The sequence below is a fragment of the Callorhinus ursinus genome, unplaced genomic scaffold (genome assembly GCF_003265705.2).
Source record: "Callorhinus ursinus isolate GAN/ISIS: 27379988/994484 unplaced genomic scaffold, GSC_fseal_2.0 scaffold2, whole genome shotgun sequence".
Taxonomy (NCBI): Eukaryota; Metazoa; Chordata; class Mammalia; order Carnivora; family Otariidae; genus Callorhinus; species Callorhinus ursinus.
In genome coordinates, this window is record NW_027397064.1 from 5,919,849 (window position 1) to 5,975,036 (window position 55,188).

At 51.2% G+C, this 55,188-nt stretch overlaps 4 protein-coding genes across 9 annotated transcripts in view; all 4 read right to left on the reverse strand.

The window, feature by feature from the left end:
• Positions 1-526: 526 nt before the first annotated feature.
• Positions 527-32,316, reverse strand: EIF4E2 (eukaryotic translation initiation factor 4E family member 2). 3 transcript variants are annotated; one of them, XM_025889493.2, is made up of 8 exons: positions 32,159-32,316; positions 25,881-25,995; positions 24,254-24,388; positions 18,515-18,619; positions 16,221-16,373; positions 15,987-16,123; positions 9,166-9,243; positions 527-3,141 (listed from the first exon to the last, which is right to left on the reverse strand). In XM_025889493.2, exons 1-7 carry the CDS (start codon positions 32,176-32,178, stop codon positions 9,198-9,200), a joined length of 711 nt encoding a protein of 236 aa, XP_025745278.1. In that variant the 5' UTR covers positions 32,179-32,316; the 3' UTR covers positions 527-3,141; positions 9,166-9,197. The 3 variants fall into 3 exon arrangements, with proteins under 3 accessions (XP_025745278.1, XP_025745285.1, XP_025745272.1); XM_025889500.2 differs by lacking the exon at positions 9,166-9,243; XM_025889487.2 differs by lacking the exons at positions 527-3,141; positions 9,166-9,243 and adding an exon at positions 13,996-14,261.
• A 1,541-nt stretch (positions 32,317-33,857) lies between these two features.
• On the reverse strand, positions 33,858-39,005 carry CHRNG (cholinergic receptor nicotinic gamma subunit). Its single transcript, XM_025888047.1, has 12 exons — positions 38,957-39,005; positions 38,627-38,766; positions 38,321-38,365; positions 38,032-38,141; positions 37,399-37,554; positions 36,531-36,628; positions 36,028-36,228; positions 35,715-35,829; positions 35,388-35,502; positions 34,671-34,887; positions 34,310-34,443; positions 33,858-34,031 (listed from the first exon to the last, which is right to left on the reverse strand). The coding sequence occupies exons 1-12, from the start codon at positions 39,003-39,005 to the stop codon at positions 33,858-33,860; spliced, it is 1,554 nt and encodes a 517-aa protein (XP_025743832.1).
• A 5,767-nt stretch (positions 39,006-44,772) lies between these two features.
• On the reverse strand, positions 44,773-52,008 carry CHRND (cholinergic receptor nicotinic delta subunit). 4 transcript variants are annotated; one of them, XM_025886679.2, is made up of 12 exons: positions 51,957-52,008; positions 51,544-51,689; positions 51,054-51,098; positions 50,428-50,537; positions 50,162-50,317; positions 49,846-49,955; positions 48,537-48,737; positions 47,176-47,287; positions 46,962-47,076; positions 45,933-46,137; positions 45,723-45,841; positions 44,773-45,000 (listed from the first exon to the last, which is right to left on the reverse strand). In XM_025886679.2, the coding sequence occupies exons 1-12, from the start codon at positions 52,006-52,008 to the stop codon at positions 44,818-44,820; spliced, it is 1,554 nt and encodes a 517-aa protein (XP_025742464.1). In that variant the 3' UTR covers positions 44,773-44,817. The 4 variants fall into 4 exon arrangements, with proteins under 4 accessions (XP_025742464.1, XP_025742471.1, XP_025742480.1 ...); XM_025886686.2 differs by lacking the exon at positions 51,054-51,098; XM_025886695.2 differs by lacking the exons at positions 51,054-51,098; positions 51,544-51,689; positions 51,957-52,008 and having other exon boundaries at positions 50,442-50,509.
• Positions 52,009-52,526: 518 nt separating this feature from the next.
• Positions 52,527-55,188, reverse strand: part of PRSS56 (serine protease 56) — a 4,815-nt gene continuing 2,153 nt past the window's right edge. Inside the window, exons 6-11 of the mRNA XM_073903876.1 lie at positions 54,567-54,729; positions 54,209-54,379; positions 53,960-54,124; positions 53,810-53,872; positions 53,334-53,440; positions 52,527-52,984 (exon numbers count right to left, since the gene is read on the reverse strand). Coding sequence (XP_073759977.1) covers positions 52,700-52,984; positions 53,334-53,440; positions 53,810-53,872; positions 53,960-54,124; positions 54,209-54,379; positions 54,567-54,729 — 954 coding nt within the window. The 3' untranslated portion in view covers positions 52,527-52,699. The remainder of the gene's footprint in view (positions 52,985-53,333; positions 53,441-53,809; positions 53,873-53,959; positions 54,125-54,208; positions 54,380-54,566; positions 54,730-55,188) is intronic.

Sequence of the window (55,188 nt, forward strand, 5' to 3'; positions counted from 1 at the left end):
TTACTTACTGTGTCAAAAATTCTATCCTATTGTTAACATTACTTTCATGTGTTATGTCTTCTATTTGGACCATGACTGACAGACATAGGAAGTTTCTATGTATTGAAATGGAAAAGAAACAGAGTGTCAAGTCTGCATTGTTTTAAATCCTTCATCAGCTAAGGCTCTGCAATGTTTCTCTCTCCCCTGGTATTTCACACGGGCACTTGGTGATTTCTTCAAATTCTAATCCTTCGAATTTCCTTCTGGTCCAATAGTCCTCAGCCCACGTTGAGAACAGAAATGAACAGTATTTTGATATTAAAACTTTGTATCAAAAACACTTAAATGGAGTTTTGGCAATGATTAATAACCAATGAGAGAGTATCTTTAGAACACATTTATGTCAATGACCCCGCATTGTCTGAACTATCCCACAGGTTTTGTTCTGGAATGGATTTAAAAGCCCTGTGCACGGAGGGCAGACTGAGCCGCCACAACTACCAGCTTCCCCACTTCCCCCCGTATGAAAGAGTCCACAGCCTGGTTCTTGCGGATATTTTCCATTTATTACCGCAGTAGACAACTGCTCTGAAAGTGCAACACCAAATCACTTTGTCACAGCGTCTGCTCCTCCACTGGCAAATTCTGGGAAGTTCATTCTTGGAGCATCGTGGACCACAAGCTTCTCTCGAGGTGGAAAATTATTGCCACTGCCAATGTCACAGGAAAAAACCCCACACACATGAATAGAAGGACAAAATGAGAAGAGCACTGGAGAGGAGGAGGGGCCAATTTCAAATGGAAAACCCAGCAGAGGGGTCATGGGGAAACAGCCCGCCTGTGCAAAGTGGAAGGTGACTCCCCGTCTCCTGGAAGCAACCTACATGTTTGTGAGGTTGGCCCGGGTGCACCTCTCACCCCAACAGGTGAGACCATTACCACTGCCATGCCACAGCTCAGTGTAGCAGAGGCCCATGGAGTCAAAAAGAAATGAAAGGACCTCTCAAGCTAGCTTGGAAAATGGGTGGTTTGGCTAAACTGATTCTTTGACCTCCCACTTATAGCTGCTGGGCGGAATATCTGGGAGAGCTCTGGGGGGAAGACACTGCCTAAGAGAAATAACTCTTGTTCTAACCAGCACAAGGGTCAGCATCTTTTGATGGTAAAAAACAACTTTCAAATACTGCAATGACAAGGAGGAAGGGAAACATGAGCAGCTCTAGAAAACACAAGAGATTAAAAAATCTGAATGAGACCAAAAAAAGCGCAAAAATATGAATACAGACAATACACCTAAGCACTCAGCCTGACAGAACCCTCCCTCATGAACACATTATACACATACGCACCCGCTCACACACATGTTAATAGTCAGGCAGATGCCCCAAGGAGGGCAAATCCAAACGTCTGCTCTCTTTGGGATTCTCATGGCAAATCTGAGTGTAGGCAAAAGTGAAGCCCTTCCTGGGGTCTAGACAAATACTCAGGAAGCAGCCTTTGCTCCCCATTTCAGCCAATGTTGCTCCTATATTTGCCTGAGCCCTTCACAACTGTCTGGGCACTATAATTCATTCTTCATACTCCTGGAGTTTAAATCACTGCTAGATCTTCTTCTCTGTAGATCTAACTTCACCTGTAATGGAAGCACCTCCCTTTTGGCTCCTGTACTCCCGTTCTTTCGGGGAAAAAAGCATCCCAAGACAGTAGTAATTAGAAGGTGTTCGGGAGTTGGAAAGTAGGAAGAGAGTAATATAAATACAATAAGGAAATGCCTGTTACTCTCATATGATTTCTCTGAGACCAGGTGGCTAAGGGCCTGGCCTTCAAGGATAGGTTTTAGGAGAGGCCTTAATTTAAGGTACTGCGATCTCTGCTCACAAGAGCCAAGTAAGACAGTGCTCCTTGGAGGTTGCTGTAGGACTCGTACTCAGTACTTATTTCAATCCTAGGTGATCTTTTGACCTCTCTGACTTCAGTCCTTCTGGAGTCAGGTCACCTGGCTTCTCTGATGCATGACCGTCATTTTTAAAGCATGTTTGGCAGTGGCCTACGAGAGGTTTCTGTCTGGATATCGTGGATCAGCACACACTAACTAGCGTATCTACCAAGTGATACGGACGGAAAGCAGGTTTCCTCAACCACTGCAGACGGGCACAGCCATGCAAAGAAAGCCACCCATCACGGTCACCTTTTCGTCAGATGCCCCAGTTTCGGGATCATAGAATTTACCACATGAAGTGTTAATACTGGGTGACAACCAAGCCTTTGCTTCCCTTCCTCAATGAGGGTCACGCAAGAACCCACAGAAACAGGCTGGACACACAGGCCCTGCTCATCTGGTTTCAGACATTGCCCTCAGCTCCAAATCCTGCACTTGGAACCGCTATTATAACTTAGCTCCTAATCACACTGGATTCTGCTCCAGTTTAATTTACCAAGGCATACCTTCTGAGCCGCCTCAGTGAAACCAGTGTGGCCCACTGGCTTAAAATTCTAAGTGCAGCAGTGCCTAAGAAGAAAGAGTCCCACAGGAGGGAGGACTGGAGGGCATAAGGCAGGAGACTATACACAATCAGTAACACATTTTCAGAAAATGGTGGGCTTGGGGGAAGAGGGGAGAGAAATAAACAAAATGTCCCAATAATTTAACGGCAGAGCTAGAAGAGAGCATTTATAGCTATTCCGGGACTCTCCAACAAAAAGCTTTTCCTGGATGCACAGACATTCATAATACTGATAACTCTCAGTTGACAGCTCTGGCTTGTACACGTGGTCATGATGCCCTTTGTACAGCAGAGAAGAGCACAACAGAACGCCCGACAGGCATCTGGACAGCACACAGCAAAACGAAAGGCTGAACTCCCCCCACCCCGACAGAATCCCATTTAAAAAAAAGTTTGTCTATTACAAAGTCACGTTTTCTGTTTTTCCGCTTTATAAAGTCAGCGATGCTGGAGGGTGTCTAGCGGAATCCGTCCTCCAGGAATGAGTGCAAAAGGGGAGCACACGGCTCAGGGACGTCCCTTCAGTGAGCAGATGGAAGGACCAGCTGGAGACCTCCCATCCATTTCGGACAAACACACACATACAGAAAAGGATTATTGCCAGCTTGAGTACTTTCACAATGTGATTTTTGTATTTCGAAAGCTTGAATTGTCCCTGAAAGAAAAAAATGGGAGAAAACAGAGCATTCAATACACAGATCTTCTACAGGCAACAACACACATACGGGGCAGGGGCAGGGGCGGAGACCTGAACTCAGCAGCTCCAGGGCCCTCATGACACACCCCCAAAATTTCCTTCCTTGCTAATCTAATGCCAACATAGCAAACCACCTCCCAAGTAAGTCCCTTTGAACACTTCAACTCGACTATTTTCAAGAGCCAAAGATTAGAAACAACCCACATACCTAGCAAAAGGGCACTGGTTAAATATGACTATTATGGCACATTCATTCACTGGGACACTTGTGCAGCTTAAAAAAACAAGCCAAGGAAGCTCACTACTAATATGGAAAACTTTCCAAGAGAAACTGAGAAGGCATGCAATAGTGTATGTACATAGTACACCACCTTTTGTGTAAGTGTGGGTGGGGGAAATAAGGTCATAGTTCATATCGCTTGTACGGACAAAAAGTCTGTAAGGCCACACAAGAAACCAACAATGGTTACGTGGGGCAGTGGAGGAGGGAAAGGGGGGCACAGCAGAACTGAGCAGATGCAGTTAGAGTGGGGAGGAAACCCCCTTTTTTCTCACACACACACATATGCACACATACTTAAAAAAAATCAAACGATGTGATTATATCATGTATTCAAAAAAATCAACCTACCAATCAACCAAAAAACTGTTCAAAACGTATAGCTACTTATAAAAGGGTATTCCACAGATGAAATACTCATAGCCTTTACTTTAGACACTTAGCTATAATTCTTAAAAGAGAAGCATGTGTGTATGTAACACATGGTAAGTCATGTTCTCTTAGTTGCCTTCTCTTGGATGTAGACAGGCTTGGCCACCCACCAGAAACCTATCCTGTTCCACACTAGAAATCCAACATCTCAGCATTTCACATTGCCATTTGAATCCCACAGTCTTAGGGCTGGAAAGGGCTTTAAAGATCACCTCATCTGCTGCTATAGCTCAGAGCTTCAGACTTTAAAGTATCTGAAATTCTAGAATAGAAATTCTCATTAATCTGATTTTTGAGTCATTACTTCCCTTTAGTTTTAGTGGGATATTCTAGAAGCCTTAGTGGGATATTCTAGAAGCCTTAGCTTTAACTGATCCATCTTAAAATTGCTACAACTTATTGGGCGTATGGCTATTGGTGCAGAGTACATATGAAAGAATATGCTCAGCCCAAAGAGCAGTCTCCAGTTAGCATAACAGATTCTCCCCATGATGGCAGCACGCTGCCAGGAGAGAACAGCCCTCAATACACAAGGAGAATGACTGTGGACAAGTACACTGAGAGAGGAGACCAGAGCTGGTGTAGGTGAACTCTGGCTGGGAAGAAACTGATGTTATCTCAACAGACCACTAGTACTTTTATAACTGACATGTATGACCATGTAGCTCATTTATCCATGGCTACTGAGCATTTTGAAGATTTCCACCTAAGGAGGTAAAGACTGAACACAAAGAAAAACTTAATGGGGTGATCATCTTTTTAAAGGGTCTTTCAAAAGGACAGATCCCACTGAGGTGCCACAAGTAGCTAGCCAAGGATGAATAAGGATGTATCTGATTATAAAACAGACAAGCGGGCGTAACTGATGTGTGTGTGTGTGTGACTTCTGAGCCCCCTTGGGGATGATGTACTACTGAGACTGTGTCAGAGAAGCCCTCTACTAACAAAAGAAGTGATCAGGAAGGAATGGTTTGCTCTGTTCCCTTTCTTCCCTTTTGATGCCCCCTCTATCCCCACAGATCAACTGGATCACAAAAGTCAATCAGCAGGGAGAAATAAAATGAGTAAATAGAAAGGCGGGATGTGGGACGGTAGCATCACAGGATTTTCTGACTGGGAAAATGATTTATCTTGGAGTAAGAGAGATGGCAGGCAAGTGTCTCGACCCAGCCATTCATCTGTTTAGTGATGAAGAGGAAAGAACTTTCTGGACAAGTCATCACTGTAAGCAGGTCACCTTTATCTTTTAGAAGAGTCCCTGTACTGTGCGGGGCTTGGGCCACAGACAAATTTTCTCTCTGTGGCAGGTAAACTAAAGAGCTCTATAATACTTTCCTATCCAGATATTTACTATTTATTCTAAGTACTTCTATTATCACAGATCTCTTCAGGGTCAGAAAATCTAAGAAATCACAATTATTCTAAGGTTTATTTGTAATGTAGAAAAGGGGAGAAGAGTAAGGAGCCAGAAAAATCTAGCTGAGCTTGTCCAGAGTTTGATATAAAGGAAAACAAAGAGCAATGAGAACGGGTGACAGGCTCCTGACAATGACAGGCTGGTGGCAGCTGGTGGCTCTGGTCCAGCTTTTCTTAAAAAAAAAAAAAAAAAAAAAAAAAAAAGGGCTGAGAACAGCTCGCTGCCAAATTTAGTCTGAGGAATGCGTTCAGCTCAGACCAGCTGAGAACTAATCCACGGTTCCGTCCCTCATCCCAGGCCTGCAGTGCCAGAGAGATTAGGAGACACAGAAAGGGAGGAGGAAGACAGGAGGTGGCAGAGGTCACAGACAACTTTTAAGTTTTTAAAAAAGATGGTCTTCTGTTCTTTTAAAAGCAAACTATAATTTAGAAAATCCAGAGTGAGCTCCTAAAAGCTAGCCCCTCTAGCCACCCAGCAATGTTGTGATGGTGCAAGGGTGACCAGGAAGGGTTTTCTGTTGTTTTTGGTTTTTTTAATGATACAACAGATCTTTTAGAAGGAAATAAGAACATTTTTACATCCTCATCTGTGAATTTATGTAAAATAAGCAACTGGGACTGGGCCTAGTGTACTGATTTAAAGGGGCTTTTCAGACATCAGTTTTTCCTCTGTATCTTAATTTATTCCCGAGGATTTTTACACATCAGGGCACAGAAGCCGAAAGACCCACAAGGCTAGAGAAGTCAGAAAGATGTGCTCTACTGGATGACTCTGTCCTGATAGTGGGGCCTCAGAAATACCAGAGCCCTAACCAAACTGGCTTCCAGCTTCACGTTCCCAGGCATCTTAGGCAAATCCATTGCCCAAATACTCTGAAATAGCTTTCTAATCTGCTCTGCCTCCCCATAATCACCTTTTTCATCCTTCTAGAGAAAAGGACAAGTTCCAACTCTGGGAAGAATAAGCTGAGGTAGAGGCTGGCTCTTGAGGGTGGACAACAGGGAAGCAAGGTGGCTGGTTCCTCACAGGAATGTTCTTGTAGGAAGGTATCGCTGTGCTCCTGCCCAGCAGGGGCAGCACAGTTGTTCTGGGGCCTCAAGGGAAAACTGAGGAGGAGCCCTACCTGACTCTGCTCTGGAGGGGGGTCTGAGAGTACACTCACGATTCAGCTTACACATGGTCTTCCGAGGAACATTCTCTGTCAGCTGTCCACCCCGGGCCAGCTCTGGCTTCCTCCCCTCTCCCTCACTGGATATTAAATAAAATTGCAATCCCTTCCTAGGTTCAGCGGGGCAAGTTTCAATCTCTAATCTCCCACTGAGTGCCAACTTCATTCCCCAACAACATAGATCACTGCTCTGCGCTTGCCAGGCCAGACATATAAGTAACCCTAAATCCTCCCCAGCAGCTAACCGGGACTTCTGTTGAAGCCGTGGTTAAAAGTGCAATACTGATTTGTAATGCAGATCAAATGAAACAGTTCTAAAATATTAGCAGCTATATGTAATAGCATAAGATATCAGGTAAACTGAGGGGAAGTATTTGTGGTTCAAGAAGAATTACTTAAAAAAAAAATTACTTAAATAGCAGTTTTTATTTCTCCCCAGATGATGGTCTACTTGGAAGGGGGAGAAGAAAAGGTGGAGTGGATGAGGAGCTATGAGCTGGAGGTACCCAGCCTCTTAGAGCACCTCGTCCAGGGGTAAGGTGATAGGAATGAAATTGGAGTCCTTTTCAGGTCTTTCGGACAATGAAATGAGGTGATTTTTTTTCGTGTAGACGCTAATACTCCTCTCAGACTTCCGAGGCCATGGGCTTCAAGAACACCTAGGGGGCACCTAACTGGCTCAGTCGGTAAAGCATCTGACCTGATCTCACGGTGGTGAGTTCAAGCCCCACGTTGGGCGTGGAGCCTACCTAAAAAAAGGGGGGGGGACACCTAAATTATGTGGTGCTCATGAAGTGCTTTCTTCATCTGCCGGATAAAAAAGATACAGGGGCAGCAAAAAGAACAAAGAGACTGCAAAATGGCGTGATTTCAAGGCAATTCAGATATCTTTCCCGAGGGATTCATTGTTAGCGAAGGGGGAGGGAACAGTTTAAGTTTTCTCCCATTCTGACTCTTCCAATTTCATTTTAAAGCCTTTCCTCCCCCTTCATGGAACATAAGACACTACTGATTTTTAAAGATCCCATTGTTTTACGTACTCTAAATACTGCCAATTAAACTATGTCAAAATTTTTTTTATCATATTCACTGTAAGCACCCTGATTTTAGGGATATTTAAAAAAAAAAGGAATCCTACAAATAATCAAATATGGTAATGTTATTAAAACAATTCCAGGGCGCCTGGGTGGCTCAGATGGTTAAACATCTGCCTTTGGCTCAGGTCATGGTCCCAGGGTCCTGGGATTGAGCTCCACATCGGGCTCCTGATCAGCGGGGTACCTGCTTCTCCCTCTCCCTCTGCCTCTCCCCCTGCTCATGCTTGCTCTCTCTCTCTCTCTCTCCTCTCTCTGTATCTCTGTGTCTCAAATGAATAAATAAAATCTTAAAAAAAAAAAAACAACCAATTCCATTATAGTGCCAGGGCTCTGGAAATCTGACTTATTTTTCAACCTGCAAATCAGTGTAGCCAACATTACAGCCCATGCATGTTTTTCATTCCTCCTGGTATATACTAGCAGCTACCTCAGAATTCTGTTGACTATATTTTACAGAGAAACCTTTTAAATAAACGGCAATTTTTAAAATGTAGCATCATCTAAAAATTGAATTTATAATAAAGGAATTAAACTATTAAAAAAGAGATGAGTGGCATTATCCATGCGTGCAGGAATTCTGGGACTGTTTATCTACAGATCATCCCAGCTCCATAGAGTACTCAGACCCCGGGCCACCTGCTTCCGTCCCTCAGTGTCATCCTCTCTTCCTGCCCAGCCGAGGGATGCTGGTCTCCTTCTCTTGAAACTGCCTCATTTCCTTCCTGGGAAGGGGGAGTTCTGAAGCAGCTACTACAGCTGACATGTTCTGCTCCAATTTTAGCAATTCTCTCTCTCACAGGGATGGGGATGGTGGGGGGGGTAGTTAATGTCCAGGAATATGCTCTCAGGGCAGGCACATGTGGATACTGTCCTTTCATCCAGAATAAACTGACCCAGTTCCGTCTGCTAAAGAGACAGACATGGACTTGGCACTCTCTTAATTGAAATACAAATGTTCTTAAAGTGAATGTGTCAGTCGACCTGCCTTCGATTTCCCAGGACCTCTCCCTGCCAGTAAGCGTGTGGTCTAGTGAGAGCACACCCTGCATCTACCGCAGCTCACTCTCATTGTGAAACCCTCAGGTTCTATCACTGTTTGCTCACAACTGACAAACACCACCAGCAAACAAGAGCCATACCTCTCACCTAACCCACACCGGAGCCTATGGAATTGGCCTGTTAGTCACAGGACTTTGCCAGATGGCTTAAAAATGGCCACGTCTGGGGAAAAAACAAAGGATCTGTGGCACATTTATAAACATGAAATGTTGGCATCGGAAGAGATCTGAGACATTTTAGTCCGTGGAACCTCACTTTTCCAAATGAGAAAATAGGGGTATAGTAAGTTAAACAATCTTCCCAGAGGTTCACCAGGAGACAGGTGGCCCTGCAAGGATGGTTCCGTGGCTTTGGACTCAGTACTTTTCTGAGACTGCGACAATCAGTCAGAGAGGAGAGGCTGGAGCAGGCCCCACGTTGGCAGAGGCAAGGCTGCCAGTACGTGGGGAGAGCGCATGCCCTTGGGAAGAGGGGGCCTGTGGCTGAGAGGTATGTCACAAGGTTACAGAGAAGATAGACAAGGCCCTACCCTGAGTGTGAGAGACAGAGGGGAGCGTCCGATCAGCGGCCGCTGCTGTTCACCAGGCCATGAAACTCCTCCCAGGCCCTGGCAAACCAGAGACAAAAAACACAATAGCACATTCAGGTCAACGGCTTTTTAACAAAGAGAGCACACACACGGTAACCCCACGTCCCACTTCCAACACCTCCAGGCCGGGTGGGGCCCACCAGCACCTGGAAGCCCAGCGGTAAGGCTTCCCCTCTGGGCTTCCCACTCGCAGTAGCAGTGGTGGCCAGCCCCCCTCAGCGGCATTTGGCACTGCTCCTGGCTTGCTCCACTGGGGCAGTCTGGCCCTCACCATCCCCTCGAGCATCTGCCAGTCCTTCTTCTACCTGCTGCCTGCAAGTCTACCGGGGGTGGGGCGGGGGGGGGCACTGAGGTCAGCGCTAAGCTCGACCATCCCGAGAGATCCCTCTCAGCGCTGGGGTGAAAGGCAGCAGTGCTTTCTGCCTTTGGGGGCATGAGGACTGGTGGCAGGAGCTCTTTTCCTTCATCAGGCCTTACCCTGGGGGTAAGGGCAGGTACCCACTGGCATGATGATGTCTGAAGATGCAATGAGGCAACTACAGCACTTTATCTGCTTTCACATTTCCAACCTTCTGACCCCTCTCAACTCATACCCCAAATCTGTATCAGGTTCCATCTGTTTCTGGAAATACCCACGTAACTGTTAACTTAAACTGTGTAGGTCACAGTTCAACATTTCTCGGGATCAGTGCTCCTTATAACTTTCATGCCAATTAACTCGATTTAGTAATTGGGGTTAGGAAGGGATAAGAACTGTGATCGAGGGGTACACAGTCTTTTTGGGTGCCGCTCCACGAAGAACAAGCCCTTGGTAACTGCTGGCCAAAAAGCAGGAGAAAACCAGATTCCCCCATGCATCCTGAAGCCCTAAACCACCTCGAGTTTCCTCGGAGGAGCTGATGTCCTACGTTTTTGCTCTAGCTACTTTTCAGCCCCATTAGGGACAAAGTGCCTGGTATGTTTCCTGGGAAATATATATATATAAAATGGGTAATCTGGTACTTCTAAATAGAAAATTCCTTATTGGCAATTATTCCATTCTTGGTTTAAAGGGATGACAATACCCGGGGTGACAACATATTCTGTCACTCACTACAGTTTTAATATTATGGCCAAAAAATATACTTCATTACTAGGCCTTCTACGGGTAGTTTTTTTTTTTTTTTTTTTTTTTAAATAGGGAGGGATTAAATACAGTGACCTGGAATGACAAATTCCTTCTTTTGGGTAATATTTGTACATTTCATTAGTTTTTCCCTCTTTTGAACAGCGACAGCAATTATAAGTTAATGATCTACCTCAAGAGGTAGATCTGCAGTTGATGGTTTCTTCAGAGAGTATTACCAAAGCTACTCATACATGCTAACTGAATTGAAGAAAAATGTAAGACCACCAAACAAGCGTGCCAGTCTTTTGTCAATTCACAAACTCAATGTCCACAGCAAGACATTTGTTCCATTCCACAGCCCTTTCTGGAGAGGTGGTGATGCGGTGAACTTCCTGAGTCCGTGAGTGACATCAGAAGGCTATTTCATTCTCCACTCCAAACGAAGAAAAGGGCAAAGCAAGTCCGATGCTTGGGCAGCGGCCTAGGAAACCCCTCTCTCCTTCTAACAGTGAGATTTCAATTCTATTTTAAGCAATTTAGGTGTCAACAAGGAATTACATGGCTGTGTTGAAGCTTCATCTCATTTATCCTTTTGTTTCCAGAAAGGCCTACACTAGTCCAAACAGAGCAGTTCTGTGTCAAGAACCTGCAGAAATACAGATTTCAGAGTTCCCCTCTAATCCATTCCAGTATGAAACTGCCCTCCCATTTTCTTCAGAAGGATCTTCTTCAGATGCTAGACCTCAACATGAAGAATCTGGGTACAGAAATTTCCTCACATGGATTCAGTGGAAATCAAACGGTTGGTCACGGTCATTGAACAATCATTCTTACTCTCGTAGGCCAATGCTTGGTTAAGAGGCAAGTCAACCACCTAGAGCTAGGTATGAATTTTCTAGCTATTCTCCATCTGGCATCCCAGGTATTTTAGGTATTATTAAAACTTGCTTCTTTTAAAGGTGAAGAAAGAACAAGTTAAATGTTAGAAGTGTCATATGAATGGAGTTAAAAAAAAAAAATTGCCCTAAGATTAACAGAGCCTACAGGGAATTCTGAACAGATTCAAATGACAGAGTGACAAAGAGTCCTTTAGAGACCACTCTTGTCCCAGCTCACTTACCAGAAAACAAATTCTGACAGCAGAGATCTCATTTCTGGGTAACTGTATTTGCCCCCACCCTGCCTAAAGCCTGGTTCACAGCCTCGCGCTTATCTGGCACTTGATACATTCATGGACGAGCTCAGCCTCCTGCCAGTCTGGGCTTTCTTTGCTTTGAACATCAGTATGGGGGAGCATTTCATAAACGCAAAGCCAGGCCAGCAATTATGCTGGTGTGACTCAGTGCCACCAGGCTATGATTCTGATTTAGCTAAGATAGGAGAAGGGATGGGTGGTTCTTGCCTACAAAGTTCAATGTTTAAATATAATGAAATCTAGATGTGGTAAAGCAAAGTCCCCATGTTTGACCCAGCTCTCCTCTAGAATAAAGTAATAAGGAGAAATCACCTACCCTCAACTTCCTGTGCAGTGGGGTCTGGTCAGACTCCCCAGTACTGTGGCCCACTGAGTGAAGCTGGCCCTGTCTTCCCCTTTTCCATTCCAGGCCAGATGCACAAAGGAACTCAATGGGACTATTCCAAACAGGAATTTCCTCACAAAAGATATTGCTGCTTTATGTGGCTCTGTGCCAAGTTTTATCCTGGTGGTCCCTTGCTGGTTTCAAGTCTGGCTGCATTAGGAGATTGCTCCTCAGAGAGGACAGTCAGTTACTTGATGCTTGCAAGGGCCCAAACCGATGAAACCTCAACTATGACTGGTCTCATTAAGAGGAGCCATGCACCTGAGCTAACACTCAATTTAACAGGTTTCCCATTTGTCATCGGGACCTGCTCACCCTTCAAGGGTGGAACTATTGGCAATGAACAACGGTCGGAGGCAGCAGGCAGGTGTCCCCTGGGCAGCAAAGCAGCTCACCACGCACGGTACGCGGCAGCGCTGGCCTCAACTCACCTAGGAGTGCAGCAGGAAAAGCCCGCAAGCAGCATGACTAGGGAAGGGCTGGAAAAACCAGTTGAAAAAGGACATTGAAAACTGGACTGAAACACAGCGAGGTGGAGAAACGTGACTGAGAAATCGAAGCCATTCCTGGAAAAATGCCCCTATTTCCAGCAGCCCTACTCTCCAGGGAACTTGGGGGAGAACAAAGGTTCCGTTCCTTCTTCCTTCACTTCCCCTGAGTTCTCACGTTCTCGCTGCTGTTCCTGGGCTTAACCAAAGCCACACCTGTGGGACAGCCACAAGGACTAGAACAAAGCCTAACAGCTCGGACTTCTGTTCACATTTGGCAAGGATCACAGGGGCCTCCGCGTGGGTTTGGTGCTTTCTGATCAACTCTTACTCTGGATGGTGACATCAAGCTCATCTCCTGGACCAGTTATAGAGCCGAAATTAAGGTCAATACGTGTAACATAATATTGGAAGGCAAGAGGGAGAAGGCCATGGAAGGTAATTCTTTGACAACGCTAAAACAGAGAGAACAGGCATTTCCACATGCCAACAAACCTCCCATTTTCCAGGTACTTCAACCAATTTTGGATATGCAATAAGCAGAGAACCAATCACACAAACACCTCCAGAATGTTAAAGGCTAGTCCCACTGTGTGTTCTGTGAGATCCCGGGCCACATGCAGCCTGGTGATCAATCAGGACGGTAGAAGTGCAGGGTGTTGCTGCCAAAATGGAAGAGCCGCTTTGGAAAACTCCACAGTACACCCACAGCCACCTTCAAGATGCTATCAGGCAATCTAACCTGAAGTTCTGCAAAAATTGTTTATTTTTGGCTTGGGTAGGAGCTCCTAAGAAAACTTAAAGTAACACGAGGCCTGCTGAAACCCTACATGCAGGTCAGGGGCCTAAAGGCCGTGCTGTAGCACGTACAAGCCAAGCCACAAAGCGTCTGAGGGGCTGGTATGCGCTACAGTTAGATATCCTAAGGAGCCAACTCTTACAGGATGAAGACATTTCCCCACCCCAGATCCTGATGCACAACAACCCTGGGGACTGGGAGAAAGGGAAGGGCTCGAACTCCGAAAACTTACAAGCAGGACTAGCTCGAAGAGGAAGAGGATTTGGCTCTAAATGGAAAACAGAAGGGAGAAGGCCGGCAGAGAGCTCGTGGTCTGGGCAGCTCTGGCAGCGAGAAAACCCTGCTAACACAAAGCGAGGAAACTGCATACACACAGCCACACACAGACGGAAGCAGGGCTTTCCCTTCAAGCAAGAGAGTTCTTTGAAGTAAAGGCAAACAAAGTCAGTGAAGCAAAGGCCAAGGATCCCCCTTTCCAACCTTAACAGACTTTCAAGCTGAATTCTAATCAGAAATCACTCTGGTCCAGTCATCAGCATAACCAGATGGGAACTATAAATTCAAGTACCAGAAAACGGGGTCTCATTTTGAGAGCGAGATGTCACCTCATTATGTCAGACCTCAGCAGAACTGGAACAAAATACCATGTGACACTACAATGGGCTTATGGAAATGAGGCTGCATTCCCCCGATGGCCCTCCATGGAGAAGTCTGTGCCATTCCTTAATATGGTGACAATCAGTCTGAAAGGCCACTTCTTTGATGCACCATAAAGAGCGAGAGCATGAGACAAGCTAGTTTAGCACCATTTATTAAGTGATCTCAGCTGTTGTTGTAGCTGCTGCGTGTCAGCCTGTTCTTAAAACATAAAATGCTCTTCCAATTCCTCTTGTCCAGGACAGAAGGATCTTCCAGGTAGCACGCCAACAGAACAAGAGACTCCGATGATGCCAGCTTCAATGATGGTGCCATCCAGAGAGGGAGAGGGTCATGGCACATTCAACCGCGGCTTCCAGAGGTTTTGAAAAAGGAGCCTTTGGGGGCCCAGCCTGCCTGGCATTCTAGTGGAAGTGCAAAAGGTGGGCACATTGGGAGAGGAAAGAGAGGGAGACGCGAGGGAAAGTAGCATCTGGGACTCAAGGAGGGTTTCTGGTCCCTGTAGCTGCAGGGCTGGAGTGCTAGGCAGATCTCTTGATAAAGCAGCGAGCAGCAGACTAAGGCAAAAAGCCCACAGGCTCTCCTAGACTCTGTAAGGACTTGTTCATGTTTCTACAAAAGTCAGGAAGAACCGCCTCAGGGTATTAGAGAGGGAGAACAGTGGAGAGGGGAGAGCTGAAAAATACCTCTTTCCCTTTCCTAGCCAGGTGAAAGCTTGCTTTTGAGGGGTAGGGGGATGGAGGGCATTTGGGAACCTTGAACATTAAGAGTCCTAGAAAAAGTAAGTGTGGATCTCTCCAGCCTGGACTGTGTCTGGCTGGAGGGCAGAAACTAGTCTCTCCCAGAACGAAGAATGGGGAAATCTACCTAGAGAAAAACAATGCTAACTCAGGACTGCTAAGGCAAGCAATTGGGGCCATGGCTGGCTAATAACTGTTGGTGGCTACGGATGAGTCACAACCAGCCATCTGATTATGGACCAACTCTTGTGGCAGTGTTCCCAGTAAAAAACTGGCACTTAGCTGGTTTAAGCCAACTCCACCCACAACATTCTCTGTGAATGCATGGGAAAAAGATTCCCAAATAGTTTGCCTGCTGAACACCAACACTGGGCTCATTACTAGTCTTTAATAAGAATAACATGATGATGATATTATTACTAATGATGACGATGATAGCAATAATAATACTTCGCCCTATAAGAGCATTCTCCACCTGAGGACCTTCAATTACAAAGATTAAATCAGCCTCACAACAATCCTGTTAGGTAAAGTATTATTAGCCCCCATTTTACAGATGGGGAGACTGAAGCAGAGTGGCAGAGACTTGCCAAAGGCACATATTGATACTGGAGTCAAAGGAGAGATTTAAACCTAAAAGTGCCGACTCCTAGTTGGCTAAGCTCTCCCTCCAGTTTTGAGAAAACCTGACAGCCACTCCCCACAACTTCTTCATAATATGACTTCGATCACTGGAGGAGCAACCCTAACCTGTGATTCTCATTTGTGGACATCCAACTCTAGGTACCCCGAGTCCTAGGCAGATCACAAAGCTTACTTCCCCTTTGGCATTCAAGCTTCCCCCTTAGATTCTACTCTCACGAACACACTAGTCTGCTTCCTCTACAATTTCAGCTCTACACACAAGGAAATGGAGTTGTCATTCCCGGTAAGAAGTCAATTTCCCAGGACAAAGAAAACAGACTGACGCTAACAGGTTAAAAAGACATGCAAAAGTGAGGTGAAGGGTGGACAGGGAGGAGGGCTGGATTGTTCAGTGAAATTATCTTAAAAAACAGCAAGAAAATGAAGAGCACTTTGTCTTTCATTTTAAGATAGTGGTTAGTGAATGAAAGACAAGACAGCCTGTGTAAATAAAGCAAGCCCAGGCAGTGCAACTGGGATTCTGCAGAAGGGCTGTCTCTGATACAAAGTGCCCCACAGTGTAGGTGGGCAGGGAGCCGCACCAGCAAAGAACTGCTACGAGTGGCCAGAAGCACTAGAGGGGAAGACTGGTCTGTCCCTTCTCCATAAGTCAGGCTCCTGTACGACCATATTCCTCCGGGCCCAACTAAGGACCTACTTCTCCTAAGCTTAGGGACATGCCCCCCAAGCAGCCCCAACACGTACTTGATGCTGTCGGTGTGGGTTTTGTACTCCATAATGGTGTTGGGAGGTAGGTTAAGCACTCGCCGAAGCGTATCCCGGATTCGGGCTGTGGTTGCTTGGTCACTGGCAGTCTTATTCCATATTGAAATAATGTCCTCCTACAGGAGGAACAGAAGGAATCGTCAAAGCAAACCAGAGGCAGTGAGGAGAGTAAAGGCAACACAAGAAACCAGACCTGCCTACGGCGTGGCTTACCTGAAACCGGACAGAGACCACAGCCCCACAGATCTCCTCCCCAACCATGAACTGTTCCCCCAACATGGCCAGGATAAGATTCTCCCAGCAACGGGATGCCAAGCCCTTCCGCAGCCGAATAATCCACTTGCCACCATTTTTATTTGCATCATCCTGTACAAGAGAGAAAGCATTAAAGTTAAAATGTGGTTTCGCAGGTCTTTTACTTTTGTATGAAGGCAGGAAAAAAGCCAGGGATCCCTTGAACACCTGAGATGTCTTGTCACTTTCCAGTTATTCAACTTTATAGGAAAAATGGTGGTAGGACTAGGGAGACAAGAAATGGGAAGAAAAGAAGACAAGGTGGGAATCCTTGGTACAAGCCATACCAATGAATGGCTAAGCTGACCCTTTAAAAATAATCCTCTTTTTCTCAAACTACTTTAGGAACCAAAATAAAGTGATGTCAGATTTCAAACACAGATCATTCCTCACTTCACTGAAAATTTACCAAGTGTCACTATGTCTCAAGCACACACACGCGAAGCCACAGTCTCTACCAGATCCAGTCTGGTATTGTTTTTTTTTAATTTATTTTTGACAGAGAGAGAGCACAAGCAGAGGAAGCAGCAGGCAGAGGCAGAGGGAGAAGCAGGCTCCCCACTGAGCAGGGAGCCTGATGTGGGGCTCGATACCAGGACTCTGAGATCATGACCTGAGCCGAAGGCAGACGCTTAACCGTCTGAGCCACCCAGGCGCCCCAGTCTGGTATTGTTGATACAAGAAAGTGGAGGAGACAGCCAAGAAAACTAATGACAGCAGTAGAGTCTGACAAGTGTTGCTGTAACAGAGATAGACGAAGTTAAAGAAGAACAAGACAAAAACACTCAAGAAGAGGAAACATTAAGCTGGGTCTTGAGGAACACAGAGTTAGGCAGGTAAAGCAGGTGAAGGGTCTGCAGGCATCAAGAAAAACATGGCCTTGTACAAACTGGGACTGTGTGTCAGGGAGATGTGCAAAGAGGAAGGCTGGCTGCACCGAAGGGAAGGCCTAGGCATGCTGGGAGATGAGGCCTGTAGGGTGAGTGAGTGCAAGATCACGTGAGCAATGCAGAGCTGCGGAGGGCCTATAGTTGGGTGTGTGTGTGCGTTCACATTTGTCTTCTAAAAAATGCCCTGGCATCAAAACTGTGGAAAGAGCCAAGATGCCCATCGACAGATGAATGGATAAAGAAGATGTGGTATATATACACAATGGAATATTATGCAGCCATCAAAAGGAATGAGATCTTGCCATTTGCAACAACGTGGATGGAACCGGAGGGTGTTATGCTGAGTGAAATAAGTCAATCAGAGAAAGACATGTATCACATGACCTCACTGATATGAGGAATTCTTAATCTCAGGAAACAAACTGAGGGTTGCTGGAGTGGTGGGGGGGGGGGGGGGGGGGTGGCTGGGTGATAGACATTGGGGAGGGTATGTGCTATGGTGAGCGCTGTGAATTGTGCAAGACTGTTGAATCACAGATCTGTACTTCTGAAACAAATAACGCAACATATTTTAAGAAAAAAGAAAAAGAAGAAGATAACAGGAGAGGAAGAAAAGGGGAGTATGTCAGAGGGGGAGACGAACCATGAGAGATGATGGACTCTGAAAAACAAACTGAGGGTTCTAGAGGGGAGGGGAGGAGGGGGATGGGTTATCCTGGTGATGGGTATTGAGGAGGGCACGTTCTGCATGGAGCACTGGGTGTTATGAACAAACAATGAATCATGGAACACTGCACCAAAAACTAATGATGTAATATATGGTGATTAACATAACAATAAAAAAATTAAAAATAAAAAAAAAATGCCCTGGCATCAGAACAGACGATGGATTACAGTAAAGAGGTCACAGAGCTCAGCTCTGGGTTTCCAGCTACTGCCTGTCAGTAAGCTTACCTTTTACCCACTTCAATCACACATACGCTACAGTAATATATCACTCACTCACACACACACACACACACACACACACACACACACACACACACACAACCAGTTTGATGGGAATAAGGGTAATTAAAAAAAAAAAGTCCTTTAATGTTGTTGTAATACCATTTTAGTGATAAAAAAAATCTTTGTAAACACATAGACAAGCAATGACATCAGCGCCTTTTCCCAGAGGTCCTGGCTCTAAGGATGTACCAAATAGTGATGCCACTCCGACAGAAGACTTCAAATACTTTTAACCTTACCAAGGCTAAAAAAAAAAAAAAAAAAAAAAAACCCAAACATTCAGAACAGTGGTCTGAGGTCCTCCAGGCTTACCTCCCACATGGGTTTAATGCCTTCTTTGAAGAGATGGAAGTCACTGTGGCCTGTCAGGTCCCCAGGACGTACCATGTGGCTATAAAACCTCCAGAACTGCTCCACCTGTAGAGAGAAGGCCCCAGAGCACAAAAGATGTGTCTTTCTTTTATCTTTGAATAAGTATGAGATTTCAGCGAAGAACATAAACATGGAAGACACTCTGCTACAGACTCTACTTTTTGGAGGACACACTTTCATTTGGGGAAGTATGCGGGAAGGCAGGTTGTATGGGAAGTATAAAGATATAATATTGCTGATACAAGAAAAAACTCTTTAGGTGGAAAATGCCTCAGCCAGGAGCCCTAGTTGTGGAAGCCCCAGGATAAGCATCACATGCTGTAAGAGGACCCTGTTTTACACAGTGGAATCCTTTCAGTTTCTTTCTTTTTCTTAAGTAGGCTCTACGCCCAACGTGGAGCTTGAACTCACGACCCTGAGATTAAGAGTCTCACACTTGGGGCGCCTGGGTGGCTCAGTCAGTTAAGCAACTGCCTTCGGCTCGGGTCGTGATCCCAGGGTCCTGGGAATGAGCCCTGCATCAGGCTCCCTGCTCAGCTGGGGGCCTCCTTCTCCCTCTCCCTCTGCTGCTCCCCCTACTTGTGCTCTGTCAAGTGAGCAAATAAAATCTTACAGTGTCACACTCTACCAGCTGAGCCAGCCAGGCGTCCCAACACAGTGGAATCCTTTTAGTCTTGAGGTATTTGAAGTGTCACATAACCTCAGCCTGAATGTATTTTTTTTAGAACCAAATCACTTTTTAAAAAATACATTATTATTAACTATAGTCATCATGCTATACATCACATCCCCATGAAGTCTGATCACTTCTCAAAGACTGGTTTATTGGCAGATACAGCATTAACTACAATGAATACATTTTACTTCTGTTTGCTTATTGAGCATAAGTGATGGGATTAACCACACGCACTACTCTAAACCATGGTGCCCTTGCTGAGGCCAGGAAGCCCAAACCAAAAGAACTCAGCCTCTCATATTTGGGGTTTAAGTCCCTCTTCTTAGCTAGAAAATTTGTTTCTCCTTGTCCCTCCTTCATAATCCTTGCCCCTCCTTCATAATCCTGTTAGAAAACGGCATTATTTCTCTATCAGATACATGCTTATTTCTACTTATCGAGCTGTTCCCGTTTCTCTCAGTAGTGCCATGATAAGGAGACCTTACTTCCCTAGTCCTTTGTAACTCACAGGGGACACCCACAAAGTACTGGCTAGTGAAGAGGCACACTTTAGGAAGAGAGAAAAAACGTGGAATAGTGTGAAGTCAGTTGGTATTTGCCAATACACCAATGAGGAGGTTCTCAACAAACACCCAGCAAGACATCATAATGTGTAGCTGAAAATGGGTATTGAGTAGTCAGAGATTCAGGTCATACTTCTAGATGTGGATAGCAACTCAGGAGAAAGAGACCTTGCACTCTATGAAGTGGCAGTTCCTCTAGAGAACAGGAACACGGGAACTGTCTCATGGTAGAAAGAAGTCAGGAACAAGTGCCATTCATAGGATTTTGAAGCAGTGTCTCATCTCAAGAACCACTGTGTTTAACTGTATACAGCAATTGGGGGCAGTAAGAGGCCATATATATTAAATGAGCAATCATCTTTTTCCACTCTGACACAGTGGGAAGAAACAAAATACACCCACTAGAACCTGTGGCTCACTGTGAATTACGAATTGGGGGTGGGGGTGGTTAGGGAGAAAGTATACCAGCCACCCCCAATTCCCCGATCAAGTATTGCATTATTAGCAGTTTGGTCTCTTCCAATTTTATAGCCAGACTACAGAATCTCATAGTCACAATCTTATATCCAAATCACAAAAGAGATGAAGTAAACAACTTAAATACTATTAGGCTTTAAAAGATTTATTCTTCCTTCTCTTTAGGCAATTTTGGTTTTTGAAACTCCTTACTGAAACCAAAAAATAAATGTTCAGACTCAGAATGTGAGCTGCACAAAAAAAGACTTCAGAAATAATCTCGGGGCACTGGGGTGGCTCAGTTGGTTGAGCGTCTGACTCTTGGTTTCGGCTCAGTTCATGGTCTTGGGGTCCTGGAGCCCTACATCGAGCTCTACATCGGGCTCTGGGCTCAGCAGGGAGTATGTTTCTCCCCTCCCTCTCCGTCTGCCCCTCCCCCCACTAGCACACACACTCTCTCTCCAAAATAAAACTTTGAAAAAAGAAATAATCTCAATTACCTTCCTCATTTTATAGTTGAGAAAATGGTTTCAGAACTGGCCCTGCCCTGAGTCCAGCACCAGAGCAGATGAGCCATGTGATCCCCAAGTCCACTGCTCTCCTATTTTAAGACACTGCCTTCTTAGTCACCCTGACTTCAAGAACTTTTAAATATGGTCAAATATTAGGATTAAGGAGCACTGAGAAATGCTGCTTTAGATTTGATAAAAGGTTCCACAATGTGATTATTTCTCTGTGAGGAACCTAATATTGTGAGACATTTCCTAATGCCTTGACTTACATGACAGCCAACTTTAAACACCATGGTCACACAGTCATTGAGTCTGGAAGAATGACACCCCAGATGATGCTGATGATGTTGCTCTAGTCAACTCAACATTTATGCCAAAAGAAAAGAAAAGAGAGGTGCTGGGGTGGCTCAGTCTGTTAAGTGTCCACCTTTGGCTTGGGTTGTGATCTTGGGGTCCTGGGATTGAGCCCCGCATATGGAGCCCCATGTTGGGCTCCCTGCTCAGTAGGGAATCTGCCTCTCCCTCTACCCCTCTCCCCCCAACTTGTGTGTGCGCTAATAAAATAAAATCTTAAAAAAAGAAAAGAAAACCCTTTGCGCACAAGCTGAGTAAATTCATATATGCCTTTCTTAAAAGGAAAAGAAAAATGCTAGAAATATTCACAATTACCCCCAAAATAACAGAATCCTGAGTGAAAACTCCCCCCCCACCCTAAGTTCAATCTTCTCTGACCCTCCAAGTGCTCATCCAGTTGTTCAGAACACAATGGGCTGCTACCTTCCCTGTAATGTTTAACTTTCCCACATGGCAGGTCATCAACATTTTTGTGATAGATTCAGGAATGTTAGGAATGCACTGATATTTTCAAAAGTTTATTTCTATTATTCCCTTTACCAACAATTCCGTTCTTTTCATATCTCCTGTTCAAATTTTTAAGTTCAATTATATATATAATGTTTATTATATATATTATACATATATATATTTAAGTTTATTTATTTTTTTTAGTTATCTCTACACTCAATGTGGGGCTTGAACTCACAACCAGGACATCAAGAGTCACATGTTCTTCTGAATGAGCCAGCCAGGACTCCTTAAGTTTAATTTTAAGCCCATTTCCTCCAAAGAGGCTTTCCCCAAGTTGGAATTAATTCCTTCTTTCCTGTGAACGTCAAGAGCATTTTAGCCATGCCTTCCCTATACCACTTCTCACTATCTCCCTGTATTAAAATCCCTGGGAATGACTTACTTCTTTAAGGGCAAGGTCTTAATTCATTTTAGAACTGTTAGTGAATTCATTCAACAAACATTTCTTGAACCAAATATGCACCCAGTGCACAAGCTATTTTTAGTATTACAAAAAAGCCTACATCTACCAGTAATAAGGGAGCACAGGCAACACCTGGCTGGCTCAGTTGGTGGAGCATGCAACTCTTAATCTCAGGGTCATGAGTTTGAGCCCCATGCTGGGCATGGAGCCTACTTGGAAGAAAGAAGGAAGGAAGGAAAGAAAAAGAAAGAAGGAAAGAAAAAGAAAGAAGGAAAGAAAAGAAAGAAAGAAAAAGAAAGAAAGAAAAAGAAAGGAAGAAAGAAAAAGAAAGAAAGAAAAAGAAAGAAAGAAAGAAAGGAAGGAAGGAAGGAAGGAAGGAAGGAAGGAAGGAAGAAAGGAAGGAAGGAAGAAAGAAAAAGAAAGAAAAAAAGAAAGAAAGAAAGAAAAGCAAGCACAGGCTAACTAAAACAAATCCTTGCTTTGGGGTGAAAATGTGTCTAAACAGCAGTGTAATGAGCAAAGATATGAGATAATCTGATTTGCGTGTGTGTGTGTGTGTGTGTGTGTGTGTGTGTGTCTGTGTACACATATATACATATACAAATATATAACTGATTAGTGATAAATGGATAGTTTGTCTAGAAATAACATTAAAAATATTAGAGACACCTGACTTGCACTTTGGTGTGATGGAAGAGTAAATGAAAGAGTATGTATGTATGGACTCTGGAATATAGCTTTTACAGCCCACCCAACCTAAGTTTCAATCCTGGCTCCTCCACTTCAAGTACATTATGACTGACTTGACACTTTGATCAGATACTTAACCCAAGTCTCACTTTCCTTCTTTGTAAAATATGGATATCACTGATCTCATAGGGTTATTATAATGATCAAAGGAAATTACATCAAGTGCCTATTACTGTGTCTTTCTTCTTTACCAATTTATTGTAATGTTTACTGTCTGTTACAGTTTCCTTTTCCAGTGTCTGCATTTTTTTTTAAAGATTTTATTTATTTATTTGAGAGAGAGAGAATGAGAGACAGAGAGCACGAGAGGGAAGAGGGTCAGAGGGAGAAGCAGACTCCCCGCTGAGCAGGGCGCCCGATGTGGGACTCAATCCCGGGACTCCAGGATCATGACCTGAGTCGAAGGCAGTCGCTTAACCAACTGAGCCACCCAGGCGCCCTCCAGTGTCTGCATTTTAAATGGGAAAAAACCTCCACAATTTCAAGAAAATAACAAATCCTGTATTTGATTCTGCCCAGAAAACAAATGTACAGCATGTAGAAAGTGCATACAAATTTTTGAACAAGACTTGTGTTAGTTGCAGACAGCTTTCAGGGTACACAAACCTAGCCACCTGTGAGGGAGACAGAGAGAGCTGGGGCTATTTCTGACTCTGACGGTACCTACAAAAACAATTATTAGGATTTCATTTTCTTTCTGAACACAGGAAAAAGATGCTACACTATGCATAGTTACTAACATATCCAAAAGCCTAATGGGAGGTTCTTTTTTTTTTTTTTTTAAAGATTTTATTTATTTATTTGACAAAGAGAGACACAGTGAGAGAGGGAACACAAGCAGGGGTAGTGGGAGAGGGAGAAGCAGGCTTCCCGCAGAGCAGGGAACCCAATGCGGGGCTTGATCCCAGGACCCTGGGATCATGACCTGAGCCGAAGGCAGACGCTTAACGACTGAGCCACCCAGGCGCCTCTTTTTTTCTTTTTTTAAAGTAAGCTCTATGCCCCCAAGATTAAGAGTCCCATGCTCTACCAGCCAGGTGCCCCATTAATAGGAGGTTCTTAATACAAGAGAAACTTCTGAATTTTACTCTTGACTTTACTGTCAAGCTTCATAAAAATAGATACAACGTATTATAAAATTTTTTATCCTCCATGACACTTTGCACGCAATAAGGACTCAGTACGTATCTACTTAAACAAACCTGTATTTTTGTATTGTCCCCTTACGGTCAACTTGTCAATTCACATACTTCTTGATACCTATGTATGTTACTTATGGATGTCTAATGAGAAATCTAAGAATGAGCAAACCTGACCTCAGGGACTCAAGTCAGTCAGATAAAGAAACCAGAAGCCTAAACAGGTTACCAGGAAGATAAACAAACACAATGAGGTAAGCATAGGCATGAATGTGCTACCAAGGCTCACTACATTAAACCAGTAAGTACTCACAGAGGCAAAGGTGCCAATCTGTTTGATATTCTGTTCATAGCTCTGTGAGCTGGTGGGACGGCCGGGGGTCCTTCTGGAGTACCAGAAAGTATAGTTGTACTGCAGGGGATGCTCTGCTGGTCCAGGGACAACAGCCTGTGAATTGAAGAAGGTGTGTTAATCTGCGGCATTTTTCACATAATCTGAGACACAGAAAACATTTTACAGTGTCACCCATTACCACCTCCACAAAAAGGACACATCTTCAACTACCTGCAATATGCCCAAGATTCCACTTAGTGGTTAACTAACTCTTCAGTGGTTAACTAAATTTCTTTAGTGGTTAACTGACTCTAAGTTCCTATAACATTTTATCTGTATTCGTATGGTGTTTGTAACCTTTTGTTTTCTATCTTAGGTATTTATGTTTATATCTTATCTCAGCCAAGTACTCCCAGGCCAAGTACTGCCTCATCTATGACACTTTATCACTTACTGGCTAGTAACCTGGGCAAGCTGCCTCACCTGTTTGTGCCTCTGTTGCTTATCTGCAAAATGAAGAAAATAATAATAATAACCATATCATAGGATTGCTGAGAGGATCAAATAAATTAATAGATGAAGAGTGCTTAGCACAGTGCCCGGCACATAGTAAGGGTTCAGTGTCAGCTACCATTATTACTGTTACTATTAAATGTAAGCCCCTTGATCCATAGTCTCATTCACCTTTGTGTTCTCTTAGCACCTACAATGCTTTTATCTGGATAGTCCTCAACCTCGTGAGAGAAACAATTGTTTTGATATTTCAAAGAAGAAATTGATCCAGGACACCCGGGTGGCTCAGTCGGTTAAGCATCTGCCTTCGGCTCAAGTCATGATCCCAGGGTCCTGGGACTGAGTCCCACATCAGACTCCTTGCTCAGTGGGGAGCCTGCTTCTCCCCCTGCCTGCCATTCCCCCTGCTTGCGCGCACTCTCTCTCCCTGACAAATAAAGGAAACCTTAAAAAAAGAAAGAAAGAAATTGATCCATCAATCTCTCATTCTCTAAACTTTCTCCTTTCCAAGTAACTTTCAGCTTAGATTAATACTGACAAAAGAGTCTAAAATTTCAAGGGATGTGTAGGATTAAATACTCAGCAGCTTATGAAGCAACGAATAGCCCTGCTAAACTCCAGGGTTCATCTCTCGTGCTGGGAGAATGCTGGAAAGCAAGGCAACATCTCAAGATCCCGTGGCAAGGGAAAATTTCTAACTCCCAACATGAACGCCAGTGATTCAACAATCTTTTTCTTGAGAACAAAAGCAGATATTCCAGGGGCACCTGGGTGGCTCAGTCAGTTACGCATCTGACTCTTGATTTTGGCTCAGGTCATGATCCCAGGGTCCTGGGATCGAGTCCCACATCGGGCTCCATGCTCAGTGTGGAGTCTGTTTGCCCTTCTCCCTCTGCTCCTCCCCCTGCTTCAGCACAGGTGCACACGCATTCTCTTTCTAATAAATAAGTACACCCTTAAAAAAAAAAAAAAAAGCAGATATTCCAAAATAGGGTGCCATCAAGTTAATCCGGTATCTTTAACATGACAGATTCCACAAGATAACCAAGTCCCAAGTCCAAAGACAATTCTATCTATACAGCACAAAACTCACCTTCCTCTTACTGCTGCCCTGACTTTTGTCTCGTTCTGTTTTTTCCTTCTCACCATCTTTCTGTGTGCTGTTTTCTTCATTCTGATCATGGTCCCCACTGTCATCGTCTTTCAATCTGAATGGGAAGGAAAACAATGTTAGGCCATGACTGAGCTGATTCTTGCTTACCTAACAAAGCCACCAGGTCAAATGAACTACCATATAACCAACCCTACTCAAAATACAGGCAAAGAGGTGTACAAGAGATGAGGGAAGGGCAAGGGAGTGTAGAAAGGCAGTTAGAAGGAATTCCAAAAAAACACTGTCTTCCAGTTTTTTGACAGGCAAAGAAGCAAAGAACAGTTTAAGGGATTGTGGTGTTGTTGTTGTTTTTTTTTGCCAAAAATAATGAATCAATAATAAGAGTTTCTGGATTATATAACTGCTTTAGCATTTCAAATGAAGTTTCAAAACTTACTTATCTTTCTCGACACTTCTTCTAGCCATCTCTCCTATCCTTCCCCACTGCCACTGCTTTGGCTCAGGCCCACTTCTCTGTCATCTCAGTTATCACAATAAATTCCTAAATGGTCTGATACAAATCATCTCCACTCCCTACCCATCCTCCACAAAGCCACCAGCATCTTTCTAAATGCAAATCTGAGGGGCAGCCGGGTGGCACAGTCAGTTAAGCATCTGACTCTTGGTTTCAGCTCAGTGATCTCAGGGTCCTGATCTCAGGGTCGTGAGGCTGAAGCCCGTGTTGAGCCCCACGTCCGGCTTCACGCTTAGTGCAGAGTCTGCTTGAGACTGTCTCTCCCTCTGCCCCTCCCCTTGGCACTCGTGTGTGTGCGTGCGCTCGCCCTTTCTCTCTAAAATAAATAAATAAATCTTAAAAAAATAAACACAAACCTGATCGTTTAACTTCCATTCTTAAAAACCACCAACTGTCCCTTGCCTTTTGATGCCCACCCTGCAGGACAAAGTACAATGAAATTTAAGATCCTCCAGGATCTGACCCCAGCCTACTGATACCCTCTCCCCACCCATCTCCCAAAGGAAACTATAGCTCCGCAGCTGTGCCATCTGCAAACACTACCCCGTAGCCCAAGGTGCCATTCTTCCCGGGTCTGCTTTTCCCTATTAAGTGGAGGGATCTCTTAGAACAGTCTTATTAATCTTTGTATCTCCAGCACCGAGGACAAGAAGATGTTGCCCTAACATGTTGCACAAGATGATGAATCAATGTTAAATGAAAAGAAAAGAAATGATCGAAAGAAAGAATGAATGTCTTCCTGCCTGGTGAGACTGGTCAAATGTACAGTAGGTCCTATCCTTCTAGAAGCAGTGAAACTACCCTAAGGCTTTCAGGTACATCTAAAGCTCACTGGACTCATACAAGAAGATAAACAGAAGGTGAATCCACAAAGATAGTAAGAATGTCATTTAATTTAGAGCTGGACCATTGGCTTATCATGGCTCTTCTCCAAAATCACCTTTGGCCCTAATGACTATCTAGTCAAATGGAATTAGGTAATCCTCAAGAAAGGTACTAGAAATGCTCAAATGACAACACAGATATTACCTTACATACCTACAGAAACATGTTGCAAAGCATTTTGCATTTTCTTTTGCCCGTGAATTTTCAGTGCCTAGCACATAAAAATCACTCAATAAATATTAGAACGCACTAGCCATGTGTTTAGGTGCCTCTTCTGCTCATTTCACAGCCCTAGCTGTAGGATATATTCAGGTGCACCAGGCCATAAATGACCCCATCCCCACTCTGGTCAAGGCATGACTATGAAGGGTACCTGAACAAAGGGCATTCCAGCCTGGCCAATAACTGATGCCCCATGGTCTTGCTCAAAATTATGAGTAGATTCTTTCCTTGGCTTTTCATCCAGGAGATGAAAGACCACACAGATTGAGGAGCTGGGGCAATCATATAGGTCCCATACGAGAAAAGCCACGAGGGAAAGACAATGAACAAGAGCAAAGAAAGCCAGTAGGGAGAGAGGGAACGAAGCAGAGAAAGTAGAGAGAAAAGTGGTTTTGTTTGTGATGCTGCCATCTCATTGACTTAGTCTGACCTCCCCAGACTTCTGGGAGAACATTATCTGTGCTTAGGATACTCCTTCCCCTTTATTAAACTTGAGTTGGTTTACTTTCCTAAAGGAGCCTGTAGAGCACCAAGTCCCACATTTACCAAGCCAGATGCTAGAGTGTGTATCAGATGCTAGAGTGCCTGTACCCAAGGACCTGACTGAGGGGATGAGGTACACATACTCAGGCCTCAGCTTGGTACAAAGGTCCTTCTCTGTTATATGTGCCAGTATCACCTCCTGGTTGGTCCCAACAAACTCCTTCCACTCTCGTGTTATCAACCTACTTGCAGGTTCCCTAACCTCACCCCTCTGTTATGCTCATCCCGTGGTCTCTTCTTGGAGACCCCCTCCTCCCCTACTTAACTGGTCCTTTAGGACTCGGGATGAGGGCCACTTTCTCTCAGAAATATTTCCTGGGGCACCTGGGTGGCTCAGTCATTAAGCGTCTGCCTTCGGCTCAGCTCATGATCCCAGGGTCCTGGGATCGAGCCCCGCATCGGGCTCCCTGCTGAGTGGAAAGCCTGCTTCTCCCTCTCCCACTCCCCTTGCTTGTGTTCCCTCTCTCGCTGTGTCTCTGTCATATAAATAAAATCTTAAGAAAAGAAAATTTCCTAATCTCTCCCTAGGCTGGATCAGGCTCCCCTCTTCTGAACCTCACCATATAAATGTTTGTACTTGTCTCAGCTGTAATGTCATGGCTAATTTTCTGGCTCCCAATCAAAAATATCTCATGGTTTTTTTATACTGAATAGGCCCAAGACAGCTCCTAATTCTCATCTTAAGGGCACACCTCAGGACTCAAACCATTTCCCTTTCTTCTTACCTCCCAGCCTCCACTATATCCTCTGGGATCCCTTCCCTTTAAATCTTGAAGAGGGGCAGTCACCCCACATCTCTCATTTTACTAGCCCCAAGAAAAGTGTAAGTTCCTGTCTTTGCTGCTAATCATGACTAGGGAACAGAAAAAGAATAGCAAAAGTAATTATATCTGAGAAGAAACAGTGCTACTGAGATCCCTGGACCACACTTCCCGATTCCCTTCAGAGATGGTAAAAGGAAATCCTAGTGGACCTTCCTCTTGTGTTATTTCTTCAGAGTGGAGCTAGCCAACTACCCTGCCCTCTAAGCCTATACTTAAGGCAAATCACTTGCATCCTATCTTCCAGAGGCTACTCTTCTCAGCTTGAAGCTGGATTTGAGTCAGGATACAATTAGGACTACAAATCAGTGTTCCATAGACTCAGGAGGGCAATTAGCATCTCTAAGGCTATCCAGACTGAGTGGCCCTAAGTCAGCTCATCAAACTTCTGCCCAGGTTTGTCCTCGTACTCTCTAACTAGACCAATTCCTTGTGGATAGGAACTTGTTCTAATTCATCTTTACATGTCCAGCATCAGACAGAGGCAGACGATAAACATGTTTAACGAATGCGCTTCTAAAATCAAAGCAATAGGTGTGCCTGGATGGCTCAGTCGGTTAAGTGTCTGCCTTCAGCTCAGGTCACGATCTCAGGGTCCTGGGATCGAGCCCCACACTGGGCTCCCTGCTCAGGGGGCAGTTTGCTTCCTCCTCTCCCCTCTGCCCCTCCCCCCTGCTTGTGTGCACTTACTCTCACTCTCAAATAAATAAAAAACTTAAACATCAAATCAAATCAAAGCCATACAAGGCAGAATAGGATGAGTGCCAAACAGGTGGCTCAGACAATGCTTTAAGAAAGGGCCAAAAGCTAGCAAAGAGAGGAGAATGACAAAATCAAGTATGGCATCTAGATCTGAAAACTAATCAGTCTGGGACTGCAGAACAGTGAAAGCATCTTAGGGTTTTACACATTAACAGGATCAATGACAGTGGTAGCTGACTGAATTGATAGATATGGGGGGTGGGGTGCAATTATAGTCCTAGGTTACACTCACAGAAGTCGAGCCCACACACTAGAGGAGGTTAGAGTTCTTCTTTAACCTGAGCTCATCAGATTAGACTACAGTACCTAGCTCCAGGCACTGGACTTTTAGCATGCTGGCAAACTGGCACCAGTCCTTAAGAACCATGTGGTGAAGAATAATAGAAGCCAACACATAAGAACGGTCTAAAACCTGCAAATTTTGGGGGCGCCGGCCTGGCTCAGTCAGAGGAGCTCTTGGTCTCGGGGTTGTGGGTTCGAGTCCCATGTTGGGTGTAGAGATCACTTAGACAAACTTCAAAACCAGGGGCAGGTGTGGTCTCTAATTGCTAATTTCAACTAAATGAAAGCTTTGGTTTTTTCCCTGCATTGCTAGGAGATGGTAAAAAATTCTGACTCAGGGGCGCCTGGTTGGCTCAGTTGTTAAGTGTCTGCCTTCGGTTCAGGTCACGTGGGATGGAGCCGCATGGCGGGCTCCCTGCTTAGCAGGAAGCCTGCTTCTCCCTCTCCCACTCCCCCTGCTTGTGTCCCCTCTCTCGCTGTGTCTCTGTCAAATAAAAAAAATCTTTAAAAAAAAAAAAAAAGATCCAGGTTAATTTTTGTCAAGAGGTACTTGAACCAAGGTTAAACAAACCTGGCTTTGAATTCCGCCACATGGGCCTTCCTGTTTTTGTGGGCAAGTTACTTAACCTCAGAGGGCATTCTCCTATCTGTGGAAGGAGGTAACATAATCCCCTTTGCAGTGTTGTTAGGAGTAGAAATAATATGTGAAAAGTATCTAGCCAAGAAACCTACGGACGCCATTATTACCATTCTTAAATTAGCTTACTGCAGATCCCCAAATGATTTTGGCAGGACTGGTACAGATGACTCATCAAGTGTCTTCCTAAGATGAAATTCTGATCTGTTCAATTTAGTGGAGGAAGGGGTATAGGGTTTGCAGAAAGCTCCACTGAGGGAGGACTTAGATCTGGAATTTGGTGCTGCAGAGATTTAAGATGAGGGGTACAAATGGGGGGGGAGGGGGGAGGAGAGGGAGGGAGTGTGGCTGTTTGCACTGAGATGGGCTCAGCTAAGCAGCAGGCTGCGGATGCGTTCAGCCAGACTTTATCCAAGTCCCAGAGACTTCTGAGCAACCAGGAAACATTCCTGAGGCCTGGACTGCTGGAATTCAGGACTCCTCAATTTGCCAACCAGCACGCATTGTATTGGAAAAACCCCAACTTCCCATCAGCAGTGGGTCACAACCTAAATAAACAGTGATGCCACTTTACATTTATTCCTCACGACGAGCGATTTACAAAGTACCTTGAAGCACTGCTGAACGTGATTTGATCCTTATCACAACACACCCGTGCAGCAGCAGGGCACTAACCACTAACGTGGTTTAGATAACAACGGCTGGGTAACTCTTCTACTGCCAAAGAACCGGCCAACTGGTGGGTCTGGGCCGGGAGATCTCGGGCTCTGGAGATCAGACAGATCTACTAGACTATTAGAAGAGAGATAAGCACAGAATCTACCTCAAAATACAATCGCTAGAGGGAAACAGGCAAAAACACTCTGCATTTCTTTCCTGCATTTCCAACTAATGCTGGAACTAGGAACCAGAGAGTGTAGACACGAAGTGGAGACGGGGGCAACGTCAAGTGTGCGCCCTGGGCAAGAAAACAGAGCAGCTCCCGGTGAGTGTGTTGGAAGGGAAAAGGGGGAGAAGAAAGGAAGTAGGAAGGAGCCTGAGGAAGACGAGGAGCTTTCCGTAACTGAGCAGCCTCTAGGCCCAAGAGCCGCATTACCTCACTGCATCTTCCCAACTCTCCGGCCCGGGCTGTTACCATCCCCGCTCTGCAGAAGAGAACACTGACTCAGAGAGGCGAGGTGACCGGCCCAGGCTAGAGAGTGCGTGTGGAAAGCCGGCGTCAGAGGCAGGGCAGCCGGGCTGCGGAAACACCCAAGCCGCCCGCGGTCCCCGCCCCTCCACGCCGCCGGCCACCCGCACCCACCGGGGCGGGGCGTCCCCAAATCTCCTTCCGGCCGTCACGGCCACCTCCTCCCCGGGACCCCGCGCTTCGCCCGCGGTCCGTACGTCCCCGGCGTCTCCGAGACCCCTGCATCACGCCTCCCCAGCCCCCTCTCCTTCCCCGCCGGCCCCCTGGGCCGGCGAGGCCCGCAGCCCAAGCCCGGGAGGGAGGTCGGCGCCGGGGAGTTTTGCCGCCGCCAGCCCCGCTGGGGGCGGGCGCGGGGAACGGTTGGGGGAAGGGGCCCCCGTGGGGCGGCCACGCGCCACTCACGCGTCGAACTTGTTGTTCATCCTCTCACCGCCGCCGTCGCCACTGCCTCACGGAGTGACTTCCGCTCCGCCGGGTCTCCCCCCAGCTTAGGGCCCGGCTACTTCCGGCTACGCATGGCGCAGCGGAACTTCTGCGCCCTACCCCGGTGTCGGGCGGGTATCCCGGGACGCCCGCTGCGCGGGGCTGCGCTGAGGCGCCGGGCTCGGCGGACGCGCGGGTCGGCCGTCTTCGTGCTGCCCGGGTTCCTGTCCCGTGTCCGAGGGGGCGCCCCGACCCTCTCCCGCGGCGGTTCGGAGGGAGAGCCCGGGCCGCGTCGCTGCCCGTGCGGGCTCTGGACGCTCGCTGCTCGGTACCGGTTCCCGACTCCACCCCCAGAGCGGGCTGCAAGATCCTGGACTCTGTTTTAACCTCCCCGAGGCTGTTTCCTCTTGGGTACTGGCCATACTGTATATGACGGCACCTGCCTCTTCGGGTTGCGGTGTGGCTCGAACGGGATCATCAGTGGCCAGGTGCTAGACAGTCGCCCGCAATTAGTAGTGTAAATTTTTGCTTACTTGCGCCTGGAGCTAAAGAGCTCATCTCGGCCCTTTGAGGCAATCAGAGAAGTTGAGAGACTCACCCCGGGGGACAGCGCTAGTGAGAAGCTTTCAGGAACCACAGATGGGCCCACCATCCTCAAAGTGTGCCTCCCGGATCTAAGTGTCTTGCTCCAAATACACGGGGCAGCGCGCACATAAACTGGAGTTAATGAAGTGAGCCTGCTGGTGATTGAGCCTCAAAGCCAGCAACCCTGTACTTGGGGGAGGGGGTTATTTCCGGGGTCCTCTCCCCTCCCCCCAACAATGTCCATTGTCAGGTCTTATGTGGCACTTTCACACTTCTGAATCACTTTCGCCTGCACCTTTGATCCTCTGTTGAGGGTAGATAGGAACTGAAACCTGTATCCGTATTTACAGATGAAGAAACACTGGTGCAGGTAAGTATTGGGTGCCTATAGCACCCAGAAAGCAGGGGAGGGAGATACCAGCTGGGGTGGGCTGCTGCCATTCTTTCGAGAGAACATTGCCTGCTACTCTCCACATCTCTCTTGACCTCCCTCCTTTAGGAGCCTGTGGGGATCTTGTAAAAAGGAAAGGAGGCCCAGACCTGGAGGGATGGGACCTTGCCTAGTTGGGGATATCATACAAGACAGCGTCCTTAGGGCTTCAGAAATGAGGGGAGTAAGGGGTGCCTGGGTGGCTCAGTCAGTTAAGCATCTATCTGCCTTTGGCTCAGGTCATGATCTCCGCTGGGTCCTGGGATTGAGCCCCGAGTCGGGCTCCCTGCTCAGCGGGGAGTCTGCTTCTCCCTCTCCCTTTCCCCTCCGCTCGTGCTCTCTCTATCTCTCTCAAATGAATAAATAAAATCTTAAAAAAAGAGAAATGATGGGAGTTGCTAATGCTTTGCTGAAGTGAGGGGATTGTCGGGACTAGCTAGCCAGTGCCACGTGGATGCTGATCCCAACAGCACACCCTGCCCACAGCCATCCTCAACCACTCCGGGACTCCAGCTCGGTCTCTTTATTTCCCGTGCTTTTCTCAGGGCCATTGGCTCACACGGCCCTGAGGGGCACTTCCCAAAGAGCACATCGTGACCTCAGCCACTGAAGAACACGGCCGATAAGACTCCACGTGTCATCGGCAGTTGGTAGTTGGTTGGCTCAGTCAGGCGGGGGCAGGTAGGAGCGGGGGTCTCCAGGGAATGGCAGGGCAGGCACCTGGTTGTAGTGGGCCATGAGGAAGATGCCAGCAGTGCCGCAGACAAAAAGCGAGAGCATGGCCAAGAAGCAGACACGGTCCAGCACCCGGCCCACCAAGAACCACTCCTCACTCCCCTGGGGGTAGGAGGCAGGGTGTGGGATGACCAGCAGTGACACCAAGCCTGCCCTGGATCACTGTGCCATCCGTGGCCATCCAGCAGGCTTCTATCCTCCATGGCCTTGGGCCCTTCACACCTACTTCCAGACCTTAGCCCGGCTTCTTCCGTAGTCCCCTGGCCCCGATGTCCCGGTTCCACTTTTTTCCATCCCATCGCTCTACCGTGGCCACCCCGCCCATCTTGCCCCCGTCTCGGGTCCAAGTCCCTCCCCGGGCACTCAGTCCCCCCCCTTACACTCTCAAAGTGATTCTGCTGGTGCCGGGCGAGGGCAATCAGGTTGCAGGCTTCCACACAGGCCTGGATGGCCGGGGCGGCCTGCTTCAGGCTGCCGCACAGCTCCTGGCTCTGCCCTGGCTCCGGGCCTTTCTCTGGGGAGACAGGGTAAGGTTTGGGAATAGAGTGGAGAAGAAATAGTCTGAGAAGGTCGTCTCTCCTGAGCCGCCCTAGCTTCTCTCTCCCCAGCCGGGACACTTACCAACGCTCATCTGCTGTGCCCGGTGCTTTGGCCGACAGGTAGCCCTCCCCGTCTGGAGTCCCTGGGGAGGAGTATCCCCCGTGTCATCCCCCGCCCCCCACCCTCACCCCACGGCCTCACCTAGCTTCTCCAGCGCTGCCCTCACCAGCCCGTTGTGCTGCCGCTGCCGGAAGAGAAGTTCACTGCGAGGCAGGCCGAGAACAATCTCCTCCCTAGCTGTGAGCGACCACCCTGAGGGGGAGCCATTCTGCAGCGGGTGCTGGGTGTCTTGCACAGCTACCGGGGCCAGTGGGCGAATGTGCATCCGCAACAGCTGGGGCAAGAGCCGTAGGAACACCTGGAGAGAGGATTTTCTGGTGGGCTTCGCTTAGTAGCCAGCAGACCTGGGCATGTGGGTGGCCAGGCTGGGCTTCAGAGCAACAGGTGAAGGTTGGCACGGAGGGCCTCAAGCCCCTGGGAGCCCAGAGGCAGCACACGAGGGTCAGTGGCTTGACCCCGGAATAGCTCGGCTGTTCTGTACCAGACACTGAGCCTGGGTCCTCCAACTTGTGTGCACGTCAGCATCACCAGGACACTCTGTGCCTTAGCTTCCTCACTTGCAAAATGGAGACGGGACTCAGACCCACCTCCTAGGAGTTTTGTGACGATCAAATGCGTTCGGATGCATATACACCTGCCACATAGTAAGCACTCAGCATTATATTAATTCACTGGGCACACGCTTCAAGATACACACAGGGTAGGTTTGCCGCTGAATGTGGCAGGTGAGTAGGGAAGGGGAAGGGGGCAGAGGGGACTGGACAGGAGGATGCTGGAGTGGACAGGGAGGGGCCTTGCCTTTCGGACCCCGCGAGCCATGGAGTGTGTGTGGGGGGACCGCAAAGACACGTTGAGCACGACCACGGCATTCACAACAATGAGGATGGTCACCGCCAGGAGAAAAGTGAGGTACCTGTCGGGGTTGGGGGGGCAGGAGGCGGGGCGGGCCCTTTGGCACTCCATCTCCAGATGCACCCCCACCCTTAGCAGCCGATCCCCCCAGATTCCTCAGGGTGGGGGATCGGCCCTGAGGGGGGTGGGGGTGGGAGCGGCAGGAGGGTAGTGCCCCGAGTTCCGGGGAAAGGAAGGGGGGAGCCGGGCGGTAGGCAGGAGGGCCAGCCTTACTTGCTGATCAGTGGCACCGCCTGGGACGTCTCGGGCACCTTCTTGGCCACGAGGAAGAGGAAGACGGTCTGGGCCAGGAGCACGTTGATGGCGACGGTACACTTTTGGCCCCCCGCTGCCCATAACCAAGAGGCCTTCAGAGCAGATCTCAACTTTCCTGCCGTGGGGCACCTCCCCCACCCCCCAAGGAGCCCAGTGGCCCTGGCCCCCGGGACAGGCGGTCCTGTGTGTGGCGCCTCAACCCTGTGCCCTCCCGGCTGGTCCTTGTGCTGCGGCCTGGGGCCGGGGCCCCCCTCCCACAGGTTCCGGGTACCCTTGGCGGGAAGGAAGTAGATGAGGGTGGCCACCGAGGAGATGAGGACGCAGGGCGCAATGATGTTGATGACGTAGAAGAGGGGCTTGCGCTGGATGAGCAGGTAGAAGACAACCTTCTGGTGGCCTGCCTCCTCAGCCGGGGCCGCCACATCCAGCAGCATCTTGGCCGGCCGGTGCCGGATGGCCCACTCCCCGTTCTCTGTGGGCAGCAGGTCAGGGTGGGCGCAGGGAGTGCAGCCCCGGCCACCTAACTGCAGGGCGGCTGGCGTGGGCCCAAAGGAGCACCACCCAGGGAGCCTGGATCCCTGATCTCTGCCCCCCCCTGCCCCCACCCAAACTGGAGACGTTAGCATGGGGAAAAGAGAACTGTGCCGGGCTTTTAAAGATATATGCTTTATGGTTTACTGTGCTTTTCATCTTGAGTTACATGGGAGGGGGTCTGAGCTTGGTCTGGCCCTGCCCTGGAGGCCACGTCCCGCAGGGGTCCTGGGAGGAGGTTACCTGTGAAGGCCTCGGGGTCGATGAAAATCCACTCGATGGTCTGACCATCTTCCTGGCTGAGCTGCAGATTGATCTCATTGGTGCTGTAGGTCTGGGACCTGGGAGACGGGGAGGGGAGAGGGAGACATTTGAGTGTGTGTAGACCCACGTCTGAGGTCACACAGACGATCCTCTGAGGGCAACTGTGGGCAGTATCGCCTCAGAAAAGTGCAGCCAGGAATTTGCGAGTTCTCCACAGAACGCTGGCCGTGAATGGGGGGTGGGAAGGGGACTTGGGCTCCATGGGGGTCAGGGAAGTTTTGGGGAAGGGCCGTGAAGCTGCAGCTCAGTGCCCTCACCAGACGTTAAGAGCCCAGGGCCACTCCTTTCCTCCCTTCCACTGCCTCCAGAGCAGGAGGGGCCGATGGTTAGAACACAGAAACGGCCGTCTGTCCCTGTCTGGTCTGTTTGTTAAGGAGGGTCTCCTTGTAAAAAGACCGCTCCTCTAAATTATGGGAAAACTCTCACACAGACCTCCTTTCCCCCATTTCCAGATGAGGAGACCAAGACAGGCTCCACCTCTCCACGGGGTGTGGGGAGACACTCGTGCACGCCTTCCTGCCCACCCACCCCGATCATTAATTCCTCCCTTGGGGCACAGGCAGGGAAACTGAGGCACAGGCAGGGAAACTGAGTGGGGGGGACTGCGGCTTAGCAGGGAGGGACGTGGTCATGTTCAGGTGTCTGGGCCCGAGACGGGCACAGAGGGCCCCCGAGAGCCGGGGTCGGACCCCTGGCAAGAAGCCTCGCGTCCCCCACCCAGCCAGGCTCCTCTTAGGGCAGCTCTCTTAATCCCCCCGGGCCCCCCACCCCCGGTAAATGGCCTCACTGGAAGACGAGGGAGCAGTTCTGCCAGTCAAAGGGGAAGTAGGTGACAGAGACCGGGCAGGAGGAGCGGAAGATGGCGGGTGGCAGCCAGTAGACGCATCCGTCAGGAGACACCAGCACGTTGCAGTAGAGGGCCACCTCGAACACACCGTCCACGCTGCACACAGGCCAGGCCCCGAGGCTGGGGGTTCCCGTCCCCGGCAGCCCCGGCTCGCCCGAGTCCCGCACCCCAGGCCAGCCCTCGCCCTGCGTGGATGGGGCCTGGGAACAGCAGCCCCTCGCGGGGTCCACTAGCTCCCCTCCTCACCAGGGCCTGGTCACAGTGGTACTAACAACTCTTCAGCTCTTTCAAAGCGCTGGAGGCGCCCCCGAGGGCAGCGCTTCATGCCTCTTGACTCCTGACAGCTTCGAGGGAGGACAGTAGCCCACCCGACAACCCAGCCCAGAGGAGATGGAGTGGGCCGAGGATCAGGCCTGCTGGCCCGGCCCTCCCCTCAGCCGCACCTGTTCCAGCCAGTATTCCCTGGTCTGCAACTGCCATCTGCCTGTCCCCTTCCCCGGAGCCCCCTCGTTGTGCCGGGCCCTACCCTGTGTCCTTTTGTTGCCCCCCTCCCCCGCCTGCACCCCTCCTCACTTGTTCTCCAGCACGACATCTGGCCGCCACACCATGGTGGACGGCACCCTCAGCACCCACAGGCCTTCGTAGTTTTGTGGGTCCCAGCGCAGGCGATAATCACACCACTGCTGCAGGGGGAGTGGGGTTGCCAGGCCGAGTCACCCCCTCCCCACCCCCAGGAATAGGAGACTAGCCCAGGTGGGTCAGAGGAGGCAGGGAGGGGGCGGGGGAAGGCAGGCAGCTCCAAGGGGCCTTGGCCCCGAGGGTGGGGGCCCCGATAGAAAAGGACTGCAGGGTGGCCTCTTACCATCTCTATCCAGACATTGGTGGTGAGGGCCTCCTCTCGCTCATTCTAAGGGTGCAGAACAGAAGGCTGAACCCCCATCACTTGCCCTCTCCAGATGTTAGCCCCGATAGGCCCCCGTTGGGTGCTATAGGACGGCAGCCTCTTGGGCAGCCCTCGTGGGAGATTTCCGGCTCCCCAGCCTCCCACCTGTGGAGTCCTTCCCCTGCCTGGCTGCTAGAGCCAACCCCTGCCTCTCCCCAGCTGGTCCCAGGGGCCGGGCACACTGGGCCTCTGTCTCCCCCACTGTCCTATAGGCCTGTGGCTCACCAGGGAGATGAGGTTGGTGAGGGTGAGCTTCAGGCTGACGTTGACCACGTCCGAATCACGCTCAGCGGGCCTCAGGTGGGGGTTGTAGTTGTGCATCAGGTCCCCGAGCAGACGCTCCTCCTGGTTCCGGCCCTCGGCTCCTGCAACGGACAGCACTGAGCCTGGGTACAGGGGCTTTGGGGCAGAAAGAAGGCGAGGCCACAAGAAGGTGTGGAGAAGTAGGGCGCTGGGCGTGGGGACGGGCTTCAGTAACCCTCCGGACCCTCTGTCCCCTGAGGCCTTGGATCCCTGCTCCAGGCCTCCCCAGGCCCCGATCCCCTGTGTCCACACCCAAGCAGACAGCCAGCAGGAGGAGCGGCAGCCCCGGGCCCTTGAGCATGGTGCGGCAGCTCCCTACAGTGATGGGTGGGACAACAGCTCCCCAGCTCAGGGTAGAGAGATGTAGACTCTGGGTCTCATGTAACAGCCCATGCTCCCAGCCCAGCCAGGCCAGCCCAGCCCCACCAGCTGTCCGACCACAGCACTGTCAGCTGTTCCAAGACGGACAAAATGCCAGGCTCAGGTTACCTGGGCTGAGGAGGGAAGAGAGGGGCCCCATCTGCCCCAACAGAGACAGCCTGACCTCCATCCCCACTCTCTGATACCGCTGTCCCAGCCCCTATTCCTTCCGTCGGGGGAGCTGAAGGCACGGCCAGGGACAGAAGATGTGGGAGGGAGGCAGAGTGTGAGGAAGGCCCTGAATTGGGCTCTCTCCTTCTACTTCCTCCGGGGGAATCAGGATTTGGGGAGGTATGGAGGCGTGTTCTATACCTGAGTCGCTCTGTGACACGGTTGAGGACCACAAACCTGTCCCACCAGCCTAACATCTTCATGGGTTACTCCACTGGGCCAAGACACTGGAGGTAAAGCCTATGAGCGATGCACTATGTTCCGCAGGCTTTGATACCTTAATGCAAATTAGGGTGCCAGTTCAGGGTCCTCCCAGGCTCTGAGGCATGGGGCATGGGCCTGGTGAGCTTTGAAGGAAAGAGGGCTGAAGAAAAAGGAAAAAAAAAAGAAGAAGAAGATCTGGAATTTGGGGCTCTTGGGAACAGAACGACCCCCGAATAGGGGCTCCTCAGTGTGGCCTCTTTATTTCTTAAATTATCTACAAACTTGGGCACCTGGGTGGCTCAGTCGGTTAAGCGTCTGCCTTGGGCTCAGGTCATAATCCCAGAGTCCTGGGATCAAATCCCACATCTGGCTCCCTGCTCAGCGGGGAGTCTGCTTCTCCCTCTGCCCCTCCCCCCCAACCTGCGCACACTCTTTCTCTCTCTTTTGCAAAAATAAGTAAATAAAACCTTTTTTTAAAAGATTTTATTTATTTGTCAGAGAGAGAGAGAGCGAGCACGAGAGCACAAGCAGGGGGAGCGGCGGGCAGGGGGAGAAACAGGCTCCCCACTGAGCAGGGAGCCCGATGCAGGGCTCGATCCCAGGACTCTGGGATTATGACCTGAGCCCAAGGCAGACACTTAACCGACTGAGCCACCCAGGCGTCCCAGTAAATAAAATCTTGAAAAAAGAATTATCCATAAACCTAGGGAGTCCCCAGCATGTGGCAGGCTCCAGGCCTGGCGGACAGCAGGGGATTGCGAGGGAAGCCGTGGCTCACAGGAAGTCACTGTTCAGTAGGATAGGCAGATAAGGTCAAGGTTGTGGTCCCCAGAAAGTCAGATGGGGGGACCCAGAAGGGCCAGAAAACACGCTCCATCCACTCTGTAGTTTGAGGTCAGGGGAAGGGTAGGGCTGAGAGCCTTTTGCTAGCTGGGGCCATGGGCTCAGGCTACCTGTCTTTTGACCACTTATTCCAAGCAGACAGGTCAGGATGTCCCAGTAAGTTTGCAAGACAAAAAAAAAAAAAAAAGCAGGTTCCCCTAAGTGCTTACCCACCCTTGGGCATCCTGGGGGACAGGGTGGTGGAGGCATCCATCCGAAGGCAGGAGGAAAAGCGCCATTTGAGGATGTGTCCCCCTCCCCCCAAACAAATGATGTCTGCAGCATTTCAGTGCGTTTCAGTAAGCTGGAAGTCAGCCTGCTCCCTGTCCTTGGAGATCCGTGTGAGGTTGGCTCAGACCCCAGCCCTCCACAGCCCCAAGTCCCTCCTGTCTGTCCTCACCAGGACTTTGGGGTCAGGGGGACAGCAGTGGTGGCACCTGCCTTCCCCGGTCATCCAATTCTGTCCTTGCGTTCAGTCCTGCTCCAGGCCCCACTCCCAAGCGTAGCTCTCCCCGCCGAGCATCTAGGGTGTAGCCCCCTTTCCCAAAGTTTACAAAGCCAGCTCCCCAGTTTGCCCTTTTGGTGCTCCCCAGAGCGGTACCTCTCCCCCTCCCTAGTCCCCTCCAAGACCACACTTTGGCGAGCCCATTAATGGCTCCTGCTAAATAATGGACCACCTATTCACCCCCAACCCCACCGCCCCAGGCAACGGTGGTCTGGCCGATGCTCCGCATTTCTGACTTTCCCTTTCCGCTTCTCTACAAGTGTCTGGGTGGGAAAAGGAAGGTTGTGGAGTGTGATTTCCCTCTGGTATGAATTACGCCACCTCCCCACGTATGAAGAGATTTCAACTCCTGTTTTTTCCCCTTCGCTCCTGCTGTGGGAGAGAGGCGACATCTCCTTGGTGTTCTCAGGAGGGTGGGTCACCCGAGGAGGGGTGGCGCTGCCCTGGAGGGGCTAAAGGGGGCGCTGTGGAGCCATTAAGAGAAAATCTTCTGCAGACTTCATTTGCGTCTAACGGCTAATCGCCCCTTTGTCACCTTCTCTTCTGGAGGCTGGAAAGGTGGAACGTTCATTTCCCAGGCTTCCTTGCAGATAAGGCTGGCCATGTGATGACATCTTGACCTGTGGGATGTCTACAGAAGTCAGCTGAAGGGCTTCAAGCGAGGGCCTTTGCTTCCTGATGAAAGGGGCCAGAATAGCTGGCTCCTTTCCCTCCTTAAACACGGATATGAAGTGCGGATCTGTGGTAGTCAGCTTGTGCCCTGGGACAACAAGCATGAGGACAGAGCCAACATGCTAAGGAGGGAGGGCTGGGTCTCTAACAGCTTTGTGGGACAACTGCTGCCTCTTGGTCCTATTATGCAACAAAGAGGAAGCCTTACTGGTTTGAACCACGGTTCTTTGGGTTTCTGTTCCTTGCAGCCCAGTGCATCCCTCACAGATTCATCACTTTTTGAAGGAGGGTGGGTAGCCCTGATGGCCTGGGGAGAGTGTGTAGGGACACCCTGTGGCTTCACAGGAAGCTGGCCCCTTGTGGGTGTGACTTCCTGGGGAGAGTTCCATGTCACCCAGAGTGGGGACCAGTGCTGACAGCACCCTGGGGCTGCAGTGCTGGAGGAATGTGGGCTGTTGGGGGCCCTGCTGGGACCCTGGGAAACTGCACGGGGCATTCTTGTTCGGGTGTGGCATTTTGGGGGTTGTCTTCTTGGGGTAAGTTCACGGCCACCTGAGCAGGGCCTGACACCAGAGGATTCAGCTGGAGGTTGCCAACAGTGCCATCATGTGGCAGAGAGAAGCAAGGACAGCGGCTGAGGGATCTGATTCAGGGCCTCTCTTGGTGCTGGAGATGGGGACCCTCTCATAGAAGACGATTGTAGGGAGGACCTGGACTTCCTGCTCATCTGATGGGTGTAAGTCCAAGCTCCTTTCCCTATTCAGAGGGAAAAAAAAATTAAAGATCTGTACCTCGAATCTGTGCACGGTTCATATTGGAAGTCAGAAGTAACTATGGTCAGTTTTGCCCTTAAGAGGTTTGTCTTTTTCTGGGCACTGGGTTCCCCAGTGGCAGTGGGCCCAACTTCTAGTACAAATGAATAAAAGTTTTTATAGTCAAGTAAAAAGAAAAGAGGTTTGTCTTTTGTTCATTTCCATGGAAAGACTAAAAATCTCACCTTTTGTATACCTGAGCTAATGAGGTTACCAATTCCCTCTGAGGGAAATGGGTTGAGCTGTGAAAACCTTAAGTGTGTACATCAAGGGGGAGAATAATTGGGTCCTCTGTGTTTGCTCCCATGTGTCCTCAGACCCCCTGCCAGCCTCGGATGCAGGAGACCACAGGCCCACAACTGAGGAATGAGTTAAATAACCACCCTTAAGTGTGCAGGACATGAACCATAAGAGACTCTTCATCACAGGAAACAAACTGAGGGTTGCTGGAGGGAAGTGGAGTGGAGGGATGGGGTCACTGGGCGATGGACCCTGGGGAGGGCATGTGTTGTAAGCACTGGGGATTATATAAGACTGATGAATCCCAGACCTGTACCCCTGAAACAAATAATACATTATATGTTAATTAACTGAATTTGAATAAATTTTTAAAAAATTGCAGGATATGTGTAAAGATCTTTACGCCAACTAGCAAATTCGATTTTCGCCACACCTCACAAACGGGACTTACACATTTGGTTGATGAGAAAACAGAACTTAAGAGATGACAGTGGCTCGCCCCAGATCGCCCTCTGGCGTAACAAAGCACCCCAAAACTTGGTCTCTTAAAGCAACCAACATGCTATCCCACGCAGTTTCCGAGGGTCAGGAATCCAGGAGCAGCTTAGCTGGGTGGCTCTGGCTCAAGAACTCAAGGGGCTGTACCCAAGGTGTTGACCAGGGTCATGATCTCATCTGAAGGCCCCACCAGGGCTGGAGGATCTGCTTCCAAGCTCACTCATGGGGCTGCAGGCAGAGGGCCTCCGGTCCTTGCCAGGTAGGCCTCTCCACAGGACTGCTCCCCATGCCAGCTGGCTTCCCCAAAGTGAGAGATCCAGCTGAAAGCAAGAGTGATGGAGCGGGGTCCAGGGAGGTGCTGCAACGTCTTGTAGAGCCTACTCTCAGAAGCAACACACAGTCACATCCGCCTCGTTCTAAGACTGTCGGTCACGCAGACTAAGCCTGGTGCGGCGTGGGAGTGGGCTACACAGGGCACGAGTACCAGGAGGTGGGGATGGCTGGGGCCATCTCGGAGGTAGGCTACCATGTCTCCCAGCATCTGCGGGCTCCGCCTTTGGCCCATCGGAAAGAATTGTCGGGGGCTCCCTTTGGGGTACAGTTGTCAAATTTAGCAAATAAAAATACAGGATGCTGGGGCACCTGGGTGGCTCAGTCGGTTGAGCATCTTCCTTTCAGCTCAGGTCATGATCTCAGGGTTGTGAGATTGAGACCCTGCTGGGCTCTGTCCTGGGGGTGGAGCCTGCTTAAGATTTTTCTCTGCCCCGCCCCCCCCAAACCCAAACAAAACAGGATGCCCAGTTAGGTTTGAATTTCAGATAAACAACGAATAATTTTTTAGTAAAAGTATGTCCCAAATATTGTATGGGAACCCCACTTTGGGGAGGAGAATAGTTGCCCAAGAGGGGGACACTCCTTGGGGGAGGGCTGAGTTCTGGGGCTCTAGGATTGTGCATGCGACGGGAGATTGAGAAGCTGACCTTTGGTCTTTGTGGGTGGTGAGCCTGGCCCTTCCACCCCAGGAAGGTCATGGCTTCCCCGAGGGACCCAGACAGAGTCACCAAGGCAGAAAGTGCTGGGGAAGGCCATTTTGCAATCCAGGTGCTCCCACCCCTGTTGAAAGCCTCTTTCCTTAAGAGGTCTGGAGAGGGAGGTGTCCCCACTTCAACCCCAGGTGGGGCCTCAGAAGCCCAAGGCTGAGGGGTTGTTGAGAGGAGGGTGGCTGGAGGAACAGAAAAGTGGGGGCACAGGCTCCCACCCGCTCTACCCCCACCTAGGGGAGAGGAGGCTAGAAGAGGCCTCTGCCTTTCTGACGCCTCACAAAGGGGTCCCAGCCTGAGTGGCATCCTCCCTGGCCCCTGAGCCAGCCCCCTTTGCCCCCCAAATTGTCCTGCTCTGCAACCCCAGCCGATGTCCACTCTCAGACCTCCTTGGTGGCTCCCGTCTTTAGCTGCAGAGGACCTGCGGGTGAGGAATGGGGCTTCCCCCTTCCTTAATCGCAGGAATCCTGCCCCAGCCTTGCAGGACCAGCTGGACGCAAGCCTCAGGGCCAGAAGTTGGTCTCCCCAGGAAGGGCTTGTCCTCTCTCAGACATCCCTGTCCACACTGACCTCTCCCGCACCCCCCCCTCCCCGGCTCACCCCTCTAGGGGCCAAAGGCTCCACCCAACACTGCCTGGGGGCTGGGCCAGAGGGCAGGGCAGGCCTGTTCTAGATGAAGCGCTTGTCCTGCTCCTGGTAAGAGAAGGGGTCCCCGGGGAAGGGCTGAGGTGGAGGCTGGTTGCAGGCGCCCTGCAGGAAGATCCAGGCCGTGCCCACGACCATGATGGGCGTCACCACAAACAGGCAGAGTCGGTCCACTGTGCGGGCCACTCGGTTCCAGCAGTCCTTCTCCTGGGGGCAGGGGGGCAGAGACAGTGGGGTCAGGAAGGCTCACAAACCACGGGCCCACACCCCAAGCTGGGGGCCCAATGACAGAGGCATGGCCTCAGTGTATCTGTGGGGGTTGCCCCAGGCTTGCAGCAGATGGGACATGCTGGTGTGTCCCCCCCCTGAAGCCGGGGTCTCTGTCCAGGAGACCAAGAGTGGAGTCACAGTCTCGCTCCTCACCCCGCTGCAGGGCTTCAGGGTGCAAAGAAGAGCTGAGGTGCCAGGAGTCTCTCTCAGGGGGCTGAGGAAGGTTACATCGTCCCCTCTACTTCCTCTTCACTTCTCCCAGCCTCTCAACGCCGTGCTGGCCCATATGTGAACGGAAAATGGGACCCCTTTCTCAAGAGAGAAGTTTTTAAAGTAAAAGTCGTATAATATTGAACAACCACCTAAGGCTGCCTTTTAAATGTGTGCTTATGTCTGGAGTATCAGACTTGGAGTTGAGCAGGGACAGAAAATGATTGGGCGTGGCGACAAAGAAGGGACCCTAGGGAGCTATGCCCGAGTGTATGCTGTGGGCGGTGAGCTGCCAGGGGGTTCTAGGTAGGGGCTCTGCCTCCCAGAAGGCCTGGGGGTCTGCACCCACCGTGAACACCTTCATCTCAGTGGGTATGTGTCTCTGAGGGAAACCGAGCCCCCTGAAGACAGGATGCACCCTAAGCATAAGCTACGCTGTGGCTACTCACCTCGTTGTAATTGTTCTGGTCCCTCATGTGGCTGACGATGAAGTTGGCCCCATCCACGGCTGGCTTCAGCTCACTGAAGAGCTCCTGCTGGGCTTGCTCAGAGCCTGCCGGGGGCGGGCCTGTGGAGACCGGGCCTGAGGTGGGCATGAGGCCTGCCCCACAGCCCGCCTCCCACGGATGGGCCGCACTCCCAAGCCACCGGGGACCCACGTGCAGTGGTGAGGCGCCGGGCCAGCCCGTGCCGCTCGGACTGCTTCTCAAACATGAGGTCACTTCGGGACTTGAGCAAGAAGTACTCCTCGGCCTTAGAAATGTAGCCCAGGGAGCTGCTCCTCCGGACGAGAGCCCCTGGGCTGGGCCCATCCTCGGCTGGGCGGGACATGTGTAGGAGTTCGGGCAGGGTCTCCAGGAAGAGCTGCGGCAGGTCACGGGGACAAAGGAAGGCTATTTTAGAGACATGGCTCCCCTTCACACATCAGAACGTCTGTGACTCCATTCCTGGCTGCCACAAAGTACTCCGGAGTCTCATGCTGTCACCCATTCCCCCCGATGCCCTACCGATGGACACTTGGCTTGCTTCCAACTCTCCCTCATCACTCACCGCACAAAGCAGAACTCATTTGTTCAAAATGAATTCTATATGAAAAACAAAAAAGTAAGAACAAGGCCCCAAATGCTGAGCGCTCTTCTTCAAATGCTAAAGACCAAACAGGTTGCTAAAACACCCTCAGTCATCCAGAACAGCAAGGTCACCCCCCTCCCGGGCACGCAGTTCCCTCATTCCGCGCCTTCCTTGTAATGGGGGTAGAGCAAACACACAGTAGAGTGAGCAGCCCTGAAGTGTAGAGCTAGATGAATTTCTACGGGTGCACTCAACTGTGTAAATACCCTCTAGAGGAGATCTCCAACACAGTCCCAAAGGGTCCCTTGTGCCTCCTCCCGTCACTTCCTACCCACCCCCAGGGGGAACCACCATCCTGATTTCTATCGCTAAAGGCTGGTTTTCCCCGTCCTTGAACTTCAGGAAGAGGAGACCGTGCAGCTTGTGGTCTTTTGTGTCTGGCTCCTTTCGCGTAACAGCGCGCCAGGAGAGTCGTCCGTGCGGCGTGGGTAACAGCACGTGGAGCTTCGGCCACGCACGGTGGCAGTTCCCCTCGCAAGCATGCCTCGGGGTCTTTCCCTGCCTTCCTTGTAGAGGGACAGCCGGACCGTCTCCAGCTTTTGGCCAAGAGCCCTCACCTTCTTGACCCCCTCAGACAGCACGTGGGTGCTGGGTGTGCGAAAGTGGATGTTGAGCACGATGACACAGATCACCACGACCATGGTCACCAGCACCATGCCGAAGAGCAGGAACCTGTAGGCACACACTCAGCCTGGAGCCCTCCGGGCAGGGCGGGGCGGGGCGGAGCGGGGCGGGGCGGGGGAGGCGGGGCGCGGCATACGCGTCACTCACTTGCCGATGAGGGGGATGGCCATGGACGTGGCGGGCAGCCGCTTGGAGATGAGCAGCAGGAAGACAGACTGAGCCAGGAGCACTGAGATGGCCATTGACGTCTTCTCGCCACCTGGGGGAACCCCGGACTTAGCTGCTGCCTCTGGCCTTGGGCCCAGCCGGTCCCTCTGCAGCCCCTGCACCACTGTTCACAAAGCCAGGGTGGTACCCTGATTAACATCGTGGGCTACGGAGCTAGAGCACGTGGGTTCAAATCCCGCTCTGCCACTTACTGGCTGGGTGACCTTAGGCAAGTAGCCTAACCTCTCTGTGCCTCGGTTTTCACAACTGCGAAATGTTGTGAGGTCCAATCGAGAGAGTGAGTTAACGTTAAACGCTCATCACGCTGCCTGGCGCCGGGCAAGTGCTCAGCGATCACCAGCTATCACCGTCAGCCAGCTCGCTGCCACTCAAACCTCCAAAAATCACAGGTCTGCGTGTGTCCCCAGGGCATCATCAGAGCACCCATATTTCCCCAACTCCTAGTCCTCCACTCAGAGACCCCAGCCTGGCACCGCCCGGCTCCTCCCACCCGAGCCCCTGAGCATGCTGCAGTGGCCACTGTGGTCACAGGCCCAGAGCCCCCCACCCCTGCCCCACGGCCCATTCTCTACCTGGAAGCTGCCTCCCGACCCATCTCTGGCTCAGGCGCAGCCTCTTCCAGGAAAGCTTCCCCTGTTTTACTACCCCTCGGGCCGTGCTCCCAGCCCTGCGGATTCCACAGTCTCGGCCAGCAGCAGAGGCTGGATCGCATTTGTTCCTGGGACTCACTGTGCCTTGCTTCTAGTAAATATTCTGAAACTATTGTGAAACCACGTGAGCACAGATTACACGTGCGCTTCTAGAACCAGCATCGACTGCACACCTCCATGCCTGGCTTCCTAGAGATCCCGTTATCCACCTACTGGTTCACGGTGGATGGCCTTCTGTGTGCGAGGCCCATGGTCACACATGATGACCAGGACAGACCTGATCTCTGCTCTGACAGAGGGACAGTGTCATGGTTCTCCCTCTCTAGGGAACTTCCTTGGGAAGCCCCACTGTGGGAAGCAGAAGTAGGGTCCAAAAGGGATGGACCGCCCCCCCCCCAAGGGGCCCTGTCCATTTGGAGATGTCAGACAGGGTCACGAAACCCTCCCCTTGGCTGGTCACATGCCCGTCATGCCTGGACCCTGGGCAGGGAGCCCCGGGAGTGGTGACCCCCTTGTGTCTCCCAGGAGGAAGTGAGGGGAGGGCCGGGGAGGTCGATGCTCAGGTGCCCTCAGGGACAAGGAGAGACTGCCCCAGGTGGCCAGGGAGCTGGGCCAGGCTCTGAGGCTCACTGTCGGCCGGCAGGTAGAAGACCAGGTTGATCATGAAGGAGATGAGCACGCAGGGCACCAGGATGTTGATGACATAGAAGAGTGGCTTGCGGCGGATGATGAGGTAGAAGGTGACGTCCTGGTGGCCAGGACTGTCCAGCGGGACGCTGGGGTCCATGTTGATCCTGGCTGGTCGGTGCACTATCTCCCACTCCCCGTTCTCTGAGGGTGGCAGAAGGGACACCCTGGTGTCAGGTCAAACAAAGGGGTTGGGGGGGCAGAACTGGGGGCTGGGGGGAGTGAGCCAGCCTGAGGGGGCATGCAGAGGAGGGTTGGGATTCTGTTTGTGGGGTATCTTTCCCTGGGGGGTTGGGATGGAGGTTTCAATCTGCAAGGGGAAATTCTCCTCTGGGAGTGTTTTCTGTTTGTTTATTTGTTTTTGTTCTTGGAAAATATTGAAGCTGAGGCCACATATGGTTCAAATAAGACGTCTTAGAGGTAGTGACAACAGTGAGATAAGATCAACCCCTCCCTTGGGGCGCCTGGGCGGCTCAGTCTTTAAGCGTCTGCCTTCGGCTCAGGTCATGGTCCCAGGGTCCTGGGATCGAGCCCCGCATCGGGCTCCCTGCTCCGCGGGAAGCCTGCTGCTGCCTCTCCCACTCCCCCTGCTTGTGTTCCTGCTCTCACTCTCTTTCTGTCAAATAAATAAAATCTTAAAAAAAAAGATCAACCCCTCCCCCTCCACGCCCCAGTGATGTAGCAGCCTCAGGACCAGTGTGATGTAGGTCTTCGCTGATGGACAGGGACATGTAGTGGGGGCCCCATAGCAGATCTGAGCCCGGTCATAGATAGGGGCGGGGGGTGTTGGTAGGGGGCGACACACACAACATTAGGAGGCCCGCTAAAGCCGCAACCACACCCCTGGGCTTACTGGGAACAGAAGACTAACTACCCCTCTTGTCTGTCAGCCACATCCATCCCCAGCGACCCTGTCCAGACCCGGGAGGGTCTTCTGGCCTGGGCAGCGGAAGGAGTGGGACACTGGCACCTGTCTACCTCTGCCTTTGGGACACAGTCCCCTCCGGTTGGACTTCTTTTCCTTTCAGTGTGCTAGAACTGCGTCAGTAAGTATGTCTGGGTGTGTTTCTCTGCGGGTCGGTGTGTATCTGTCCATCTGTGTCTCTCTGTCCGTCTGTGTGCCTGAGGGTGCAGGTTCCAGGTGTGTGTGTGCACACGTGCGTCTCCCGGGGGGGGGGGCGCTATCGGTGTGACCGTATCCATGGGTGTGTGTCTGAGGGGCCTGCCCACCCACAGCCGCCACTCCCAGCACCTGTGAAGCCCTCAGGGTCGATGATGATCCATTCCACGGGATAGAAGCGGCCCTCTTCTTCCTCCTGCTTCAAACTCAGGGTGATCTCCTTGGCTGTGTACTTAAGGGAACTGCGGAGGGCAGTGGGTAGAGGGTGGTCCTCAGCCATTGGCTGTGGCCACTGACGGCAGGCCATGGGGGGAGGGGTAGTGGAGAAGGTTCGTGGTCAGAGGGGCTGTTGTGGGTGTGGGGAGCTCTGATCGGGACGGAGCAGGTGCTTCATGCACCTCCCTCAGTCCTTGGCAAGGGTGAGGAGTGGCTGGAGAAGTGGGGGCACCTGAACTTGAGGGAGCAGTTCTGCCAGTCGAAGGGGAAGTAGGTGACGGAGACGGGGCAGGAAGAGCGGAAGATGGCGGGCGGCAGCCAGTACACATAGCCCGAGGGGTAGATGAGCACGTTGCAGGAGTAGGAAATCTGGAAGGAGCCGTCATTGCTGAGGGACAAAGACAGTGGGCCAACGTGAATGCCAGCCAGCTTGGAACTGGCAGGGTTGAGGGGTGGGGCAGAGCGGGGAGGGGATGCCAGGGAGGGCTACGGCTCAACTTGTTCTCCAGCACAATCTCTGGGAGCCACAGCATGTCAGAGGGCAGGCGCAGGACGCTGATATTTCCAAATTCTTCAGCATCCCACTGCAGCCGGCTATCTGTCCAGCCCTGGAAGCCCAAAAGAGGTGTCAGCAGTAGGTTCTGCTGTTGCCCAGGTCCCCCCCCCCCCACCGCTCTCCTCACTTCCCTGGGGGAAGACTGGACAGGGTCTGGGAGCTGTGACAAAAGAGGTTTGGGGGAGTGGGTACAGAGTTAGGACTCAGGTCTGTCATGTACAGCTGTGTAGAATGTACACTGCACAACCAAGGGAGCGTATTTCCATTGTGGACATAGAAACCGTATGTCTGCATTATGAACTTCTGACAGGTGGCAGAAGAGTGTCTTCTAATAAAATCAGGACATTGTGACAATTTTCCCACACATGAAGAACCCCAATCTACCGGAAGTCTCTAACTGAGCTAGTACAAGGTGGTGGGAAGGGCCGCTGGGCCTGTGGATAGAAGCCAGTTCCTCCTGGAGGACAGGAGGCTCCCCTCCTGGAGATCCCCAGGCAAAAGGGAGCACAGGGGAGCCTGGGCCCTTCCCCCCCCCCTCCGCCGCCAGCTCTGAGTGGGGTATTCTTACGTGCTCAATCCACACGTTAGTGGTGAGGGTCTCCTCAACTTCTTTCTGTAATCACACAAGACCACTGTCCCCCAGGGCCCGCATGGTTCTTTCACCTACGCGCATTCACCAGGCACCTGCTCCCAGCCGCCGCCCAGGGGAAACCATGGCAATTGGCCTAACCCCTGTCACAAGCACTCACAGTCAGGAGGCGGTGGGCAGACCCAGGAGCAGGGATGGGATGGGCATGGCCTCTGAAGTGGGTCAGGGGTCTGATATGGGCCAGACCCCAGAGCTGAAGCTGGAGGGGAGGGGGCACCCGCCCGAGGCCTGTGGGCAGCACTGAGCATGCAGAACACTGGAGCCTGCTTCCCTGGGAGAGGAGCTACCATAGTCCGGCCTGGGGCCTTGGGCTTCCTCCCCGGCCATCCCAGTCCGGGAGACAGTCGGGCCTCCAGGAAGCTGTCCCCTGCCCTCCCGTCTCCAGCCCGACCACAGAGGGGCCTCTGACCAGGGAGATGAGGTTGGAGAGCGTGAGGGCCAGCGACACGTCCACACTGTCCCTTTGGTGTGCCACAGGCCGGAGCTCCTTGTTGTAGCCTTTCTCTTCAAACAGGTACCGAATAAGCCGCTCCTCCTCATTCAGGCCCCAGCTGCCTGGGGAGAGACGGGGACAGGGATGGGGTGCAGGGGTGGGGGGGGGGGAAGGGAGCTGTCCTGAAATCCTGCTGGGCCCTGGGGCTGGGCTCAGCTGGGGGATCTAACCACTCCGGCCCCTCCAGGGAGAAACGGCAGTGGGGGGTGAGGGTTGGGGCCTGATGCTAAGGGAGGGAGCACCAGGTAGGAGGGGGAGGGAACCATGCGGTAGGGGCCCTGGGTGCAAGTCCCGAGGGACCTTCAGGGCAGGGTGATGTCCACTCTTACCACACACAACCAGTAGAGTCAGCAGCCCCAGCGTCCACACTGGCCGCTCCATCCTGTCCCTCTGACTGGGTCTTGTGGTTGCCCCTCCAGTCTACAGGGCTAGGGAATGTGGGTGGGTAGGAGAGGGGACAGGTGCAGGGGCGGGGGGGGGGGGTAGTGCAAAGGGAAGCAGCAGCCGGAAACGCAATCTGACACCTCTGGGCATGGCTGCGGGTAGAAAACCCAAGGCAGGTGACAAGGGGGTGGGGATGGGGACTGGCCGCCAGGCAGAAGCCCGAGGACATGAGGCAAAGGTCCCGGGCTGGAACTCCCCACAACTAGCAGCAGGGGTGGGGGCTGGGTAGAGGCACTGGACACTGGTCAGCCACGGGAAGGGGAGTGGTGACAGGCCAGCTGTTGCTATTTCTTGGGGGGACAGACAAGCATGGGGAAATGGGGGCTTAGCAGCCTCTCTCCAGTGTCTTTGTGACCTCTGCCAACAGCTTCTGGAGGCTGGGCCCTGTCTGGCCTGTCTAATAGCCACCCACCCAGTTCTCATCCCAAGAAAGCTCCAGAATTATCTCTGCAGATCATAAATAACGTTTATTAAAGCAGCTGTGATTTTCTGATGACGCATCTGGGAAGACACATGGACCCAGGCCCCCACCCCACACACCCAATCAACTGTGGCTGTGACAGTTTGTCATCAGAGGAGCCCCTTGGAGCGGTAGGTCCTGACCAGGGGTTGGGGGCCTAGACGTGGTTCACGGCCCCCTGGCTGGAGAAATGTGAGGACTGAGTGGGGGGTGCCCCTTCCTCCCCAGCCCCTGGCTCTGCCTCGCACCCATCTGGGGTCCCTCTGCCTCTGCCAGGGCGGCCAAGCGGAAGGCCTGCAGGGCCTGCACCAGCAACCGGGGGAGACTGCGAGCCATTGTGGCTGGCTCTAGGCCTACCAGGCCGCCGAAGACCACGTGCTGGCCCCCCAAGCCAGCCCGCACCCAGGCTCGGAAGAGGCCGGTCAGCGTCTTGGAGCCCAGATCTGCCAAGACCTGCAGAAGGAGGAGGGAGCTCAGGGCCCCACAACCTGGCTCTTGGTCCCCCTCCTCCTGGCCCCCAGAAACTCTCACCCAGATCCACTTTCCCCCATACCCCCAATCCTGCACAGTTCCTGCTCACTTGGACCCCCCCACATGCCCCTCCACTCACACTCCCCCCCGACACCTTCACATCTACCCAGCACCCCAGCTTACATACAGCTGCCCTCCCTGCCCCTTTCCCCCAAGACACCCCCACCCCAAGCTACAAAAGGGTGCCCCTTTGTCCCCCTACCCATCAGGGCTGACCCAGGTCAGTCTTCTGAGGCCACTGTGAGTGAATGTGGGAAGCCTGCGGACCCACCTCATGAAAGTCCATGGCCAAGTGCTCTGATGGGACCTGCAGGATCCAGGCATGGGTGCCTTGAAGGGTGGTCAACTTCTGTTGCAGGCTCTCCAGCCCAGGGCAGCCTGCAGGAAGGAGAGAGGTCCTGGAAATAGCAGAAAACTGGCACCGGCAAGGAGCTGGGAGTGGGGATTCCCACCAGGACCTCAGGATGGCCTCCCAGTGGGCCGATGTCTCCTCATGCTACCGATGGGAAACTGAGGATCAGAGAAGTTAAGTGATAACACAAAGCAGATAGTCTCTGTTGACAATGAGGGGGGACCAAAGCCACAAGTCCCCCCAAAGAGTCATCCTCCCTACTGCGCGGGGCGGGGGGGGGGGGGTCAGGTGGGGAGAGCGAGTCTGCGGATTGCCCCCAGGGCAATTGCCTCAGGGCCTCGCCAGACCCTGGGCCTGCTGCTCTCCCCGCAAAGGCCGGCAGGGGGCGGCATTACCGTTCACTTCCTCGCGCTCCTCTGGCCTCCGCTTCGGGAACCGAGCGCCTGCAGCCCGCGATCCTGGGGAGACGCCGCGTTAAGGGGTCGCCTCCGCCGCGCAATTGGTGGTGGGGGCTGCTGGGGCTGGAGTGTGAAGGCGCGGGGTACCTGGGTGCAGCCGCTGCTCGCGGGCGGGGTGTCTGGGAAGCTCCAGGAGAGACAGAGCGGGGCGAGCCGGGGCTGGGGCCCGGCGCCGCATCCCTGGGCTCGGGCCGAGCAGCTCCTGGGCGCCCCGCAGCAGGCCCAGGAGGGTGTGCGCCAGCGAGCGCAGCTCTGCGGACGGGACAAGGGTCCGAGCGGCGGTCAGACATGGGCCAGGCCACCGGTCCCCGGCCCAGCCCTGGGAACTGGACTGACCGCATCGCCTCCGGCGCTGCAGGCACTGCTGGTGCGCCAGACGCGCACAGGCGGCCGCGGGCCCGGGGCACAGGCGGGCGTAGAAGGCGCAGTGCGGGGCGGCTAGCGGCTCCCCGGGCGGGTCCCAGGCCAGCAGCTCCCTGCAACTGGGCTCTCGGCTGGAGGGGGTTGCTGCAGGCGGCAGCGGCGGCCAGCTCAGCCCCGGCTTTGGGCCCTAGCCCCCGCAGCCTTCCCCCGAAGGGAGGCAGGCTTCCCCGACGCAGTAAGGGGCTGGGGGCGGGCGGGGTGAAGACAGGCTCGTCCCAAGGGCTGTGAGCAGGACACTCCGGGGAGAGGTGAATAGGAACAGGGCGCTCACCGCTCATCTGCTCCTGGAGCCAGTCTTTGAACACGGCCACACGAGTGTAGACCCCGGGCTTCCCTGGCTCTCCGCATCCGTCCCCCCAGGAGGTGACTCCGTACAGGACCTCCCTGGGGTGGGGGCCAGGCTCAGAACAGGTCAGGGGGCCTCCAGAGTCACCCTGCGGGACCCGAGCCAAAACAGAGGGTACTACATTGACCTGCCCTCTCATTTGCTGGCCTGGCACTTGGCAGGGTGAGGCAGGTCTGAGTTCTCCTGGGGGGGGGGGGGACCCCTTTTTTTTTTTTTTTAAGATTTTATTTATTTGACAGAAAGAGACGGCAAGAGCAGGAACACAAGCAGGGGGAGTGGGAGAGGGAGACGCAGGCTTCCTGCCCAAGCAGGGAGCCCTACTTGGGGCTCGATTCCAGGGCCCTGGGATCATGACCTGAGCTGAAGGCAGACGCTTAACGACTGAGCCACCCAGGCGCCCCGGGGTACCAGTCTTGTACCCATTTTAGCAATGGGGACACAGAAGCTCAGACAAGTTGGGTGACAGCCGGACCGTGGGAGGAAGGAAGGAAGGAAGGAAGGGAGGAGGGAGGAAGGAAGGGAGGAGGGAGGAAGGAAGGAAGGAAGG

Excerpts from the sequence above, each read along its gene's own strand:
- CHRND (XM_025886679.2), bottom strand. The coding sequence starts at position 52,008 with ATGGAGCGGCCAGTGTGGACGCTGGGGCTGCTGACTCTACTGGTTGTG. Across the intron at positions 47,077-47,175 it reads GCCATCCCCCTCATCGGCAA|GTTCCTGCTCTTCGGCATGG; the intron begins GTGAGTGACGCG and ends GTGTGCCTACAG. Across the intron at positions 45,842-45,932 it reads CCGGCGCCTCACCACTGCAC|GCCCGCCCCCGGCAGGCTCT; the intron begins GTGGGTCCCCGG and ends CGGTCTCCACAG.
- CHRNG (XM_025888047.1), bottom strand. The coding sequence starts at position 39,005 with ATGCTCAAGGGCCCGGGGCTGCCGCTCCTCCTGCTGGCTGTCTGCTTG. Across the intron at positions 38,366-38,626 it reads TCACCAACCTCATCTCCCTG|AATGAGCGAGAGGAGGCCCT; the intron begins GTGAGCCACAGG and ends CTGCACCCTTAG. Across the intron at positions 37,555-38,031 it reads GATGTCGTGCTGGAGAACAA|CGTGGACGGTGTGTTCGAGG; the intron begins GTGAGGAGGGGT and ends GCCTGTGTGCAG.
- EIF4E2 (XM_025889487.2), bottom strand. The coding sequence starts at position 32,178 with ATGAACAACAAGTTCGACGC. Across the intron at positions 25,996-32,158 it reads ATGAACAACAAGTTCGACGC|ATTGAAAGACGATGACAGTG; the intron begins GTGAGTGGCGCG and ends CTTCCCATTCAG. Across the intron at positions 16,124-16,220 it reads TGGTCTCTGTCCGGTTTCAG|GAGGACATTATTTCAATATG; the intron begins GTAAGCCACGCC and ends TTCCTCCTGTAG.